The following is a 72,089-nucleotide window of genomic DNA, read 5'->3' as shown; positions in this document are numbered from 1 at the left end:
CGTGGGGAACCACAGCGATAGGCTAGACTCAGAGAGCAGACACTGGAGATGGAAAGCTTTATTGTACGGCTGTAGGTTGATGGTAATGGTGCAGGAGGATATGGCACTGAAGTCCAGCAAGGTGCCAATACGTTCAAACAGCCTCAGATGACTAGGTCTAACCCAGATGTAGAAGGTTGGTAGTGTTCCGCAGAGCGGGATAAGCTGAACCTGGTGGGTGGAATTGGAGAGCTGGATCATAGAGGTACTCACTGAAGAGTAGTGCCGGAATCCCCCTTGTGGATGGTGACGGTGGGACCTGAGGTCCGTGGTGCAGGATACTCTGAGCTGGATAGGCCCTCGAGGAGCGAGTACCTGGAAGCGCAGAATCCTGAAAAGAGAAGAAAGACCCCCGAGGAGCGGTTGTCTAGTTAGTGGTAGAAATCCCAAAGGGTAGTTGGAAGCGAGAGGCCCCTGAGGAGTGGGTGCCCAGAGCTTTTTCAGAAGTGAGATACCCCGGAGGGTAGCGAGGAATCTAAGCTTGCAGCTTAGAAGCGGTCAGAGGTGCTAAACCGAAGTCCTTGCTAACTCGTTCGTTCTGAGCAGAGCAGAGGCTTAAATACCCGGAGGTATGAACGTCATGAGATGGGAATGTCCCCGAGGTTCCCGCCATGTCATGTAGATAAGTGTAGGCAGCGTGCATGTGCGCACCCCAGGAGGCCACAGGAAGGAGCATGGCAGACGGGATGCCCATGCTGAGTTGGAGACGCTGAGGGTTTTGGCACTCAGCACCAGAGGCAGCCATCTTACCCATGGAGGTGGAGAAAGGCAAAAAAAGAGGTGAGGCAGAGTGGTCGCAGCCATCTGCGACCGACAGATGCAACAACCTCCATCTAATCTTCCTACCTTTCCCCCTCTCCTCCCCAACCCCTACCTACTACCTAGTAGTTTTATTTTTGTTTTGGTACTTACTTCAACTTCAGAGTTGAAGTAGCCTCCAAGCGCTGGATGGCTGCCGGCGCACGCTTCCCCAGGAGAGCAACTAATGGTGCTGTGTCGACCCACCCAGACCATGCCCCCAGCCCGCCCCTTTGGAGAGGCCCAGCACCGGTGCGTAACTGGGTTTACACACGTGGCCGGGCCCTTCTGAAAATGCGCACGGCATGCACAAAGCCCAGCTACATGCATAACCCCCCATTTTTATGCACATGGCCCTATTAAAATTGGGCCGTTTGTCTACTTGGTTAATAACAGTTTATGGATTTCTTCTTCAGGAACTTGTCCAAATCTAACTGCCTTAATTCTTATCCACATTATCTGGCAATGAAATTCAGAGCTTATTTTGAGTGCAAAGAATTTTCTCTGATTTGTTTTGAATGTGCTACTTAATAAGTTCATGGAGTGTCCCCTGTATTCCATTCATGATTTTATAGACCTCCATCATATCCCCACCTCAGATGTCTTTTCTCCAAGCTGAACAGCCCTAACATCTTTAGCCTTTCCTCATAGGGGAGGTGTTCCATGCCTTTTATCATTTTGGTCGCCCTTCTCTGAGATGCAGCAACCAGAACTGTACATGGTACTCCAGGTGCAGCCTCATCATGGAGTGATACAGAGGCATTATGACATTCTCTGTTTTATTCTCCATTTCCTTCCTAAAACCTCCTAACATTCTCTTTGCTTTTTTGATCGCTGCAGCACACTGAGCCGACAATTTTAATGTAATATCCACTATGATGTCCAGATACTTTCCCTGTCTGGTAACTCCTAATATGTAACCTTTTATCATCTAACTACAGTGTGAGTTACCTTTCCCCATGTGCATCACTTGCATGTGTCCACATTAAAATTTCATCTGGCATTTGAATACCAAGTCTTCCAGTCTTCTAAGATCCTCCTGTAATTTTTCACAATCTGCTTGTGATTTAACAACTTGGAATTATTTTATGTCATCTGCAAATTTGATCATCTCACTCGATGTTCTCCTTTACAGATCATTTATAAATATATTTAAAAATATCAGTCCCAGTATAGATCCCTGAGGTAATCCATTGTTTACCCTTTTCCACTGAGAAAGTTGACCATTTAGTCCTAATCTCTATTTCTTATCTTTTAACCAGTTTGCAATCCACAATTGGACAATGCTCCTGTCCCGTGGTTTTTTAATTTTCTTAGGAGACTCTCATGGGGCACTCTGTTAAATTCAAAGTGCCCCTTAAGAGACTCCTGAGAAAATCCAACTACACTACATCCACCAGCTCACCAGTATCCACATGTTTATTAACTTCTTCAAAAAAATGTAGCAGATTGGTGAGACAAGATTTCCCTTGTGTAAATGGATGTGTCCCATTAAACCAAGTCTTTCTATATATTCTATAATCTTGTTCTTTAGAACAGTTTTATGATTTTTTTGTCACTGAGGTCTAGGGATGTGAATCGTTTTTTGACGATTTAAAATATCGTCTGATATTTTTTAAATCATCATTAATCGTTAAAGAGTGCGATACAATAGAAATTCCATCAATTTATCATGAAAAAATCATTAATCGGGTTAGTGCACACTAACGGGAATTAGGACACAACCTAAAAACCCACCCCGACCCTTTAAAACCACTCCCTTAGCCTCCACCACCCTCCTGACCCCCCAAAAAACATTTTAAAATTACCTGGTGGTCCAGTGGGCCCCGGGAGCGATCTCCCGCTCTCGGGCCATCGGCTGCCACTAATAAAAATGGCGCTGATGGCCCTTTGCTCTTACCATGTGACAGGGTAACCGTGCCATTGGCCGGCCCCTGTCACGTGGTAGGAGCACTGGATGGCCGATTTCAAAAGGAAAATCCATTTCTGTTCACATTGTCTGAGCCTCTTCACTCTGTCTTCTCCTCTCCAATGCTGGTTAACCACCTCCAAAATTGTCAACTTAATATCCTTGAATTCATGATTGCATTCTTTAAAGTGAGCAACTAGAGATTCCTCAAGCCTGCCTGTGTTAAGGCAGCACTTGTGCTCTGTTAAGCGAATCCTTATTTGATGTTTTGTCATGCCCACATATGCCAAGGGGCATGGGCAAAAGATAGCATAGACCACAAATGTGGAATGGCAAGAAAACTCGGGTAGGGCTATCACTCTGCCCGTTGCTGTAATGATGTTAGTCTGTGTAGATTTAAGAGGACAACACATGCATCTGGTGCATGGTTTATATGGCTCCAAATTCTCAATAGGGTTATAGCAGCTAGTGCAACGTTTTCTTTTCTTTTGAGGTAATTGAAATCTCCCATGTTGTGAGTGTACCTTGAGTACTGTATGCAATTCTGGTCATCCCATCTGAAAAAAGACAGCAGACATAGAAAAGGTATAGAGAAGGGAAACAAAAATGATAAAGGGGATGGAAAAGCTCTCTTCTAGAGAAAGGCTAAACAGATTAGGGCTTTTTAATTTGCAAAAGACCCGACAGAGAGGAGATATGATTGAGATTTATAAAATCATGAGTGGGGTACAACATGTAGAGAAAGGATATTACCTGTATTATTTAGTCTGAATGAGCCCAAATTTGCTGTCCTTCTCTCCCTGCTATTGTGTCTGGTCATTCTAGTATATTCCCTTATGAAGAGAATCATATGACCATGTATATAATATTTATTATTTTTCTATCCCAGTTTCCCAAGTAAAGCATCTTTACGTGCTACCACAGAAGAGTGCTGAGTTATTTCTTCGTCACGGTGTTTTGCCTGAAGAGCATGGGGGGGGGGCGCCACTGCACAAAAAGATTGGGCCTGACCAGGGTATTCTGACAACAGTTTGTTTTTCATTAATCATGGCTCAATGCCTTATGGTCTAAATGCACAAACAGCAGCACTGATACTCCTGTCATGTATTCTCTCTACAATGGTTTCATTTTTTCAATGCATTAGCAGTCATCATGACACATTACCACAAGGGGATCCAAAGCTGAAACCAGCAATAAATGTGATCATCCCCAAAAATGTAGTTGGCTTCTTGCACCATACTGTACATAGTGATTCTTCCACAGTGGGTGTGAGAGCCTGCACCACTGCTCTAGGTGGAGAAAGGGAAAGCAGGCAGCCTAGCAAGCTCCCACAACATCTGGGAGACTTGGGATGTCTGTTCTATTCTAATACTGTACTATTCTAATAATAATTATAATACTAAAAGCTGCAGCACCTGCCCTAACTTTAGTCTGGCAAAAATGACTAAACTGTCACTATTGATGACAGCCCATTCTCCTTTCCTAATACAATAGTGTTGGAGTTCATGTGATCTCCAGATTTAAGAACATAAGAAATGCCATGCTGGGTCAAACCAAGGTCTATCAAACCCAGCATCCTGTCTCTGACAGTGACTAGTCTGGGTCACAGGTACCTGGAAACTCCCTAATAGATGATCTATTTCTTGTATCTCACACCCATGGATAAATGTTGGCTTCCCGAAATCTACCTGGCTAATAACTGTTTAAGGTTTTTTTTCCTTCAGGAACTTGTCGCTATTGAATTCTACTATGTTAGTTGCCTTGACTACATCCTCTGGTAACAGACTCCATAGCTTTATATTGCACTAAGTGAAAAAATACTTCCTACAATTCGTTTTAAATCTGCCAGTTACTAGTTTTATGGCATGCCCTCTAGTCCTAGTGTTATTAACTTATTTGAAAGGGTAAATAGCCAATCTAGGTAACCATTCCACCTTTCCCAGCAAGGTCAGGTGACACAGCCTGGGAATGTTAACCCCTTGCTTTGGAGCTGTTCCTATTGGTTCTCCAACACAAATTTAATTTGCCCTCATAGGGAGGAGTTTTATCAATCTGGTCCCTTGACACTGAGCCATGCCTTTAGGTTTTATCCTATCAGTGATGGGATCATTGCCATATTACTTAGTATAAAATCCTGGATTCTTTCTGAATTCATATTGCAGGCTTCTGACTCCTGCCCACAATTCTACCACCTGCTCCCTAGTGAATGGAAACTGGAGATCAGAAGCTGTGAAAAGAACACTTCAGTCTCTGGATTTCATCTCTTTACTCTCTTTCTAGTGTTCCCACATGCCTTTTCTTTCTATCTTTTCCTCTTCTTTCCTATTTCTACCTTCTATTTCCTTCTCTATTTTTTTCCTTGCTCTCCAGTTCTTCATTTCTTTGTTTTACACTACCTTCTGCCTTTCCCAACCTTCCTTTATCCTTTTCATGCTCTTTCTTCCATTCCCCTTCTCTTTTGTCACTGTTTCTCTTCTTCCTTATCTATCTTTCTTTCCTTCACTTGCTGCAGCATCTCTCTTTCTGTTCTTGTTAGCCAAAAACCTTCTTTGTTTCCTGGTGCAATCTCCAGAGGCCCCACTTTCCTTCTCTCCCCACCCTCCGACAGGGAAAGAACAGAGCGTTTTTCACAAATTTGTTATATGCTTTGTATAAATGTATTGCAGGTTCGTATGTAAGCTGTGACAACTAACAGGATGTAAAACATGGCAAGCAACATAATTTAACACAGCAGGGGATACTGAAGTATGGCAGAGCCTGAGAAGCCCTTTTCAAGAGGAGGAGGAAACAAGACAATATTTTCCAGGTGCTAAAGAAAGACAACAAATGAACTCAAGTATAAACTTGGAGAAGTTCAGCTTCAGCACCTGTAAATGTAAAATGCAATCCCTTATCAAAAGTAACTTTTCACACAATATTCTCGGTGAAATGAATGCATTAACATTCGCCTTATTCCACCAGAGTAGGCATTTAGTTTAATTACATAGAAAATGTAACATGCATGCCACCTGCACTTTTTACCATCATTTGCAAGTTAATGTCTTGTACAGAGGAAGAAGGCGCATTCAGACATGGTTAGATGCATCATGGGATGGCGTGCAAAGCAGAGGACCTGTTTATAAGTGACATCAAACTACCAGATGTGGACTAGAACCTACCTGCTGTAATTATTATCATTATTATTATATATTTCATTCAATTAACCACTATTCCAACCAAACAAAAAAAACATAATAATGTAAAAATAAGTTATGTAAGTATAACATATAAAATACAGTAATATTGAAATATTAAATTCACACTATAAACTACATAATTTAAAAACAAGTAGAAAAGATAAAAATTCAGCCATGAGAGATATCAAAGTAACACTAAAATAAAAGAGGGAACCAAATAAAACAAGCTTTTACAAATCATCCCTGAACATATATATTTAGTATTTACACACCTTATGATCCCAGAGAGCGAATCTCCTTCAGATTCCTACCATTATTTATTTATTTTTTAAAAAGGTAAATGCCACTCATTTCCAAATAGTTCAAGGCAAATCACAAAAGTTACATACATAATTAAAAAAACAAATGAGAGCAGAACAATAACACAAAAAACAAACAGCAGCAAATAAAAGAGGATGAATGAAATTAAAAATGCTCCATGCAACAAGGCTAAGGAACTGTTTCTGCCTTAAAGGCCTGGGAGAAAAAGAATATTTTCCCTGTTCTTTTAAAGGTAGCAGCACATTCCAACGATCTTATATTTTCTTGGAATATATTCCACAGTGAGAGGCCTGCTACAGAGAAATCATGATCCTGTGCTTCATCCAGGTGAAAAGATAGAACCTCTAACAAATGGGAGTTGGCCAATCGGAGTGCATGAGCTGGAACATAAAGTCAAAGATTGGCATGAATCCAGGGAGCAAAGGTTTTGGAAAGCAGTTTATGTACCAGGAATGGGACACCCAAATGGGTAACCAGTGCAAGGATTTGAGAAACGGAGAAGAGAAGGGCCCATTAAGACCCTAGCGGTAGAGTTCTGCACGATCTGCAAGGTTCTGAGAATGTTGGCAGGCAGGCTAATAAGAAGGAAGTTGCAGTAATCCAAACCAGACAGAATGAAAGCTTGAAGAACAGATCAAAAGTCCTGTACAGGGAGCAGAGTTTTAATCTTCACAACATCTGTAGCTTGAAGAAAGACATTCTGACCAGCATTCAGACTTGTAACTTCATATATAAATTGAAGTAAAAAATAATGCCTAGATTACAAATGGAAGATAAAACTTGAATTGTATGATCCTCAAATTTAATTAAAACAGGATAGAGCATCATTAACAGGGAATCTACTGAAAATAATGATCTCAGTCTTCTCTAAATTAAGTGCAAAACAGTTGTGAGTTAGCCATGATCTAATTGTTGAAAAGCAGATTGCTAGAAAGTTGCTGAGAGCAGGCCAGGTAGAGAGCTTAGGGACAAAAAAATAGCATCTGCATATAGTTTACAGTAGACTTCTAAGCTGGATAATAGCCTACAAAGGGGTTCATATTAGAGATGTGAATCGGAACCGGAATCGGTTCAGATTCACATGTGGTTTTTATTTCATCGGGCCCGATCGCGGTTTTGTTTATCGGCTGCGCCCAAGCCGATAAACAAAATCCCACCCCAACCCTTTAAAACTAATCCCTTTGCTTCCCCCACCCTGCCGACCCCCCACCAAAAACATTTTACAGGTACCTGGTGGTCCAGTGGGGGTCCCGGGAGCGATCTCCCGCTCCCGGGCCGTCGGCTGCCACTAATAAAAATGGTGCCGATGGCCTTTGCCCTTACCATGTGACAGGATATCCGTGCCATTGGCCGGCCCCTGTCACATGGAGGGAGCACTGGATGGCCGGCACCATCTTTAAAAATGGCGCCATCCAGTGCTCCTACCATGTGACAGGGGCCGGCCAATGGCACGGATACCCTGTCACATGGTAAGGGCAAAGGGCCATCGGCCCTATTTTGATTAGTGGCAGCCGACGGCCCGGGAGCGGGAGATCGCTCCCGGGACCCCCACTGGACCACCAGGTACCTGTAAAATGTTTTTTGGGGGGTCGGGAGGGTGGCGGAAGCAAAGGGATTAATTTTAAAGGGTCGGGGTGGGTTTAGTGTTATTTTTGTGTGCCGTTTTTCCCGCCCTCCCCCAAAACGATAAGAGAACCCCCACGAACAATATCGTGGAGTTTTCCTATTGTTTCGGGGGAGCCCTTGATTTCAGATGATTTTGAAAAAATCGACGATATTTTCAATCGTCCGAAGCCCGATTCACATCCCTAGTTCATATAGATGCAGAACAGCATAACTGAGATGTACAATGTGAGCCAGTGCAAAACAGTGCCAGATATCTCAATTTCCACTAAACAATTTAATAAAACAGAATGATTTAAAGTGTCAAAGGCCATGGAAACAGGATCCTGGGCTTGATGGTCCCTTGGTCTGACCCAGTATGGCAAGCCTTATGTTCTTATGTTCTTATGAATGTAGCCATCACGTAGGTAGTGTTCTGGTCAAAACTTCAACAAATGGTATCATAGCTAGATAGTAGCAGCAATTAAGTACTGAAGGATTTACGAAAACCATCCTGGTCTAAGATGTTATGGATTTCAAGAAAGGCATCTAGTTGTTCCAAAACAATGTCTTCAATAATTTTGGCTGTAAAGGGCAGAGAAGACTGTTATGTTTTCAGGCTTGAGGGTTGCCCCAGAAGCTGGCTCACTCACCCGATGACACCAGACCAGCCCAGCACTGTCGTTCTGTGCAGTCAAAGACACTGTCACTCCATATGACTGGGAATGCCACCTCCTTCCATGTCGGAGCTGCCTCCTAGGTGCGTGCATGTGGAGTACACCAACAGATAAAGGCCCCACGGTGAGAAGTCAGTCCACTGGTATTTAAACCCTGGCCATTCAATGCTAAGATGCCTCAGCAATGGGTAGTCTATCTTTGAATAGTGTGAGTTGCTGCTTCAGCATCTTCCAGCCTTGCTTTCAGCCTTCCAGCCTTGCCTTCACTCTGCCCAGCCTTGTCTTTGTCTCTTCAGCCTGCCTAGCCTTCCCTTTGACTTTTCAGCTTGCCCAATCTTGTCTTAATCTCTTCAGCCTGCCCAGCCTTGCCTTCATCCCTTTGGGTTTACCTAGCTACCTCTTCTCTGTCCTTGGTTAGATTATTGGTAATTGACCTTAGCCTGGACTCTCAATACCACTACCTACCTTTTGCCACTGACCACAGCCTCGATTCTCGACATCCCTACTTGCTGCCTGCCTTCAACCTCCAGCTGGTCCTGGATCTTCTCTACCAGCTACATAGAGACTGCCACCTAAGACTTGCTGGCCTCTGGAACCCAAAGGCTCATCCTGAGGGGACAGGGGTTGGTACAGGTAAAGCTCCAGTTCAGTCTCTGCTCTGTCTGTTCTGCTTGTTGGTGGTGAAGACCTGCAGGGCTTACCCTGTAAGTTGCACCATCTTCACCCCAACACAAGGGTCCACAATCCTAACAGTTTGCTGAAGCCATGGACCCAGCAGCCCTGTCCTTGCTCCAAGCAATACCAGCCTGGCTCAATGACTGCAGGAACAACAGCAGATACTTAACCAGGTTACTGCGGCCCTGGAAGGGTTGGCCATCACGATGGATGCCCTAAAACCAGCTCCCACACCAGTCCTGGTGGATCCTTACAAGTCAGTGCTGCTTGCATCCACTAGACCTGTGCCACACTTTTCAGCACCCCCACAATACATGGGAGACCCCAAGCAGTGCTATAGGTTCATTAACCAATGCTGGATGCATTTTCAATTGCAGGCTGTGCTTTTCCCAGAATATTAAGCTAAGGTCAAGTATATTCTGTCTCTCAGGGGGCGGGGGAGAGGGGGTGCCACACTGGCTTGAGCCTTTCCCCTTTGCAAGCAAGAAGACTCTCTCCTCTAGAACATTTCCAGCCTCTTGTATGAATTCAGCCTGGTATTTGATGAACCTGGAAGAGGTACGTCCTTAGCGGAGGAAATGCTCCCGAACTCTCTCCGAATACACAATAGAGTTCCAGATGCTCACCTCTGAATTACACTAGGGTGAGGATAACCTAACCACAGTCTTCCTTCAAGGCCTTGCAGGCTGAATCAGGGACGAGCTCACAGTATGGGAGGTTCCCACATCCCTGAACAGTCTTATCACTTTAGCAGGACATATTGACCGGATGTTCTAGGAGAAGGCTTGAGAATATAATGTGTAACAACCAGTCCTCCTAGCTCTGCACTTCCAACATCCACCCTCTCCATCCACATCATGGTCTCCTGAAGTTAAGCCCCCAGAGGATCCCATGCAGTTGGGCCGCAGTCGCCTTCCTCTTGAGGAGAAGCAGCACCACAGACAGATGCGTCAATGCATGTATTGTGCAGGTCGTGGATATATTGTTGCCAACTCCCCCTAGAAACAGGAAAATTCCCAAGCCAAGGGTTGACTGGGGATGCATCCCTAGGCCAGACATCCTCACTCCTCAAATCATTGTTCCCATCTCCATAACCATGGGTCAAAATCACTTTTTCTCTGAAGCTTTTCTGGACTTTGGCATTGGGGGTGGGGGGGAAACTTCATCAATTAGGTTGTAATTCTGCACCATACCATACTCATTGTACCTCTGAACCAACGGCTCACCATCTCCTTCATCTATGGACCCCCTCGCATGGAAAGTAAAGTTCCTCTGACCCTCCATATGGGTCTTCTGCACTCCAAGATGATCATCTTCTATGTTATTCTTCAAGCAGTCAACCCTATAATTCTGAGACTTCCTTGGCTTCAAAACCACCAGCCTCCCATCAACTGGTCTTTGCTGGTACTGGTTCTGTGGGGCCCAGCCTGATCTTCTACTTGCATCACCTATATCATTTCTCTGACTCATTTGACCATTGTAGTCACCTAGATGGGACTACCTTCTCAATATGAGGAATATCAAGACATATTTTCCAAGCAGAAGGCTGAATAATTACTTCCTAACTGTTCCTATGAATGTGGGATTGAGCTCATCCCTGGCAAGGTACCTCCTTGAGGGAGAATGTACCCTCTCTTAAAGCCTGAGACCTAGGCCATGAGTGACTATATCTAACAAAATCATGCTAGAGGCTTCATAAATCTGTCCTCTTCTCCCACTGGAGCAGGCTTTTTCTTTGTGGCAAAAAAACCCCAGAACCCTCCAAACCTGTATAGACTACAGAGGTGTTAATGTAATTACAAAAAAGGATTGCTATCCTCTACTGCTGATATCCAAGCTGTTTGATTGACTGCAAAAAGCCTAGGTCTTCCTAAAACTGGATCTCAGAGGAGAAGACAATCTCATCCATATTAAGCAAGGAGATGAGTGGAAGACTACCTTTAATATTAAAAATGGGCACTATAAGTACTTAGTAATGCCCTTCAGTCTGTGCAATCCCCTAGCCGTTTTCTGAAAAATGGTGAATGACATCTTTCAAGACCTGTAATACTTCTCCATGGTAGTCTATCTGGATGATATCCTTATCTTTTCCAAGTCCTTGACTGCTCATAGATCCCATGTGAAACAAAGTTCTCCAGCGTCTATGCAAACATCATCTCTATGCCAAGTTGAAAAAATGTCTCTTCGAGCAAGAACAACCACCCTTCCTGTGATATATTGTCTCCAGTGTACTGGCCTATGCATGGATCCTGCAAAATAGAAGGTCATCCTATAATGGTCCCAGCTTGTTGGTCTATGAGCAAAGCATGGGTACTTCACCCTCACAGCACCACTCATTGCCCTAACATGAAATGGCATGAACACCAGAAACTGGACCTCAGAAGCCGTTGAAGTATTCCAGATTCTTAAACACTCTTTCACCCAAGGGCCATGTCTCTGACATATGGACCCCCACTCATCCTTTTGTTCTCAAGTTAGATGCCTATTCCTTTGGGGGGTTTGGGGGCTGATCTCAGTCAACAGAGTACAGAATGAATGTTTCTCCCATGTTCATTCTTCTCCAGGAAGTTCTCCCTGGCAGAGAAGAATTACACAATCGGAGACAAAGAAATCCTAGCGGTTAAGCTGGGTCTTGAAGAGTGGTGAAACCTCCTAGAAGGGGCCCAACACAAGATCACCAACCTCACCCCAACACAAGTGTCCACAATCCTAACATAGAGATAGGCCAGTAATTGTTAGAGTCCAAAGAAGGTGTCTTTAATATTGGTCAAATTGAAGCCCTCTTAAGACTAGTTGGCAAAATACCATCTGATAGGGAAAGATTAACAATGTTTCCAATGAAAGTACCCAGATCCTCCCATAAAAACTTAATAAAGACAGGAGTGCATTAATTAAGTGGATAGGCAAAGGGTTTAGTTTAGATATTACCTGAACAACTTTGTCCTTCAACACAGGATCAAAGGAGTCCCACAAAGAGGAAATGGAGAGGAATGGACTGGCAGAATGGAACTAGAAAAACAAAATCTACTGCAAATCTTGGCAACTTTCTTGTCAAAACCTGCGCAAAGTCATTGCAATATTAAGGCTCCTTGGATAAACAGTGAAGGCTCATTAGCTACTGGAATGGTCAAATTATTTGCTGGGATTGTTACCAACTATAGATTTCCCTGAGAAAAAGAAACACTTCTTAGCTTTATCGGTTAAGGTTTTGAATTTCCTTAAGGGCAAGAAACTCCTCTGATCCTGTCCTTCACCAATGGCATTCAAACGTAGGCAATAAGGGGTAGATTTTATAATTTTGCACGAGTGCGTAGCCGCGCGTATCTTATAAAATCCAGGGTTGGCGCGCGCAAGGGGGTGCACATTTGTGCAACTTGTGCGCGCCGAGCCCGGCACGCGCTGCCTGTTCCCTCCGAGGCCGCTCCGAAATCGGAGTGGCCTCGGAGGGAAACTTTCTTTCCACCCCTCCCACACCTTCCCCTCCCTTCCCCTACCTAACCCACCCCCCCAGCCCTATCTAAACCGCCCCTACCTTTTGTTGGCAGATTTATGCCTGCTGAAAACAGATGTAAATCTGCCTGCGCCAGCGGGCTGCTGGCGCGCCATCACCTGACCCAGGGGCTGGTCCGGAGGCCTCGACCACACCCCCGGGCCAGGGCCACGCCTCGGTCGCGCCCTGAACCACCCCTTACCCTGGACACGCCCCCGGACATGCCCCCTCCCCGCCCCTTTTATGAAGCCCCGGGACTTACGCGCGTCCCGGGGCTGTGCGCGCGCCGGCGGCCTATGCAAAATAGGCGCGCCGGCACGCGAGGGCCCTGCACGCGTAAATCCGGCTGGATTTACTCGCGCAGGGCATTTAAAATCCGGCCTTAACTGTTTTAATTCCCCACCACAGGGTGAACTGTACATTTTATTTATTTTATTTATTTATTTTAGAAGTTTTTATATAACAATGAACGTTGGGAACATCTCATCGGTTCACAACAAACATGCTTAAGTGTAACTATTTTTATTAGTGCTAACTCATCGCAGGCACTAGCTAATATATCTTGAAAAAGATCTGCTATAGACAAAACAGGTGGACTGAAGTCAGTTAGCTTGGAGAGAACCCGATCTCAAAAGTGTTTGGGATCTAAATGACAACAGGCCATAAATTCAGACTGTGCCCTCTAATGAGTGCCACTATAGACAGTTGACAAGAAATGAGCATGTGATCTGACCAGGGGATTTTCTCAATCAACAACTTGAAGCAATAGTATTAATGAAAGAGAGAATGACAAAAGTCAAAACCAAAAGTCATGACCTTGGTTATGAATGGGACCACTGACGATAAGGTCCCAACCGAAAGCAGACATTCCCACAAAAAAAAATTCAGCTGCAGATGACAAAGGCTATCCATCTCATGGATACATGATCATGAAATTTTGCGATAGTGACCTCTACATTATGGAACAAATTGCTGCCCAAATTGTGACATTTGTAAAGTTGCTCTGCATTTCATAAGAAATTGAAAGCCTTTCTGTTTGAACAAGTCTTCTTGCTACACACACACACACTGTAGTTGCCTAACTGCTTTCTGTCTGTGTTTTGATGACTGTTCTATTGCTTTTATTGTTTTAATTGTTCTTGTATTTCTTTTATCTGCCAAATGTCTGTGCATCTATGTTGTAATTTGCTGAGAGCAAGTGCTTCAGATTGGTGGATTATAAATGTTTTAAAATAAACAAATTAATAAATAAATATTAGGTGCTTAAAATGCCAGTTTTTAAACTTCATAAACTTGTGAAAACAACTATGAATTACAGCGGTATTGGATAAGGTAAATTACAGATGAAGGAATGGAAACATCTGCCTTTATTCCTGAAGGGCGGGGTGATCTTGTCTGAGATGGTATTGTTTTCCAAAAATATTATATGTTGTACAGTTGTTATCTTGTTGGATTATGAGATCTGATGTGAAAAGGTTTAAGAACTGTCTGAACTGTTCCTTATGGAGAGAGAAAAAAACTTTGCATTTCTTTGTTTAAATTATGTAGGGCAAAATAATTTGGGGGTAGGCACATACCTGTCCTGCATATACAGTCTATAGTGTAGCATGAAATTTCGATATTGGCGGATTGGATGAGAAATGGTAATAAAATCATGAATATTCCATTAGAACATGAGATTATGTAACCATACTTATCTATTAATGTTGTTCTTGTTCAGAAAGATTTGCAACCTGAAAGGATAATATCAGGACATATTTCAATTCAGCCAGTTAGAATGATTTAGTCTTTTGTACGCAGATTATAGAAGTTGGAAGCTAAATACTCATCTTTGATATCTTTTTTAGGTAATCCAATGTTTCAGCCTGGTATGGAAAATAAAATGTTCTCTAAGTAGAGAGAAAAGGGTATTGCTTAAATTTCTAATCTATTGGATGTAAGAAATAAAGTATTGTTTCACATTGAGAATTCATTTATTTGTTTATTTTCAAGCTAGGCATTTTATATTGCAAAATAATAAGGTATGCACAGTTTAGTGGAATTTTTTTTTGTTATGGTTTTTTAAAGCTTTATCTATTCATATCTATTCATATTTTACTTTATCGTGCCTCTATGTAAACCGTTGTGATGGTTACCTAACTTAACGACGGTATAGAAGAGATTTGAAATAAAAATAAATAAATAAATCTAGAGCTAAAAAAATATCCACTTGGTACAATTTTAGGGACTTGACTGTAGAAGATGCAATTTTTCAGCAATATTGTAAATACTGGCAGGAGAATTTGTAGAGTCCATTAGAGATTAAGGATGTGGAGCTTTACTTTGAACAAACGTATAAACTTCCATCTGATATTTGTCTAAGGGAAATGCAGCTAAAAATCAATAATACAGCATACACTGAAAAGGGCAGGTTGTACAAAATGAAATGGATTGATGTATGTTCTCAGAGTAAGAAGGGAGACAGGTATGTTTTGTTTATACATTGTGGGGCAGATTTTAAAACCTGCGCACGGGTGCAGATTTGTTTGCGCAACCCGGCGCGAACAAATCTACGCCCGATTTTATAACATGCGCGCGCAGCCACGTGCATGTTATAAAATCCAGCGTCGCGCGCACGCAAGGGGGTGCACAATTGTGCAACTTGTGTGCGCCGAGCCGCGCAGCCTGCCTCGGTTCCCTCCGAGGCCGCTCCGAAATCGGAGTGGTCTCGGAGGGAACCTACCAAGGCAATGTGGTTTAAACTAATGTTTGACATATTAAGGAGGAAATCTTCAAAGGGTTGCTTATATGCACATAAGTAGCATGTATTGGACATATATGATATTTTATAAACATTGAGAGTACGCGTGTATTTTCCATTTCATGCATACATTTTACTGGGGGACAGAAAGGCACGGATGATATAAGATTTATGCATGTATATGTGGGCAGACACCCACATATACATGCATATGGGCATGCACGTGTTTGTTTAAAAGTTATCATTCCTATGCACAAACTTTATAAAATACCTGCCTTTGTGTATAAATCAGAGTTATTACATGTACATCTTATATTTTTAGATGCTTAAAATATAAACACCTATATTTATAATATAGGTGGAGAAGATATGTATTTTCTTGCATTTGAAATCTTTTCATATATTGAAACATACATATGTACTTATGGAGCAGAAATACATGATATTTTATAAATAGTGCAACTCCCACCACATAGTTTCTAAAATATTAGTAGTAATCTCTGCATGTTTAGAAAATGAGACCCTAAGTCTAGGATTTTGGACTTCAGTGGGGCTAACTTCAAGATGATGAGTGATAATTCTGAAGAGGCTCTGTTGGGACTCCAAAAGCTGAAGGGTATTGAGGAACTTTGGTTAGCAGTAAAAGGAAGCATTGCAAAGGCAACAAATCTATGTGTAAGGCAGGTTAAAAAAAAGGTAAAGAAGAAGGCAGCAGATATGGTTCTCTAAGGAGAATGCGCAGCATCATTTTGATGGCTGGAATGAGAAGGTCAGCCACGTTTAAGGTGGGATATGGTATGGTGTTGTCTGACCATGTGAGACTTAAGGGAGGTTGACTAATTGGATTTGGATGGCGGAAGACTTAATCGAATTGTGTAAGCTCAACTATCAGCATTACACATAGCAGACTATGGTTGGAGGTTTATATACATCCTGAGACAACGCCATACAGTTTCACATTTATTTTTTAATTTCAACTTTTATAATTCTGAAAGGGATATTAAAAGCCCTGCACGCGTAAATCCGGCCGGATTTGTACGTGCAGGGCACTCGCGCGCCGGCACGCTTATTTTGCATAGGCCGCCGGCACGCGCACAGCCCTGGGACGCGCGTAAGTCCCGGGGCTTCGTAAAAGGGGCAGGGAGGGGCATGTCCGGGGCGTGTCCGGGGTCAGGGGCGGTCTGGGGCGGGACTGGGGGCATGGTGCCGGCCCGGGGGCGTGGTTGAGGCCTCCGGACCAGCCCCCGGGTCGGGTGATGGCACGCCAGCAGCCCGCTGGCGCGCGCAGATTTACGCCTGCTTTCAGCAGGCGTAAATCTGCCAACAAAGGTGGGGGGGGGGGGTTTAGATAGGGCCAGGGGGGTGGGTTAGGTAGGGGAAGGGAGGGGAGGGGAAGGTGCGGGGGGGGGGTGGAAAGAAAGTTCCCTCCGAGGCCGCTCCGATTTCGGAGCAGCCTCGGAGGGAACAGGCAGCGTGCACCGGGCTCGGCGCGCACAAGTTGCACAAATGTGCACCCTCTTGCGTGCGCCAACCCCGGATTTTATAAGATACACGCGGCTACGCGCGTATCTTATAAAATCCAGCATACTTTTGTTCACGCCTGGTGCGCGAAAAAAAGTACGCGCTTACGTAAATTTATAAAATCTATCCCAGTGTGAGCTTTATAAATGTGCACACTGCACACACTGCCTGTTTAGGGTTCTGGGTAGCAGTGACAAGGGAGGGACCTCAGAGTTCTGCAGAAGAGTGATTGAGCGAGGCAAACACAGCAGGTCATTCAGCGAGTGACACACACACTTAAGTATGGAGTATGTACAACTGGCTGCACTTCCAGCACCTCCACATGTGCAATAAGTTGGTTCATCAAATGATTGTTATCAAACTACATTGAGCTCTGTGTCTGCTTCTCACTAAGGGGCTGATTAAATAAGCCTTCTCTCCCATTCTGTGTGTGTGACAAAAAGGCCTTACATGATGCTGTAAGTTCTAATGAATTAGTCAGAGACCTTCCAGGGCAAACATAAGTAGCTGGGCACCTAAACAAATGATGGCTGAGGCATACAGAACACCAACTTAGTGTGAGGTTGTGGCATGGGCCCTTGAAGTGCCTAGGTGGCAGTAAATGCATGTCTGGCCAGACTGCAACACAGAAAGGCCATCAGCCATTATGACAATGACATGACAGTTCTGGGAGTAGTAGCGCTATACATTCAGCACTAAGTGCCCTTTACTATGTGGGCAGCTAGTCGGCTCATTACCTCTTCAGCTGACCTGATTTTCTCTACCCATAATGCTATACACAGACCACTTCAATGCCAGTGGGGCAGCAGACCTGGCATGGTCAGAACAAGCAGTCGAATTGACTTACAGCACATGATGCTCAGCCTAGAGGATAGCAGATCTTTCCAATTCCCCAGGAGTGGTGACACACATGTGCATCAGCAAGGGCATGCAACCATGAAAGCATGGAAATGTGTGCAGTGATTTTGCCAATGGAACTCTCTGCAAACAATTTGGGTCAGGACTGCTCAGCCTATGTGATTTCCTAGTGCTCAGATTTCACTGCTGCACTGTAAGAGCTTCTATGTATAGAAAAAGGACCAATACTCAGAATATGTAAATTGTTCATACATTACTCCTGGGGGAATTCTGTGCACAAAAATTTAAAATTCTGCACGCATAAACTTAAAATTCTGCGCACAAAAACTTAAAATTCTGCAAAATTCTGCATATTTTATATTGGTCAAAATAACACAAATTACAGGACAGTCTTTAAATAATTACATTTTAAATTAATACAGAAAAACGTTATTACTTAAAGATGCAGACTTTTAAATATTTTGAGCAGAATTCCCCTAGAAATTCACTGTAAGAGTGTCCCTTCCACTCGCTCTCCCTACTTCTCTGGCCACTTTGCCCTCTTAGGCCCCAACTCCTCCACCTGCCAGTATCTCTCCCTTCCACCTCTAGGCTCAGCCCCTTTCACTCTATTGTCACTCCCTGAGTTTGACCCCACTCTCAGTATTACCACTCACACAGGCTCCCTCTATCCTTCTCTCTCTCACACACATGCTCCCTCTCTCTAGTTCACACACACACACACCCTCATACAGGCTCCCTCACTTTCTTGCATATACTCATCCCCTCATACAGGGTCCCTCTCTCTTGTATATACTCCCACACAAACTCCCTTTCTCTCTCACGCACACCCTCACAGAGGTTACCTATGCCTCTCTCTCCCGCCCACCTTCACACAGGCTCTCTCTCACACATACACAATCCCTTCACACAGGCTAGCACCTTCACATACACACGATCCCTTTTTCATTCCCAGCAGCTCCCAATCTCTCACACATACACACTCCTTCACAATCTCCTCATATAGGCTCCCTCTCTCTGGCACCCACACTCAAGCACCCCCCCTGCTCTCTCTCACACCCTCTGCTCTCTCTCACATCCCACTGCTTACCCTTCCTTATCTCTCTCTTACCTTCCCTGCTCTCTCTCACACCCTCCTGCTCACTCCCCTGCTTTCTCTCTACCTCACACCCTTCCCCCTGCTCTGCCTCTCTCACACCACCTCCCCTCCTCCTCTCTCCCCCTCCTCTCACCCCTCTCCTCCCCTCATCCCCTCTCCTCTCTCACACTCCCTCCCCTCTCAGCTCTCTCACTCTCCTCTCCCCCATACCCCTCCCCCTCCCTCTCTCACACCCCTTCCCCTACCCCTTCCCACACCCCTTTCCCCTACCCCTTCCCCTACCTTTGCCCTGTCATATGACAGGGCAAAGGTAGCGCCGGCGCCATTTCTACAATGCACCGGAGGCCCGAGAGTAAAAGATCACACCGGGACCCCCCCTCTGGACCCCAGGTAATTTAAGGCATTTGGGGGGGGGGGTCGGGAGGGTGGGGGGTTTATTTTAAAGGGTGGGGGGGGGTTTTAGGGTTGTTTAGTGTGCCGGTTTTCCCGCCTCCCCCTTCCCCTCCCCCTTCCCCCGATTTACGATTTTTGACGATAAATCGGGGGAATTCCTATTAAATATTGCCTCTAACGATTTTTGACGATTTAAAATATATCGGACGATATTTTAAATCGTCAAAAAATGATTCACATCCCTACTCTCTACACACATTCACTCTCACCAGGGCCTTCATCTACGCCACGAGCAGAGCACGTCCCGCCGGAGCCTTCATCTTTGCCGCGAATGGTGTTCGCGGCATGCCGGGGCCTTCATCTTTGTTGCACATGGAGCACTGGGGCTTCATCTTTGCCGCTAACAGTGTGCTCCGTTCGCAGTACGCCAGGGCCTTCATCTTCTATGCCATTTTCTGTGCATAATTTGGCAATTATGCACAGTGGGGGAATTCTGCGCAAATTCTGCACTCCACAGTAGTGCAGAATTCCCCCAGGAATATACCTGCACCACATTAATGGCTTTGATGCATAAGGCACAATGGCCTTGCATGTCCGTGACATCTTCCTATCTGAGTAAGGTTATGTGTGAGGGGAGAGTTGAAGGCAGGAGGTTCAAACATATCTTACTGTTGGCCTGTATGACATAAACCTCTGTTCTTGATAGATGTGGATGCTGTAAGAGTGGTTAGAAAATAAACTGTGAATGTGACATGTCATAGCTCATTGCAAATGACAAGTGAACGGAGGGCACTATCTGATCTCTAATCCTGTCTTCACTGAGTGTGATGTGCATCCTGCTGTAAGCTCACCAAGAAGCTAATGCTACATACATGACATCACGATGGATAAGGGCCTCACCTTTTTCACAGTTTAATATTTAAATTGCATCGCTACATGTAGTTGAGTACTTGTGTGTTGGGGTGCATGCAAACAACAAGAGGAAGGCTAGCTTGTAAGGAGCTGTGCGCAGAGTGCGTTCGGCACCATGTAGCACTGGCGCTTTCAGCAAGGCTGAAATGGAAGGGGCACAACTACAGCACTGTGATGTGTGCATTACTCTTCTAAGTCTGTTCAATTTTTGTGACTTATAAATCCTCTGCTGGCCTGGAAGCCATAACATGCAGGCATTTCCTGTGATTAGCCTATAGGTATGACAACCTAACCAAGACTATCAGTACCTGCATATATGGCAGTAAGAACAGGACTGGATCTATATATGCTGTCAAAGTGGATGCAGCTGCAATTCCTAGTCTGCAGTGTTTCTTTAAGTGCCGTGGCAGTGGTGTCTCTTCTATGTGGCCAAGACCATGTGACAGTAAGCAGGCCCAATACAGGGGTAGCACCTCACATATACACGTTTTAGCACCTTGGAATAAGGCTGTAACCAGCACATTTGTTTTCTGAAACCTTTAATTGTGTACCTGTACCTTTCAAATTTGCTTTTTAAAGTTCAGAGTTATTTCCCATTTATGGCTTTTCAACAACTGCAGCTCTCGATGCTCCAGGAGGAACTGGGGTGGCAGCACATTGGTGGGCCATTGCCACACACTTGTGAGCGGTAGGATGGGGTCCGCTGGGGAGGGCTGGGAAGGCACACCATGCTAGGTAGCCTACAAAGTGTTGTGCAATATGTGGCTCTTTTAGTGTCACTATCAGGCAGAACACATGGTGGCAGCACATGTCTTTGATGTAATTTTCACTTGCTCCACTGTTTTCCCAGTACAGTGTACTGCTGCATTGTGAAGGGTGACATGGTTGATCTGAGGTCAGCTCATCAAAACTACTACATCACATGTGGGTACTGGAACTATTGCAAGCCATGCCCTCACAACCCTGAAAAGGCTACTGGTGTGTAGCGACCCGCCGACCTAGAGGAGATATATAGGAGCTGCCACACCAGTATTACCTGCAAAAGCTGTACCTCATGGTGTGAATGCAAATGTCGGTGGCAGATGTGCAGTCTGTCTTGCATAGGAAACCAATTGAGAGCCCATACACAGGGAATATGACAGGCCACCAAAAATGCACAGGACACTGCTTGTAGTATAAGTGTGTGAGCTTATACTGAAACAGTCTGTGAAAATCTTCCGCACACCTCTGTAACAGACTACATGTGATGGTGCAGTGCTGGCAGTGTGGACAATTGAAGTTTGTGAATCACCTGTGACAGTAAAATGGCACCCAAGGGGAGGATAGGAATAAGGCCATTTTGCTTATGAAGATGTTTTAAGTATATAGTGCCTGTTCACTCGGCGAGCTTTACGTGATATGCATTGTTAGCATCAAAGTTTGCCACGCTCTGAAGCATGAGGATAAAAAGCCATGGACTGGGTGAATGGGCTGCATACATAACTGTACAAGCCACTTGTCATGCCACCAGTCCTTTCCTCCCACGCAACCACCACCCATTTGGGTGCCATTAGTCACAAACACATAGGCAAAGATAGAATACAGAAATAAAAGTGTGTCTTACCTATGAGCTAGGCATCCCCATACAGGCCAGCCTCAAAATTGTCAAAGAGGCCCAACTGGCTAAGTATAAAGGAATCATGCAAGGCTCCCAGGAACCTGGGCCCAACATCGAATATGTACATTCCAGAGTCACAGGCCACTTGCACGTTGATGGAGAGGAAGAGCTTTCTGTTGCGGTACATCTACTCCCTCTGATGGGGTGGACTGATGGCCACATGAGTGCAATTGATTGCTCTGACAGCATTGAGGTAAAACCCTCTCTTCGAGTCCATCAAGTCCAGCCTGTCGCGAAGAAATTTAATATAGCTAGGAATGTGGTCAGTTACTGCTTTCATGACCTGGTTGAGACAGTGTGAGAAAGTGCTTTGGGACATGCCCCCCACCACCCCTACTATGGTTTAAAAAAAGCCACTTGTCATGAAATGCAGGGCGGGCAACAGTTTGGTGAGGCTAGGCCCAGCATGGGACCTTGGTGATGGGATCCAGATCCCCTTAGATGACTTCATATAATTCCAGGATTGCACAAGAGCTGAGCCAATACTTGCTAAGCGCAAAGTCCTCTGGTATGCTCAGCAAGGATGCCCGTGGAGGAAAGATCTGCTTCCTGTATCTCCTGCGCCGTGGCCACCTGCGTGTCGGATGGTAGCCACCGCCCTGAGCCCACAGGACCCGTGGCTCTGACTGTGCTGCTGGTACTTCCCTAGGAGGCAGTGGAACAGGCCTTGGCTGTTCTTGAGGTTGTTCAGGTTCCACCTGTTGACGTCTGCCAAGGCATCCAGTATTCTGTCACCTTCTAAAGCCAGAAACAATATGGCTTTAGAAGGTAAAGCAGGTAAAACCGAGTGTTTTTATTGGGCCAGGAGGGCCTGGTAGGTGTGTCCATGATCACAGCTTTTTTTATCGTGTGCGATATTCGCCTCGATAACAGCACGATCTGCGATATCACGGGCGATAATTACTTTTTCCATCATACCGACTCCAAAAAAGGTGTAGTTATTTCCAGTGATAAATCCTATGATAATGTGCAAAACTGTCACACAGTCAGTGCTAGCAGACCCCAATTTCCATAAACCTCATCCAAACTCCTCCCACTTGAACACTAAATGCTATTTTGCATAGGCAAGGTGTGATGCGCTATTTATCGTATGCATTTCGGCGTGATAATGCCCTAACACGATTTGAAAAATGACCCTGAAAGAGAGGCAGGGAAGATAATTAAAAACATAAAGATCCTCATGGAAAACTGCCCGATCAAAAAATGGAGGAAAAAAAATCCTTCTTTAAATATATAAGAGAGAGGCAAATAACCAATGGAGGAATAGGAAAAATAAAGGGAGAAAGCAGGAATTGTAAAAAGAAACACTGGCAAAAGGCATAAATCTGAAATAAGTTCTTTTGCTCAGCATTTGCAAAAGAAAGGGAATGTAACGGATCTAAGGTGAGAAAGGCTACTGATAAATGTGAAATGATTACAAACCAAATTACAGCTGAGGAGGTACTTGAAGTACTTGCACAAACAAGAGTGGATCAGACCATGGGACTTGATGGTTTTTCTCAAAATGGTTAAAGAGCTCAAGAACGTGCTGGTCCTGGAAGACAGGGAAGGTTCTGAGAGAATGGAAGAGAGCTGATGTGAATGGGAGAGGAAGGAGGCAAAAAAAAAAAAATACAGGTGGACAAAACTATGGAAATACTACTAAAGAAAAAGACAATGCAGCACCTGAAACAAGTAGAATACAGGACACCAGATGTCATGGCTTCACAAAGGGAAGATTATTTCAGACATACTTAATTGAGTTCTTTAATGAGGAACAAAAAGTGCTGAGTCAGGCATTGCATATTTGGATTTCAGTAAGGCTTTTTTCAGTGCTCCACATAGTGCAGGGGTGGCCAACTCCAGTCCCATGAGAGCCACAAAGAGACCAGGTTTTCAGGATATCCACAATGAATATGCATGAGATAGATTTGCATACAATGGAGGTAGTGTGCAAATCTATCTCATGCATATTCATTGTGGATATCCTGAAAACCTGACCCGTTTGTGGCTCTCAAGAATCGGAGGTGGCCACCCCTGACATATAAGCAAGCTATATGGGAGTAGGCTATAAAACTGTAACCTGGGGGAAGAAGTGTTTGAGTGGCAGGATGCAGAAAGTGGTGATAAATGGAGTCCACTCTGGTGAAAGTAAAGTGATTAGTGGGGTATTGCAGGACTCTGTACTGGTTCTTATTTTACCACTGTGTCTATCCTATAATGTGCCTATCCCATAAATCAAGTCTATTTATCGCAATCCATATCTTATAACTGACTCTATTTATATCTAAGTTATGTTGTACTGTATGTAATCTGTACATCTACATTCAGCAGTTCCAGTTTTATTTATATCCAAGTGTGTTCATACATAATCTGTAAATTCAACTGCACAAATGTTATCATTTAGTCAATGTATCATTTATATTCTTCTGTGTTCATACAAATGTTAGCTCTGTTAATGTTACTTTTAACACCTTGTAAACCAAGTATGATAGATGAACTGATAGTTTGTAACCCTGTGCTTAATAGTATTGAATATTGGTTTGGGTAAAAATTTACTTTCAAAAAAGGTATTAAAAAACCAATACTTGAACTGGAATATGTGTAAAATGGAACATTCTTTAAAAACACTAACAATACAACAGAAAGGAGTCACCTCTGATTTACCCGTGACCTTTAGCTCATCATCATGTTCTGAAAAAATGTTCCACACTACCTATATAAAATAAGAACAACCCAAATCACACACCAAACACATGTACATGCTTAAACTAAACCTTTCTTAAATAACTCCACTATTATGGCAGGTCTTTATCTATTAGGAGGCATAGCCTAGTGGTTAGAGCAGTGAGCTATAAATCAGAGAAAGCAGGCTTAAAATCCCACAGCTGCTCTTTGTGAACTTGGGCCAGTTACTTCACTCTCCATTGCCTCAGCGATGGTGAGCCCTATAGGGACAGGGAAAAGCCTATAGTACCTGAATGTAATCTGCTTTGAAGTGGTTGAAAAGCAAAATCTTATCAAATAGTATTCATTATTTTAGGTGAACTGTGTTCATATGACAGTTATAGATCACAGAAACATCATATATATCTTTTCATGCTGCAATTATATATTGATCATAGATCCCACAAGCATCCAACTTATTGATTTTTATACATCAACCCTGATCCCAACAAGAGACCCCTTGTTTCTCCATATATTATGGCTTCCTCAGGGGAATTATATACAGGGGTTCGAAATAAATTGTAGTCACTTATCTGTCTGTGTAAAAAGCAGTTATTCCTGTAGCAGTTAACAAACTGCTGTCAAGTCAGTTCACTCGATGCTTTCATGCTTTTAGTCTTGCAGTGGCAACTTTACCACTATATCATGCAAATATCTTTCTATAATCAAACACAAAAACATATACAGACTGCTTAAAACTTTCAAAATCTAAAAATATCCCATTGATGTTTCTGTGATCTATAGCTGTCATATAGTCACATGAACACATTAGTTCACTTAGTATTCTGAATAATAGATTATGAATTTCCATAATAGTGGAGTTAAGTAATCTAGATTTTGCACAATGAGTAACTTAGCAGAGGAAGAGAAGGTTTATTTCCTTGTCTTTTGTCAAAAATTCAATATCTCATCTTAACTGCTTTAGCCTTTCAGCCAAAGTCAAGCATAAACCCTTGCTGGCAGGTACTGGGGAAAAAAAACAGAGACTGAAACCAGGCCGACTTTGTGTTTAGGACCAAGTAAACCGTTTGGGGAAGCTCCCCAAGAGAGAAAGATTTTTCACACACTGCAGTGTTCATTTATTGGTTTGTCATCTAACCAGCACCACCATCTTCATTTTCTTGATTGATTTTTTTTTTCCATATAATTTTGTGTTTGCGACATTATTGACATTGGGGTGGATATGTTTCTCCCCCCTTTTTGAGTACTCAGGGATAAAAAGAATTTTTGAAAGCTGTGTACTTTACTGCTTTTCCCCTCAACCTTTCACTATTAGCATTCCTTAATTGTTTTTAATATTCACATGAATATGTTGGTTGCCCTGGCTAACAGGCCATACATACCCTGTGTTATTTTTGCATTGCTTGATTTAAAATAAGAAAACTGAAAGTTTATATTATACTTCACTACTGTACTTTTCCCATTTAATGTTCTGGTTGGATTTACTGTCTACTCACACAATTCTAATAAAAGGGTTAATTACTTTTTATTCTGATATGGCACCACAAGTGAGAAGGTGTTTGGGAAGGGCACGGAATTATGGTATTGGGGTAACTGGGAAATTGTCTCATCCTTCACTCAGGCTATAAACACGAAGATAAATCATATTAGTAAATATAATTTCTCATTTGGTACTTCCCACTCCAAGCATAGGGGTGTGTACATAGTCTGGGCAAAGGTAGGCCAGATATACTATCGGAGCAATTTTTGAAAGGCATTTGTGCACATAAAGGGGCAAATTTTAAAACCTGCCGTGCGCATGTTATAAAATCCAGGGTCGGCGCGCGCAAGGGGATGCACAATTGTGCAACTTGCACGCACCGAGCAGGCTGCCTCTGTTCCCTCCGAGGCCGCTACGAAATCGAAGTGGCCTCGGAGGGAACTTTTCTACCGCTCCCCCCACCTTCCCTTCCCTTCCTCTATCTAACCCACTCCCCAGCCTAACTAGATCCCCCCTACCTTTATTTCTGAAGTTACGTGCGCCGGAGGACTCGGGACTGCCCCCGGACCACCACAATGCCCCCAGACCCGCCCCCGGACCCACCCCCGGACTGCCCCCGGACTCCAGGTCCTGACCCTGGACCCACCCCTGACCGCCGCCACCCCCCTGGACCCACCCCTTTTTCGAAGCCCCAGGACATATGGGCATCCTGGGGTTTGCGCACACCACCAAGCCTATGCAAGATAGGCTCAGCACATGCAGGGGCAGCTTAGGGCAGCTTTTTGGGTGTTACACGTGTAACCCTTTGAAAATCTGCCCCAAAGTGCACTTATGTGGATAAATCCTATGGACAATTCAATAGCATATATTGTAGCAATTTTCAAAAGTCCACTTACATAGGTAAAGTGCATTTACATGTTTAAAATCCAAATGTTTTTTTAACATCAGGCCCTTTGTGTATAACTAACAATTATTATATGCACTTGTTATAATTATTAGACGCATAAAATATATGCATGCAATTTTATGAAATGAGTAAAGTATTTGTATTCCACCACACAGTTTATAAAATACTAACATATTGTTAGAAATCCCCCTCCGTAAAGGGAGGAGTTAGAAATCTGTTAGACATCCCCTCCTCTAAAGGGAGGAGTTAGCAAGCTATTACTAATCTCCCTTAGTAGAAGGAGGAGTTAGCACTCTGTTATAAATCTGATAACGATCTGTTCCTCCAAAGGGGAGGAGTAGCGATCTGTTATCGGTGACGCCGCCAGGAGGGCAGAGTCAGCAATCTGTTATTGATGATGCTGCCCAAGGGGAGGAGCTAGCAATGTGTAATACTCCATAGGAGGAGTTAATAATCCATTGTGGGTTGGCTCCCACAGAGTGGCAGTATAAGGAATAATACTTAATGTTAATTGGTGAACCCCTGGGCCGATGGCAGATGACAGCGCCCCCAGGAGGATATCCTGAGAGGGACGACCGGCTAGGCTGGAGTATGGAGACAAACACAGATAGTTCTTTATTAGAAAGGCAGTAGAACTACCAGAGGTGGCAGCAGTGAGATGATGTGGCCGGCAGGGCTGAAGTCCCTCTGATACTGGAATTGCGGTCTCTGGGTTGCTGAGCTGCAGAGAGAGACTATAGGTAGTGAGTAGACAGGGTATGCTGGATACATAACCAGTAATAGATGTTACACTCACATTTGTAGATATCTGTAATGGCTTCTATGCAACAGAGAGTCTTCAGTATATTCAGGAACAGGAGCCGTAGGCGAGTACTGGTTCTTGTATGTAGTCTAGAATGAGAACTCACAATATCTGGCTTATGGAAAGGAAGAGAGTCTTTGGTGGGTTTTAAGAACATAGGCCCTCGTGGAGCGAGTACCGGTTCCTATCTGCAATCTATAATAGAATTCGCAGGAAATAGATATATGATATGTTGGGATTCAGACGTGGATCCTTAGGCCGACCGTCGTCGAGCAGCGGTCGGGAGGCAGACACGCACAGCCGCAGATAGAACTTCGCCTGGAAACCCGTGACGCCCCCAGAGGAGCTGTGGACACACGGGTCGCTAGGGCTTAGGTGGCTTCGCCCTGGAAGTCTGAGGTCCCCCCAGGAGGAGCCCGTAGGAACCCGGACCGCTGGGACTTAGGCGAAGGCTGGCGTGGAAGAAAACCTGGAACCGGAGTGAAGGCAGAAGAGAGAGTGGAGACGAACCGGAGTCGTGGCTGGCAGCAGGAAACCCAAGCGAGAAGTCAATCCGTGGTCGAGGCAGGCAGCAGAAAACACAAGCGAGAAGTCAATCCGTGGTCAAGGCAGGCAGCAGGATACACAAGCGAGGAGACGATCCGAGGTCAAAGCAGGTAACAAGAATCAGGATCAGGAATGCTGAAACTGGCAAGCAGGAACAGGAGCACCTGGAACGGCAACTAACTCACCGAAGTGACCTCGTTGCAAGGCAAAGTAGGAAGGAGTGAAGCCGAGTTAAATCCCTCGCCGGTGCTGACGTCAGACAGGGGGCGGTTCAGCACATCCGGGTGCTGGACTGTCAAAAGCCGGCCCCTCGCGCGCGCGCGTTCCCCTTCGGGGGAGGAGTCATCTTCGGGGCTCGGCAGCGTCTCCCATGAGGAGAGACCGTCGCCATGCGGCTAGGCCGGCCCTGGTTCCCGCGGCTCGCGGCCGACCACCGGACCCTGCGGAGGAGGTAAGAGCCCGGTCGCAAACGCGGCGACCGCGGCTATAACATGATAGCTTCTGATATAGAGGAGAGTTGAGAAGGGATATAGGAACATAGGCGCTCGTGGAGCAAGTACCGGTTCCTATCTGTATTCTGAAATAGTAGTCCTTCAGATATAGGTATGCGATAGCTTCTTGAGATAGAAGAGAGTTGAGAAGGGATTTAGGAACATGGGCCCTCGTGGTGCGAGTACTGGTTCCTATCTGCAGTCTGCAATAATGACTCATGATCTCTGTACCTGCGATAACGTCTTAGACAGAAGGGAGTCTTCGGAGATTAGGAACATAGGCCCTCGTGGAGCGAGTACCGGTTCCTATCTGTATTAGAACTCACAGTATTCACGTCTGCGATCGCTTCCAGGCAGTAGGAGTCTTCTGAGCATTCAGGGACATAGGCCCTTGTGGAGCGAGTACCGGATCTAGTCTTCGTATCTGAAATCAAGAAGAGAGAGCGGAGCCCCCGAGGAGCGGGTACCCCTAGGTAAGTTGGTGGAGGCAGAGTAGTGGAGAACGAATTCCCCGAGTGCAAGTATTCTTGGACAGCCGAAGCTAGTCCAACTGAGTCCCTTGCTAACTCGTTTAAGAGTAGCAAACAATTACCCTTTAAAGTGGAAGCGGATAACGTCACTACGGGGGGACGCCCCCAAGGTTAGCGCCCTTGCCAGTACATCTCTGGAACGCCCATGTGCACCCTTATATCATCAGGGACATGGCGGATCCGCAGCGTCAGGCCAGCCCGGGGATACCAGGAAGTACGGCGAGGAGAAGCCGCGGCAGCTTCTGTCCATCAGACCCGAAGAAGGAGTCACCACTAAGGTAGAGAGGGTGGAGCGAGGGCGAGAACAGGCACGAATGCAACACATACATCTCCACAGGCCCACTTCATGTGCATTTGTTTACTTACACAGATTATTAAAAATCAGGCTTATAAATCTGAAGAAGAACTGGAAATTGTCAAATAAGAATGAGATCTAGGAATAATCATTTCAGATAAGCTCAAGCAGCCAGTCAATGAAAGAACATAAGAACTTAAGAAGTTGCCATACTGGGTCAAATCGAGGATCGATCCAGCCCAGCATCCTGTTTCTACCAGTGGTCAATCCAGGTTACAAGTACCTGGCAAATACCCAAATATTAAATAGATCCCATACTACTAATGCCAGAAATAGCAGTGGCTATTCCCTAAGGGCCGGATATTTTATAAAGGCCTGGCGACGCGCGTAAAGCCCTAGGATGCGTCTAAGTCCCGGGGCTTCGAAAAAGGGGCAGAAAGGGGCAGGTTGGGGGTGGGGCAGGGTGGTCCGGGGGCAGGGTCAGAGGCCTCTGGCACAGCGGCCATTTGCCGCTGTGTCAGAGGATCGTGTGCCGGCTCGCTACCCGACGCTCGACCCAGCACGCACGCAACTTGCCGGTGTGCGCCGGGTAGCGCAAGCACATGCACCCCCATCATGCGCTTTTTTTAAAAATCTACCCCTAAGTCAACTTGATTTATAGCAGTTTATGGACTTCTCCTCCATGAACTTATCCAAACCTTTTTTGAACCCAGCTAGATTAACTGCCTTAACTGTGGCAACAAATTTCAGAGCTTAATTGTGATTTGAGTGAAAAATATTTTTCTTCTATTTGTTTTAAATGTGCTACTTGCCATCTTCTATTATCTGAAAGAGTAAATATCCAATTCACATTTATCCATTCTAGTCCTCTCATGATTTTATAGACCTCTATCATATCCCCCCCTCAGCCATCTCTTCTCCAAGCTGAACAAGCATAACCTCTTAAGCTTTTCCTCATAGGAGAGCTGTTCCATCCCATTTATCATTTTGGTTACCCTTCTCTGTACCTTCTCCAGTGCAACTATATTTTTCTTGAGAAGTAGTGATAGAATTGCACACAGTAGTCAAGGGGTAGCCTCACTATGGAGCAATACAAAGACATTATGACATTCTCCATTTTATTTGTCATTCCCTTCCTAATAATTCCTAACATTCTGGTTGCTTTTATGACTGTTGTAGCACACTGAGCCAATGATTTCAATGTGTATCAAATATGATGCCTAGATCTTTTTCCTGGGTGGTAACTCGTAACATGGAACCTACCATTGTGTAACTACAGCATGGGTTATTTTTCCTTATCTGCATCACCTTGCACTTGTCCTCATTAAATTTAATCTGCCATTTGGATGCCCAATCTTCCAGTCTCGCCAATTCCTGAAGAAGCTGGATTAGATGCTCGCAGAGATGTCCTGCAGGGTGACTGACCTGTGGGAAAGTGCTGAGAAGACCACTGGGAATGCAGAGAAGACTGTATTACCTGAGAGCTCATGGAGGAGCTTAAAGGAGTGATCTAAACAGAGATGGTCTGTGGAGACCTCTGAGAGAAGAGTCACAGATAGCCTGGAATGCAGTAGGAAAAAGCCTGAGAGGGGGTTCTGTAGGGAGACCTGAGTTCAGCACTACAGAAAGTCTAGAGTAAGGCTCTGTAGCATACCCAAATGCTGAAGACAGCCCTGGAGAGGGCGACACAGACTGTCCAGAACGGGGCAGTACCAAGTGGCAAGAGTAAGGCAGCAAGGAGGAGCCTGAAAGAAGCACTGCCAGTTGAAGGGGCCGCAGAGGCCATGGATTCCTGAGAGAAGGGGCTACAGAGAACTCAGATGGAGGCGCTGCCATGGAGATCCCAGAAGGAGGAGCCATGGAGAGCCTATAGAGGAGCTAATAGGTGGCACTGATAAGGAGTCAGCGAGAGCTGTGGTGGAGTCACCAGAGGGCAAAATCATGATGGTACAGAGGAGGCACAAGTCACCACAGAAATGAGTGAAGAATACTCACTGCAAGTCCCACAGTAAGTCCAAGGAGTCCCGCTAGGGTGGAAGTAGAACCCAGAGCTACAGATAGACTCAGTTAAAGGACTGGGGGTGCACACCAGGCAAGGGCTGCAGTGGATGGCATGAATGGTATTTGGGATAACCCTTATGTGTGGGGGTGAGTGTGACCCTAGATCCCTGTCCCCAAGCCTATCTGCAGGAAGCCAGATGAAGGCTTCCTGCAGCTAGGCTTCCTGCAGCTAGTTTTTTACTTCCCTCTGGATAGGATCCAGGGGGAAGTAAAAAACACTCAGACCAATGGGATGAAGCTGAGGAGGGGTATATGTGATGGAATAACCCTGTTTTCCCCCTTTTGTGTGTGAAGGATCAGATCAGATGCCTGCTCCACCTTAAATCCCACAGAGGGAGAGAGCTCTGTGGGCAGGACCCTGTGGGGCGATGGAGAGTCTGGAGGATGGGACCAGCTGGGACAGGATAAGATTATAAGCTCAGCTGGGTTCAGCAGGCCCCCGTGTCTTCAGGAGAGGTAGCTCCTGTATATCTATTCTGACCCAAACCAGAAGGAATGGGAAGAGTATTGCAAAAATGGGCAGTCCACTCTTGTGCTATGTTCACTGGCCAGAGTTAAGGCAGTCTACTGTGGTATTAAAGTGCTGTGAAGGCTAATAAAGCTGAAATTGCATTAAAGAAAGGCTGGAGTCAGTGTGGCTTTTCTGCTTTAGGCTAGATGATTCGCTCGGTCACCCTCATAATGCCCTTCAAAAAAAGTGTAACAGATTTGTAAGGCAAAACTTCCTTTTGTTAAATCCATGTTGGCTCTATCCCATTAGTCTATCCAGATGGTCAGTAACTTTGTTCTTCAGAAGAGCTTCTACCATTTTGCCCAGCACAGATATCAGGTTCGCCAGTCTGAAGTTTTCCGGATCACCCTGGCACCTAGATTTGATCCCTTTCCTTTAACACACGAAATAGATGAGTAACAAAAGACATTTTTGCTTGTCATCTCCAATCTGTATTGAGGAGTACATACCGTATGTGCCCTCCTATGCATATCCCATGTCCAGTAAAGAGTTTTTAAATATAAAGAGAACCTTTCATCATAGAAAAAGACCAAAAACTTGGAAAGACTCAGATGAGGACTTGGAACTTGGAAGGACTCAGACAAGGATTCAGATTACTCAGAAGACTCGGACAAGGATTCAGCTCACTCAGAAGACTCGGAACAAGGATTCAGGTTACTCAGAAGGTCTCAGACAGGTTTCAGGACTCAGTCGAAAGTACTGGGTGAGAACTTCATCGCAGCATACCCTACACAGCCGCCCATGGCTGGTCGCGGAGCACACTGAGCATGAAGCAGACTCCAGGCGAAGTAGTGGAACTTGAGACTGGGTCATGTCGAAGATTCAGTAAAGGCCTGCATTGGGGCATGCCCTACACAGCCGCCTGTGGCTGGTCGTGGACCACGCCGGAGCGGAACAGGTTCTGGCAGAATCTTGGGCATGGATGGAAGCAGGCAAGAAACTCCAAAGATGGGACAGGATTCAAGACTCGGAACTCAGAACATTAAAAACAAGGGTCTTCCTGAGACTTGCACTACAGACTAGAAGAAGGCCTTGTATCATGAAGCGCCCTACACAGCCCCCCATGGGCTGGTCACGGACCACAACGGTGGCACGCCAGGAAAAGTGGACGCAGGAACCTGTGAACTGGTTGCAGAGGCAAAGACGAAGGCATCTGGACCAAGACTCAGGAACATGGAACATCTGGAACATCAGCACTCAGGAGCGGAACCATGGAATATCAGGACATTGAACAGGCGATGAAGGAGCTCTGATGAAGGACGAGGAACATCAGGACGAGGAGACCAGGCACATGGAACAAAGAGCCATCTAGACAAGTGAAGACCACGGAGGACCTTGACACGAGGAGGAACACAGACAACTGTGGATTCTGGATTCGAAGGCCTCAAGGAACAGGAACTGAGCCTTTTTATAGGGCTGAAACAGGAAATTGAAGAATGAAGACTTCTGGTGAGGCCGCGGGCTTTTCCCGCCACTGGCCCTTTAAATGCAGAGGAAGAGGCATGTGCCGGCGCCTAGAGGAGGGCCAGAGAGTGGAACAGGACCTTGGACAGCGGTGTCCTTGCCGTGTGATGAACACAGAAGGCTCAGGCCCCAGCAGCGGCTTCCTGGTGGTGGCACAGGCCGCGGAAAGGATCTCTGGCAGCAGCCCCCAGGCCGCAGAGGTGGAGGTTGCAGCAGAGGCCCAGACCACAAAGTGAGGTCATCCTGGGGCGGCACTAGGCCACAAGATGAAGGCAGCAGCACTGGCAGCGGTTCCCGGCTGCTTAGGGGAATCGCAGCGGGGAATTCCCCACTGCGGAGGCGGAGCTCTGGCAGCAGCACAAGGCCGCAAAAAGGAAAGTTGGCGGCGGCTCCACGCTGCAAAGGAACAGTGACTCAGCATCGGCACAGGCCAAGCAGAAAAAAGTCGGAAGCACGGTGGCCCACCGTGGAGACAGTCGGCGGTGGCTCGGGCGGTGAGTGAAGGCCTGCTCACGGGATGGGGTCCGTGAGCAGGATCGTAACAGCACCCCCTCCTCAAAGCCCCCTTCAGCCTCTTCTCAATGGTTGAAGACAAGAAGGCATATCTTCTATACCAGCTGGAGAACTAGGGGGTCCAAACACAAGAATCTTCAAAGCTTGGAAGGAGCTGAAGCGATGAGGTGAAGCAACATAAAGAAGACAAGGTACACACGATTAAACTCAAAGAAGACATGACTCAAGTTGACTTGGAGGCATAAAAGTGGAAAAAGCATCTTAAGGGATGGTCCAGTTCAGGTTTCTATTGCAGCAAGGCGAGAGTGATTAACACCTCCACAGCATCTTCTTCTAGAGAGCACTAGCCAATAGTGGTTTAAGGCATCACTGTTGGAATCTTGGATGCAAGATTGTGTATCATGAGAATGCAAACTTGCAGATACCACTAGTTAGATAATCATTGGTATGAGGAGCACCACGTGGAGCTAGACAGTTCAACAAACATTGCTCAAAAGATGGAAGCTGGTCTTGGTGCAATTTTATACCCCTTAAAGACAGATGGTACATGGAGTTGTGGTAGACAAGTGGAGAGATAAATTGTTCCATAAGGAGCTAGAAGGTCAACAGCATTAATTGCCCAGCTTTATACAAGGGACCATTTCTAGAAGAGGATCTCCAGAATGGCTTGATAGGTGTAAACAGTTTAAAGGCTGGCAAAATTTGTTCATCCTTGAAGATCCTCCCTTAGATGGAGCAAGGGGTCCTTCCTGATGGAAACTTGAGCTGAAGGACAATGCAGGTTTTCCAGACAAGCCTGAAAGTGGCGATCACGGACCTTGACTGGTAACGGAAACAGCATCAGATGGACAGATGAAGAACAAGTCGGATTTCCCATTCCAGACTCTATCAGCTCAGAAGATGTTTGATGGACACCAGAAGGATGGATGGTGATCTGTAAGCTGTAGATACAAGCAACTCACCACGCTGGAATTAAAGAGAAGAAACACATAGTGACACCACTGAAAACTGGAGTGGAATTAGAATGTGGAACTCCCACTGTACAGAGCAGAGTCAGGATTATAGTTGTAATTGATTCCATGACAAGTACCAAGCTGGATAAGGCATAGGCTGAATTAGAACTGGTGGAATGAAGCCAGGCCTAGGGTGCAGGCGCCTCCTGCAGGTCATTCAAACCCAAAGACCTGGAGCTGCTGTAATTTAATTCAAGTAGGCGTACACTCCTTGAAGCTTGAAGATGCTCAGCGAAGAAGCAGAGCTTGGTAATGGTGATGTGAAAACCTGGGCGAAGGTGCCTCCTGCAGGCCGTGTAGAACCCATAATGGAACACCACATCTCTGCGGGATGAGCAGAGATGGTGTCTGGAACAAGTGCAGGTGCCTCCTGCTGGTCGAAAGGAATTCCAGGACTGGACTGGTTTAAAAAATGTGGATGTAGGCGCCTCCTGTGGGTCATGATAATCCGGACATATTCAGAAGAGAGACCAATAACAAAAAAATTTTAACCAGGCAAAAGGGTCCAGGAACTAAGAGAAAAACATTTTTCTATGCAAGGAACAAGGTTCAAAAAATATCCAGGAACTTGAGCCCATTGCAGGCACAGTTCACCAGGCTCATGTCCTTCAGATACTGTTGGGACCACGACCTACAGGTCCTGATATGGGCGCGGCCGCTGGCTCATGGGAAAGTGTGAGCCCCTGAACCACGGCATGACTCAGAGAGGAGCCCCGAGCCACACTGTGGGAGGGGAGCGCATGCAAGCACTGGCGGAGCAGGAACAAAGCAGGACTGGAACAAAAGCAAGGAACTTGGACCAGGCACCAAGCAGGATCAGCCCTCCGCTGGACCTACATGCACCAAGGAAACCCAGCAAAGCAATGCTGGTCTCAGGAGTAGCCTTCCGGCCACTTGAAAGCCTTTTTGGACCCTCCACTTGGGAACGACAAGTGCGTGAGGCCAGACAGAGGCTGAGGGCAGGAACAAGACGAGGACTTGGAACTTGGAACTTGGAAGGACTCAGATGAAGACTTGGAACTTGGAAGGAGTCAGACAAGGATTCAGCTTACTCAGAAGACTCAGAACAAGGATTCAGGTTACTCAGAAGACTCGGAACAAGGATTCAGGTTACTCAGAAAGTCTCAGGCAGGTTTCAGGACTCAGGCGAAAGTACTGGGTGAGAACTGCATCGCAGCGCACCCTACACAGCTGCCCATGGCTGGTCACGGACCACGCTGAGCGTGAAGCAGACTCCAGGCGAAGTAGTGGAACTTGAGACTGGGACATGTCGAAGATTCAATAGAGGCCTGCACCGGGGTGTGCCCTACACAGCCACCTGTGGCTGTGTAGGGCATGCTGGAGCAGAGCAGGTTCTGGCAGAGTCTTGGGCATGGACGGAAGCAGGAAAGGAACTCCGAAGATGGGACAGGATTCAAGACTCGGAACACGGAACATTAAAAACAAGGGTCTTCTGGAGACTTGCGCTGCATACGAGAAAAAGGCTTTGTACCACGAAGGACCCTACACAGCCCCCCATGGGCTGGTCATGGACCACGATGGTGGCATGCCAGGAAAGGTGGACGCAGGAAACTGGGAACTAGTTGCAGAGACGAAGACATCTGGACCAAGACATCAAGAACATGGAACATCTGGAACATCAGCACTCAGGAACGGAACCATGGAACATCAGGACATGGAACAGGTGATGAAGGAGCTTCAACGAAGGATGAGACCAGGAACATCAGGAACACGGAACAAAGCGCCATCTAGACAAGTAAAAACCAAGGAGGACCTTGACCCGAAGAGGAACACAGACAACTGTGGATTCTGGATCTGAAGGCCCTGAGGAACAGGAACTGAGCCCTTTTAAAGGGCTGATACCAGGGGTGTTGTGATCTTCCTGCACACAGTGCCCTAACCCTGATACCGGGAGTGTTGTGATCTTCCTGCACGCAGTGCCCTATCCCTGATACCAGGGGTGTTGTGATCTTCCTGCACGCAGTGCCCTAACCCTGATACCGGGAGTGTTGTGATCTTCCTGCACGCAGTGCCCTATCCCTGCTCAGTGCAGGAAGATCACAACACCCCCGGTATCAGGGATAGGGCACTGCGTGCAGGAAGATCACAACACTCCCGGTATCAGGGTTAGGGCACTGTGTGCAGGAAGATCACAACACCCCTGGTATCAGGGTTAGGGCACTGCCTGCAGGAAGATCACAACACTGTGTGCAGGAAGATCACAACACCCCTGGTATCAGGGTTAGGGCAGTGTGTGCAGGAAGATCACAACACTCCTGGTATCAGGGTTAGGGCACTGTGTGCAGGAAGATCACAACACTCCCAGTATCAGGGATATGGCACTGAGTGCAGGAAGATCACAACACCCCCGGTATCAGGGATAGGCACAAGTTCTAGTCACATTGACTGATCACATTACTTTTTTTGTCAAGCTACCAACCGTTTCCATTTCCCATCCCCCCAACCACCACCTCAGTGGGAACCTTGGTAACATCAATAAATAAGAGGGCAGCCAGCCAATAGGAATACATATTCATTCCTAACTGACCTGGAAAGTGTCAATTTGTATCATTTTCTGTTAGTGCGCACTAACTCCCGGTTAGTGTGCACTAACCCGATTAACGATTTTTTAACGATAAATCATTAGAATTCCTATTGTATCGTGTTCTTTAATGATTTAAGACGATTTTAAAATTATCGGATGATAATTTTAATCGTTGAAAAACGATTCACATCCCTACTACTGACTAAACTTTCCAAATTCTCGCAATCTACTAGCTTTTCAATATCTTCTGATTCAGAGGATCCCAAACAATATTCTTTCTCTGAATCAGTTGGTAAAATCAGTGCCTTCTCTGTCTTAGAAGCAGGAACCATAGAGGAGTGTGGTGCTGGTTTGGCTGTTGCATTTTACTTGCCTTTGTCTGTGTCCCTGACATGCTACTGCCAGTTTTGGATGACTCTCCCACCTTTTCCCTCTGCTCCAAAACTAGAGGAAGAGGCATAGGTGGTGATAGCACTTGCTCTCCAAATTTCATTTTCTTCTGCCTTGAGCTACCTTCTACTTCTGTCACTAGGTGGCTAAAAAATCTCTCTTTAATTTGGGAACAGGACTGACTTTTTTTTACAATCTTTGTGGTGCGTCCGTCGGTCTCAAATGGCTTTGCCCAACATGCCTCACCTCTATTTCAGCCTTCTCCACCAGCCTTGGGAGAATGGCGTCCGTAGCGGCTCTGGCGCGGCGTCTCACCATGTTGACCTGAGGCCTCCTAGGGCGCGTGCGTGCTTAGGCCTCACATCTTGTAGCAGTGTTGGCGCGAACCTCAGGGGCATCCCCCTCGAGTGACTTCACTGCTTCTGCATTCAAAAGGTTGCCTATTTGCTGACTCTTGCCGAGTTAGCAACAGATTGGATTTGTTCCAGTCTGAAGCTGCTCTGCCGCTTCTACTCTGCTGGAAGCTACCTTCGCCCTCCAGGATTCTACTAACCTGGATACCTGCTCCTTGGGGGCCCTTTGCTTATTTCCAGGTGCCTATCCTAAATACAGGTACTCGCTACTCGAGGGCCTGTGTGTCTATCCTTGTGCCTGCTACCAATTCTTCAAACTGCTGGAACACTACCTGTCAGCTACAGAGAGTGAGTACAGCTTCTTTCAGTCTGTCCATCTACAGCTCCTCGCTGCCCATCTGCTTTGGGCCCTACACCACCATTGTGGAACGGGTCTCCTCTGCCGAGGATTACAGACTGTTAATACCTATCCTCTCTCTACTACTCATTGGGAATTCTATCTACTCAGCTACAAGGGAGTGTATTATAATATCTGCCAGTCTGTGTCTCCTACAATGCCTTACTGGACATCTGCATCGGGGCCTTACAACACCATTGTGGGACGGGTCTCCTACGCCAAGGACCACAGACTGTTGCTACCTAATCTACTCTCTACTGCCACCTCTGGTGGTCCACACTAGCTGTATAATAAAAGATATATTCTTTGGGGCAGATCCGAAATCGGAGCGGCCTCGGAGGGAACTTTTCTTCGCCCTCCCTTCCCCTACCTAACCCAACCCCCCAGCCCTATCTACCCCCCCCCCCCCCTTACCTTTGTCGGCAAAGTTACACCTGCTTTCGGCGCGTCGGCCGGCAGCCCTGCTCTGTCCTCCGGTCCCGGGGGCTGGTCCGGAGGCCTCGACCACGCCCCTGGGCCGGCGCCATGCCCCTGGGCCCACCCCCGAAATGCCACGGCATGCCCCCGAAACGCTGCGTCGTTTCGGGAACGCCCCCGGACACGCCCCCTCCCTCCCCTTTTCGAAAGCCCCGGGACTTACGCGCGTCCCGGGGCTTTACGCGCACCGTTGGTCTATGCAAAATAGGCGCGCCGGCACGCGAGAGCCCTGCACGCGTAAATCCGGAAGGATTTACGCGTGCGGGCCTTTTAAAATCCGTCCCTTTGTGTTTATGCATCTGAGTCTAGCCCGGTGCTTCAGTTCCCTACGGGGCTCCTCCCCGTAGGAGATACCATCACTGTTGCCCCTGAGAATCCGCCAAACACCTCGATATCACAACACTTTGCTACAATGCTGGGTTGCCTCTGCACCAGTTCCTCTATCTCTGCCAGCCCTGCCAGTATTCCCTCCTCTCTTTTTTCCTGACATGATGGAATTTGTTGAAGTGCAATGCCTGCTGAGGGTTTGGATATTACAATTGAATTTATTTATTGATACTGTAACTGTACCCCCAATCAAATTGATATTACCACTCACTGTATGGATAACTGTCACACACACAGACACATATACAATGTATGTGTGCTGTGCTGTGTGCAGTAGTAATGACTAAATCCACACACACAAAAAAAAAAAACCCTGTTAAATACCAGCATAACCAAAAGGACTAGAAGCCTGCTAAGACTATTCTCTTAATTCTCTCAGTGTGCACTGTAGTGTTTACCTCACTGATGTCTAGACAGAGACAAAAATATTCACTAGCACTGTTGCCACTGTAATCTTCATACTGTCACCCATCTTAATCTTCCCTCAGTGAAAAGAAATATCAAAAGCAGCAGTGCACTGCTTCTCTTTCTGCCACAGTGACTTAGACCACAGAAAATATCAGAAGCAGCCTTTTCCAAAAGTTTTGAAGTTTGTTTTTTTTAAAACTCTGTGAGAGCTTCTACTTTCTCTGCCAAGAGGTAGAGAGAAAATGCAGACTGCTTCTTGCACGTGCTCAGACTTTGCAGTGGGTGTGGATCAAAGTCACTTGATTCAGATAGCAGCTATACTTTAGAAAGATGCTTCACTGTGATTTGTTTTCTATGTGGTTATCTTGCCAACTTGTCCTGCCTTAGCCTCTAACAAGGCTCTGACAATGCTGTGAAGTCACATATGTTGCGCCGGAGGTGGACCCTTGGGCCAAGGTGGGGTTGATGCTACCCGTTGGAGGGATCCTACGGGTCCCCACTGTCGGCAGGCAGAGAGGGCTGACGGCCGGAGGCCGGCTGGCACTTCACCAATACCAGCCCTCGTTCCCTGCGGGTTGAGCCTTTGGGTGCCGGGGCCAGCTGGACTTAGGTGGCCTCCGTCAGTGGTCGTCGAAGGATGGATCGAGGTCAGCCCAGAGGCAGCAACTAGTGTAGGTATCAGTCTGTACTGGACGAGGCGGAGTCCCGGAGACCCAGGTGCCAATAGGAACACAGTCTGACAGAAGGAACCTGAGGAAGAGCAGGTCAAAACCTGAATGAACCACATCCAGGACAAAGGCTGAAGAGGCATCTTTAAGCAAGCTGGGATCAGGGCTGGTGGCAGTCTGGAAGCAGTGGCAAGCAAGGCTGAGGTCTAGATGAGGAGAGAGTCAAAAGGATGGTCAGATGAAGCATACGTCCAGGGCTGGAGAGAAGCAACGGCATGGTCAAGTGATGTGTTATAGTTCTGGCAGTGGACCCTTGGTCCAAGGTAGAGTCAGTGCTACCTAATAGAGTAAACCCTCTTAGGTACCTACCATCGGAAGGCGAGGCCTGGTGATGTAGACGTGAAATGAAGACTTCACCTTGGAAGCTCGCGATTCCCCCAGGAGGAGCCCGTAGGATCCCGGCCGCTGGGACTTAGAAGGCTTCCTGGAGACTGAAGAAGATCTGGATTCAGGCGCCTCCTGCAGGTCGTGTAATCCAGATAGCTGGCGCCTCCAGCAGGTCGAAGTCGAAGGATGGTCGGAAGCTGTTCCAGGGGTCAAAGCCAGAAGAATGATCGGAAGCCGGTCCAGGGGTCGAAGCCAGAGGAAATCCATCCAACGAGGGGAGAACCAGGAACAGGATCAAGACAAACAGGAACCAGACAAGCAGGCAGCGGACCAAGAACTCAAGGCACAGGACCAAGAGCCAAGATACCAAGGCAAGGTCTGAGAAGCAGACCTTGCCTTAAATAAAGGGCACCAGGAAGAAGTCCCGAAGAGGAGCCATGACCATTTCCTGTCATGGCCCCTTTAAATCATTTCAGCAGCTGCGCACGCGGCTCTAGGAGGCCCGGTGGGGGCGGAGTCAGCAGGACGGCGGCCATCTTGGATCGGCACAGCCGCGAAGGGGATCTCACCGGCGGCTGCCGGCTCCTGCAGCCATCCCAGGAAGGGCCCGACGCCGCGGGTGAGTGGCCGGCCCCGGTCGCGGACCACCACAGCTGGCGGCCGTAACATGATGCAGAGGTCCGGGGCTGGAGAGAGGCAACAGAGTAGTCAGGTAATGCAGAGGTCAAACCAAGTTAGCAATCCGAAGGCGAGACGAAGGAACAGGAACACAGGAACAGGAAACAGGAATGAAGGTAATCAGAATCGGGAACCAGGAACTGAAGAGGCAACAAGTACTCCACTAGTGAGGGGACCTGTTGCAAAGGCAATTTGAGAGAGCGGAGCCTGGGATTATATACCAGAGCTCTGTCAACGTCATCATCCAGGGCCGCAGCCAAGTTCCCACCACGGGCCCTATTTAAGGACTAGCTGTGCGCGCCTGTGCCTAGGGAGGGGCACGATGCTGGTCGGGACGGCGTGTCTCCGCGGGCCATACGGAGAGGCCCAACGTGGAACATCAGGAGCTGCAGCAGAGCCAGAGGCTCCAGGGGTGGCCCGAGGACGGAACCGGTGGCCCACAGCCGCCAGAGACGAGGAACCAGATGCTGGATGACTTTGAAAGAGGTGAGGGGGCCGAGCCACGGGTCTGCTGTGGCCAACTTGCGTAACAACATAGGCAAGAGCTGGTTGCTGAAGTTACCAGTTGTTTTTTTTTGCTCAGCAGTACATAGCCATAAATTTCAGTGAGCAATAGACTTGAATGGGAAACATAAACGAATGAGACTTTTTTTTTTTTTCATTCACGGGACTCATTTTCGAGGGTACACGAATGAAACAAAAACAGACTAATTTATTGTGTTTTAACCAATTGTTTCAAATGAATGCACATTCCTAATATCAGTCTATACTATCTAATTATCACTGGTGTTTGAGTGGGTATCTATCCAGACATTAGGGATTCTCCATTTGTAAGCACTAGTCCAGAATTGCCCCTTCCCTCAGGTTCCATTTCCATCTGTCTGAGGAGAGTCCCTTAAAAGGAATCCAGGATCTCTCTATTTTTACCTGAGTCTGTCAATACATTTTGACAAATGACCCTATATTTAGATTTTTTATATTTCACTTTTTGCAGCACTTCAAAGTGGATTACATTCAGGTACTGTAGGTATTTTCCCTATCCCCAGAAGGCTTACAATCTAAGTTTGTACCTGAAGCAATAGAGGGTAAAGTGACTTGCCCAAGAAACAACAACAGGACTCAAACACTGGTCTCCTGGTTCATAGCCCACTGCTCTAACCACTATGCTACTCCTCCACTATATGTGTGAAAGATCCTTGGGCAGACATCGTACCCTACAGTTTTTAAAATTCATGCATAGTTTGGGGTGGGGGAACATGGGAGTGGGGTGAAGTTGGTAATTGTGCCATAAGCAATACATGGGGGTTGAACCAAAACTAACTAGAATGTTATACTTTCTACTGTTTCTAATTCCTACATTCTGACCTAAGACAAGTTTGCAAGATATGACAAGTGTGCAAGCTAACACTGTGTACTGTTGCTGAGATACCCAAGCCTGTATATGGTACACTTTCTAAATCATGATCCAACTATTTCTATTCCAGATCACCCCACTCTGTTCCCTGGTTGCTGTGAACATATATATATATACACACACACACACACACACACACTGTTGCAGAAGCGTTAGGGAGCGGTCCCAATTCTGGGGAGATAGTGTGCCCTTATGCCACGGCACGGCCCCAGAGGGCAAACTCCGTAGAAGCGCCAAGGCAGGCGAGGCACATCTGAGCAAGGGCGAACAGGTTAGAGACTCGGAACCCTGACCTCTGTCAAACCCAAATGCACCAGAAGAGCCCCAACAACACAATGCTGGTCTCTGGGGTAGCCTTCCGGCCACTTGATAGCCCTTTTGGACTCATCGCCTGGGAATGGCAGGTGCGACAGGACAGAGGTCAAGGACAGGCAATGGCACTTGGAGACTTGGATGAGATGTAGGCACTTGGATGAGACGTAGGCACTTGGAAACTTGGATGAGACATAGGCACCTGGAGACTTGGAGGAGACAAGGCACTTGGAGACTCGGAAGAGGTTTCAGGATACTTGAAGAACCATACAAGGATTCAGAATATTTGGAAGACTTGGACAAGGATTCAGAATACTTGGAAGACTCGAACAAGGTTTCGGGGTTCAGGCACTTGTACAGGGTGCATATTGCACCGCAGTGCACCCTACACAGCCGCCCATGGCTGGTCGCGGACCACGCCAGAAGTGAAGCAGACTCCAGGCGAGAAGGTGGACGCTTGGAAGTGGAAACATGTCAAAGATTCAGGAGAGGCCTGCACCGAGGTGCACCCTACACAGCCGCCTGTGGCTGGTTGTGGATCACGCTGAAGCACAGCAGGTTCTGGCTTGAGTCTTGGGCATGGACAGAAGCAGGAGCAAGATACTCCAAAGACTGGGAACAGGATTCAAGACTCAGGATTCAAGACTTAGGATTCAAGACTCGGAACTCAGATTCAGGAACAGACCTCGGCATTAAAATCAAGGGCCTTAAGGAGACTTGCGTTGCTGACGTGAAGACAGGCCTAGTGCCATGAAGTGTCCTACTCAGCCCACCATGGGCTGGTCACGGACCATGATGGTGGTACGCCAGGAAAGTAGGCACACCAGGAAAGTGGCACGCCAGGAAAGTAGGAAACCTGGAAGCGGGACAAAGAGCTGGAGACAAATCAGGATCAAGATTGGAACGCGGAACATCAGGAACATCTAGAGACAGGAACATCTGGAGTCAGGAACATCAAGGCACAGGACGGACAAGGATGCAGGATCCGATGAGAGACCAGGAACCAAGGGAGCTCCCATGAAGACCAGAGAACCTTGAAGAAGCGAAGATGGACCTTGGAGCCTCCTAGAACGAAGAGCTGGAACAGACGAGGCATCCAGGAGCAGACTGGCTCCTTGCGAAGGCAACAAGGGACTGACAAGGAGCCCTTTTTTTAGGGCTGAAGAGAAGACGTCCAGATGACATCATCAGGTGGGGCCACAGGTATTTTCCCGCAGCGGGCCCTTTAAATAATCGAGAGAGGCACAGCCATGCACCTAGAGGGGGGCCAGGACTGGGGACAGTGGCGGCAGCATCCATGCCACGAAGATCAAGGCTGGAGGCAGCACAGGGCCGTGAAACAGGGCCCAGACGTCAGCGGCTCCATGCCACAAAGAAGGAGCAGGTCAGCGGTGGCTTCCTGCTGCAATGGCAGGCAACGGCGGTGGCTCCGCTCACCGCGGAGTGAAGAGGGCGGCGGCGGCACTCCTGCCATATGGAAGCAGCAGCACTGGTGGCCTCTGGGCCGTGAGGCAGGGCCAAGATGATGGCAGCTCCACGCCGCAGAAGGAGCCAGTCGGCGATGGCACTCTGGCCACGTGAAAGGTGGCAGTGGCAGAGGCGGCTCTGCCTGCCGTGAAGAACAGATAGCGGCGGCGCTCAGGCCGCATTGGAGGTAAGAGGCTGCTTGTGGCTAGGCCCGCAAGCAGCTATATAACACACACACACGCACGCATGTTCACACACTCACATGCACACATGCACCCTCAGAGATATATTTGAACTGAGAAACTTTGATGAGTCAATTAGCATATTAGTATCTATCATAAATCTCACACTTCCATGTCCCAGGGAAGAGATTTACAAAATGGGCAAAAAAAGGGTTGAACTTTCATACACGTAGGCCCTGTGTGTTAAACATTATTCCCATAACTACAAAGGAAGCAATTTTGAAAGAGAAAGGGAAGACTGAAGACAGTACTTATAGACCTGCAAGCAAATTTTCAAAGGGAATATCCCTACAGAGATTTACCTTGAAAATGTGGACTGGTGTGGCCTGAAGACTTTACCCCTGCTTTACAGGGGTAAAGCCATGGTAAAGTACACATGGGGATTTCAAAATAAAAATCTTGCATATATTTTCCCATTTCCATTCTAATCTTGCCCCCAGGTCTGCCCCATCCGGGGCATGCTACAATATCCAAATTGAGGTGGGGGGAGTGGGAAAGGGGGCAATTTCAAAGTGCCACAACTATCCCTATGTATGCATTTTAACCTGGCTAGACCCATTTAAAAAGTATCCTTCCTATGGGAAAATCCTTTTAGTATGTCAGGCCCTTATTGAACTAAGGAGCGTTTCATATTAAATAAGGAGGATACTCTTATCGGCTTTGACTGTAATTGGTGCCTTGACAGTTAAAGCTCCCTTGCCAGCTGTTCTACCTCGGCAGCTTCAAGAGTGCTCCAGCATCCTCTTGTCATGAGCACACTCCCTGGGACTTTTTAACCAGAAAGCGACCAGCTGGTGTATTTACATCATTTGCCCGCCAACAGGAGAATGCACAGCTTACATAACACTTCTCTTATTTACTGTGACACTGAGAGAAATACTGACAACACTGATATAAACACAGACAGAGCAACCTCAGCTTCCTCCAACTCTTATTTTGAGCACCCTTTCTGCTTGCAAAGTAAATTCGCAGAAGTTTCAGGAGTGACAAATGAGAACAGCCTCCTTTACCCCACTAAGCAATCTCAGAAATGAGAGAAAGATACACCAGAGATGGGTTCTCTCAAGAATGGCGAAGGGTGCGTGTATAATAGTCCTCCTACCGAAAAGGACATCTAAATCAGAGCCAGACAACTGTAGACCAGTCATCCTGCTAGCCATTCAAGGGATAATACTGGAACACATTACAAAAGAGTAGTTGGCATGCCACTTGAAGGACAGAATGGAATGAGTAGCAAACATGAGAATGAGTTTAGGCAAAATAAAACCTCCCAAACCACCTTACTGTAGTGAAGGGTTGGAAGAGAGGAAGAGGCAGTAGGTTGAATATGTTATCTGCAAACTTGATTTTGGAAATATTATTAATATAGACTATGTGTATTTTGATATAGGCCCATAAAAAGCTGATTTTAAAATTATGGAAGATGGGGGTTTAGAGATTGTATTAAATTAATGGATAAGGAATTGGCTGCAATGAAGAGCCAGTGGGTCATGCTTTATAGTACAAGTTCCAACTGGAATAAGTTAAAAAGTAAGCCCTAAAGGAGTCTGTGCTTGAGTTGCTGTCATTTAATATTTGATTTTTTGATCTGCAAACAGGAATGATGAGTAATGCTACTTTTGCAATGACTACAAATTATGTCACAGAAGGACTGTTTTTGAAATAATGTGCCTGGGTAACTAATCTAAGAGAGATAGCGGTGGTAGAAAGGGAGGAAAAATAGCTATCCATTTAAAAAATACTATAAAAGCAGGGAGCAGGGGAAAGGGGGGGAGCCACTGTGAGCCATCTTAGAATGGGGAGATAGCACTTCCATCTACATTGGGGTGGTCTATGGACCTCTAACTCAGATGGAGGAACTGGACAGCGACCTGCTTGAAGTTATCCAAAAGGGAAAAATGAAAGAGGAGGTGGTATTAATGAGAAATTTTAAGAACATAAGAACATAAGAAGTTGCCATACTGGGTCAAGCCCAGCATCCTATTTCCAACAGAGGCCAATTCAGGTTACAAGTACCAGGCAAGTACCCAAACATTAAGTAGATCCCATGCTACTAATGCCAGTAATAGCAGTGGCTATTCCCTAAGGGCCGGATTTTCAAAACCTTATGCGCGCCTGGCCTATTTTAAAAAGGCCCGGCGATGCGTGTAAAGCCCCGGGACGCATCTAAGTCTTGGGGCTTTCAAAAAGCGGCAGAGAGGGGGCAGGGAGGGGTGGTCTGGGGGCAGAGAATGGGGGTGGGGCCAGAGGCCTCGGACACAGCGGCCATTTGCTGCTTTGCCGGGGATCGCGTGCCGGCAGTTGGCTGGTGCACGCAACTTACTTCAGGCCCCAGGGCTGAAGTAAGTTTGGAATTAAAAGAAAAAAAAAAGAAAAAGGTAGAGGGAAAGGGTGGGGGAAGTCGGGGAAAGGAAGGTGGGGTGGGGGGGTAGGGAAGTTCTCTCTGAGGCCGCTCCGATTTCGGAGTGGCCATGGGAGGGATCAGGGAAGGCAGCGTGGCTCAGCATGTCGACCCCTGATTTTATAACTTGCGCGTGCAAGTTATAAAATCAGGAGTACATGTGTGCGCACCGGATAGCGCGTGAACATGTACGCCCGCTCGCTGTTTTGAAAATCTACCCCTAAGACAACTTGATTAAAGCAGTTAATGGACTTCTCCTCCAGAAATATATCCAAACTTTTTTTTTTTAATTAAATTTTCAATTTAACACAAGCATACAATTGTTCCAGAAAATGAGATACTTTTACAGAAATAGTTCATAGAACACAATATTATTAAAAAGAAGAAAAAAAAGAAAAACATATACAGTATCTCCTTTATAACAAAGAAAGAGAGGGAGACCATATATATACATAGAAACATACAAATGACGGCAGAAGACCAAACGGCCCATCCAGTCTGCCCAGCAAGCTTTCGCACTTGTTTTTTTTCTCATATTTATCTGTTACTCTTGGCCCTTAGTAACCTTTTGGTTCTATTTCCCTTTCACCCCCGCCATTAATGTAGAGAGCAGTGTTGGAACTGCATCTAAGTGAAATATATAGCTTAATTAGTTAGGGGTAGTAACCGCCGCAATAAGCAAGCTACTCCCATGCTTATTTGTTTACCCAGCCTGTGCAATTCAGGCCTTGTTGGTTATCTGAATATAAATCCACTTTTCTTCATTCACCCTTTCCGTTGAAGCAGTGAACTGTGCTGCATATGTATTTCAAGTGAAGTATCAGGCTTAATTGATTTGGGGTAGTAACTGCCGTAACAAGCAAGCTACACCCATGCTTATTTGTTTACCCAGACTATGTAAAATTCAGTCCTTGTTGGTTGTCTGTATATAGATCCACTTTTCTTCATTCCCCCCTGCCGTTGAAGTAGAGAGCTACACTGGATATGCATTGAAAGTGAAGTATCAGGCTTATTTGGTTTGGGGTAATAACCTCCATAACAAGCAAGCTACTCCCTGCTTTTTTGTGAATTCAAATCCTTTTTTCCACATTTCTTCTTGCCGTTGAAGCTTAGAGCAATGTTGGAGTCACATTAACTGTGTGTATGTTTATTGTATAAGGGTATTATCTCCAGGTAGTAGCCGTCATTCCCGTGAGCCACCCTCTCTTCATTCCCATCCTCTAGACTTTATGGATCCACAGTATTTATCCCACGCGCCTTTGAAGTCCTTCACAGTTCTGGTCTTCACCACTTCCTCCGGAAGGGCATTCCAGGCATCCACCACCCTCTCTGTGAAGAAATACTTCCTGATATTGGTTCTGAGTCTTCCTCCCTGGAGCTTCAAATCATGACCTCTGGTTCTGCTGATTTTTTTCCAACGGAAAAGGTTTGTCGTTATCTTTGGATCATTAAAACCTTTCAAGTATCTGAAAGTCTGTATCATATCACCTCTGTTCCCACTTTTCTCCAGGGTGTACATATTTAGATTTTTCAATCTCTCCTCATAAGTCATTCAATGAAGACCATCCACCTTTTTGGTTGCCCTTCTCTGGACCGCCTCCATCCTGTCTCTGACCCTTGGAAATACGGTCTCCAGAACAGATGGCAATACTCCATGTGAGGCCTCACCAAGGCCCTGTACAAGGGGATAATCACTTCTCTTTTCTTACTCGATATTCCTCTCTCTATGTAGCCCAGCATTCTTCTAGCTTTAGCTATCGCCTTGTCACATTGTTTCGCCGACTTCAGATCGTTGGACACTATCAGCCCAAGGTCTGTCTCCTGCTCTGTGCACATCAGCCCTTCACCCCCCATCGAATACAGTTCTTTTGGATTTCCACACCCCATATGCATGACTCTGCACTTCTTAGCATTGAATCTCAGCTGCCATATCTTCGACCACTCTTCCAACTTCCTTAAATCCCGTCTCATTCTCTCCACTCCTTCTGGCATGTCCAGTCTGTTGCAGATCTTAAGAAGAACATAGAGCGATTACAAAGAAAAAAATCATGCAAAAAGATTTGATTCCTAGCTATCCCCTACATAATTTAAAAATGCCAGACCCCCCCACCCCCCCACCCCCTACACAGAAGACAAATTTTAGAAGTGTGAGTCCAGGAACATACGTAATTGAGAAGGTTCAAAAAACAAATATTTAGAATTTTGAAAATTAAGTAAACATTAAGTAAACATTTGCATGGATATCTTAAACTAAACTTAGCTCCTTGCGAAACAATTTCTGCTTTCATAGATAGAAATTTCTTTCATCGTTCTTGAGTGCTCCTCATAAAATCTGGATAAATCCAGACTTTCTGACCATGAAATAACTGTGACTGATTCAAAAAATAAAGCCTCAATACAGAATCTCTTTCTGATGGAAATGTAAAAGTAACAAGTAATGTTCCTCTTGTCTGTATATCAGATCTTGAGAAAGCTCCAAGATATCTGAAATATTTAAAGAGACATCTTGTAGTTGATTACCAGGGTTTACATCTTTAAAAGAAGGAAGGTAATATAGTTTTGTTATAGCTGGAAGTTTGAGAATCCGCATAAGATAGTTCCTAAATAAATTCTTAAGAGAAATCAATTTCAAATAGGGGAAATTCAAAACTCTCAGATTCAACATTCTCCGCAAATTTTCTATATTCTCTAACTTCCTTGAATGGACAATGTCTGATTGAGCCAAGTTGCTCTGAACTGATTCAGAATGAGACAATCTTGTATCAAATTCTTTCAGTGGGAATCGATAGATACAATTTGGGATTCCATAGTCAAAGACTTAGTATTAGTTTCTTTCAGAAATTGAGTTAGGGAATAAATGGCTTTTTCCAATGAGGTCAAAGCAGTCCAAATTGAATCCAGAGTTATTACCGGTGGTCTAACTAAAGGAGACTGTAGAATCAGACGTACCTTAGGCTCAGTTACTCCTTCTTCTATGAGGTTTCCATTGTCCATCCTGACTTGAAGCATATGTGGAACTTCCAAAAGGCTGAAGATGTTTCTTCAGCCAAGGGGGTCAGTGTTCACTCCCCGCCAATCTCCCCAGCGGCCCCTCCCTCCGGTGTTATCTGCAGAGTTGACGCAAAGAGCGAGTCTATTTGTTGCTGTCGTGAATCAGGTATCAGAGCAGAAGTCACAACTTCTCTTATTCATGCTTTTCTCTTTGGTGCGGCATAATAATAGAAATTAGGGATGTGAATCGTTTTTTGACGATTTAAAATATCGTCCGATATATTTTAAATCGTCAAAAATTGTTAGAGGCGCGATACAATAGGAATTCCCCCGATTTATCGTCAAAAATCATAAATCGGGGGAGGGCGGGAAAACCGGCACACTAAAACAACCCTAAAACCCACCCCGACCCTTTAAAATAAATCCCCCACCCTCCCGAACCCCCCCCAAATGTTTTAAATTACCTGGGGTCCAGTGGGGGGGTCCCGGTGTGATCTTCCACTCTCGGGCCACGGCTGCGTTAATAGAAATGGCGCCAGCACTACCTTTGCCCTTCATATGACAGGGCAAAGGTAGCGCCGGCGCCATTTTGGTTCCTGTCCCCCGACTTCACGAGCGCAGGAGATCGCTCCCGGACCCCCGCTGGACCCCCAGGGACGTTTGGCCAGCTTGGGGGGGCCTCCTGACCCCCACAAGACTTGCCAAAAGTCCAGCGGGGGTCCGGGAGCGACCTCCTGCACTCGGGCCGTATTGCAAAATGGCGCCAGCCTTATGGCCGTATGGCCGGCGCCATTTTGCAATACGGCAATACGGCCCGAGTCAGATGCATTTCACTCTAGTCTGTGCTTTTCCTGAGTGACTTAGTTAAAACAACATTTATCCTGTCCCTATTGGATGGCAAGGCCCTGGCCTGGGCTTCTCCGTTGTAGGAATGTTCCGACCCTCTGTTGTCTCCACAGTTCTTGTCCGCCTTCAAGCAAATTTTTTATGAACCTGGCAGGCTTCCCTCGATGGGTTCTGACTTGTTGCAGCTGAAACAAGGGACTCGTTCCTTGTCCGATTATGCAATCGAGTTCCGCAAATTGGCCACAGAACTGAACTGACAGGGGGACAGTCTACATGCCTTTTTTCTGGAATGACTGGCACCCAGGCTAAAAGACGAACTTGCTGCACGAGAGATCCCTGCATCCCTTGAAGGTCTGATTGACTTAACTGGGAAATTTGACCGACGACTCCAGGAGTGGGCCTGAGAAAACCGGTCTATTTTGAAGAACCACCCGAGGATCCCACCTCCTTCCATTGGGAACCATTAACTGCTCTTGGAAAACTCCACTGAAGAACCTATGCAACTGGGCCATACTCATATTTCGGAGAAGAAAAGTCTCGCCGTCGCCAGCTCAGTCTTTGTCTATATTATATTATTTATTTATTTATTTATTTTTGTTTTTTTATATACCGATCTTCTTATATTGCGGAAACCAGGGCCATCATTGTCTTCAATGTCCTGAGAAAAAGAAACCTTCGTCATGTCGGGGGTTTACAGATTTAATAGCCCTTGGTTTAGCCTCAACATCACCTTTGTTTCTATCAGACACTCTAGAACAATCCTCTACCTGCTTCACCACCCAGGTTCTAGTGGATTCCGGCGCTGGAGGTAATTTTATCCAGCAAGACCTCGTGGATCAACACAGAATTTCCAAGTGCTCCTTGACCTCACCATTGGCTCTTGCCTCTGTCCATGGGGACTTCCTGCCCGGATTGGTGACTCGAGTTATACCAGTGACACAAAGGATGGGACCCAATCACATGGAGCTCATTACCTTTTATGTCCTTCCTAAAGCTGTGAACCTAGTTATTCTAGGTCTGCCGTGGCTACAAAAACATAAGCCATAGTTTGATTGGGCCTCAGCGGACTTTATTCGGTGGAGTCCACAATGCTCACAAACCTGTTTAGAACCGGCAGAGCCTCCCCACTCTCTAGTCATGGCCACCGCTCTGCCTAACCTTCTGAGTCCAAGTAGGAAGTCACAGGAGACTCAGACCAATTCCAACTTCCTCCACAAGAACCTATTAAAAACCGCCTTTACACAGCTGAAGGAACAACTGTTAGTCCGGCCAAATACGAAGCCTTAGAAAGGGAACACAAGCAAACCAGTAGAGGATTTGTGTCCCTCCTGTCCTTTAAGAAAGAAGAAATCCAGAGTTTATAAGTCCTCCTACGACAAAAGAAAAGGGGACAGTCTCTCAATGTACCCGAAGGTGCGGACACTCCATGTCTCTGCCTACAAAACTCCCAGAAAGGGGGCCTTGAGGAGGGGGTACTGTTATGTCTGCCGGCCACGACACCTGTGGCCGGCCTCCCTCACCTTTTGCCGCAACAGGGATAGACTCCTGTCCCTTCTGACGTGGGGGGAGCGCCTCTAGCGCTGCCTCCCACATGGTGGCCTTGCCAGCGGTCAGTGCCATTGCTGCGTGGCAGAGATGCCATCGCAGCTTTCTCAGCTGACCTGCCCTCCTAGATGCGCACGCCTCACTGGAACTTTTAAGGGGCCCGCGGTGGAAATCAGGCCGCGGACCCCGGATGATAATGTCACATCCTGTACAGTATATATACTCCAGTGTCCCACAGAAGGGTTGCCTTTACAAAAGGCCCCTTGCTCCTAGTTGCTACCGAGCCGTGAGTTCTCGATTTATGCTTCTTCCAGATTGCCTGCTTGGACCTTGACCATTGCTTCGTCTGACCACGCCTGCCTTCTCCGTGCCTTGACAATTGCTTTGCCTGACCATGCCTGCCTTCTCCGTGCCTTGACCATTGCTACGCCTGACCACACATGCCTTCTCCATGCCTTGACCATTGCTACGCCTGACCATGCCTGCTTTCTCCATACTTCAACCATTGCTTCATCTGATCACGCCTGCTATCTCCGTGTCCTGACCATTGCTATATATGACTACGCAACCTACCGGCTGCTGTCTCTGGGCTGAATCATCTCTCAACTTTAGCTACCCTCGAGGCCCACCTAAGTCCTGCTGGCCCTGGCACCCAAAGGCTCAACCCAGTGGCCTCTGCCCTTCAGCCCTTTCCACCTGCCGACGGTGGGGACCCTTAGATCTGTACCTACAGGTTGCGTCAACCCCACCTCAGTCCAAGGGTCCACCTCCACTGCAACAGTTAGTGGAGTCATGCCTCAGTGGTGGTATCTGGGGAAAGGAAGCAGAGGAGCTCAGCGGATTCATGACTCAGTGGTGGCATCTGGGGGAATGAGCCAGAATTTATCAGCAGAGTTCTGCCTCGGAGACAGCATTTGCTAAAAGGAGGCAGAGGAAATCAACAGAATCTTGACTCTGAGATAGCATTTGTTAAAAGGAGGCAGAGAAACTCAACAGTCATGCCTTTGAGGTAGCTTTATTAAAAGAAAACAGGAAATCTCAGAGGTTGCATTTGGTAAAAGGAGGCAGAGGATCTCAGTGGACTCATGCCTCGGAGGTAGATTTGGGGAAATTGGAGGCAGAGGAACTCAGCAGAGTCATTCCTCAAAGGTTGAATTTGAGAAAAAGGAAGCAGTGGATCTCAGTGGAGTCATGCCTCAGTGGTGGTTGACAAACGTGCTGTTTGTCAACCACCACTGAGGCCTGATTCCACTGACCTTCCTTGCCCTCTTCACTTCAAGTAATTGTTGAGGTGAAGCAGGCAGGGGAATTCAGGGAAATCAGGCCTCAATAGGGTTTACATCACCACTGTGGTATGATTCCCCTGTTTCCCCTTACCAGCTTCTCCTCAACAGCAGTTTGGAATGAAGTAGGCAGGGGACATTGAGAATTATGCCTCAGTGGTGGTATTTATTTATTTATTTTATTTAATCTATTTATTTATTTATAAGCTTTTATATACCATTGTTTGGAACATGCCGTCACAATAGTTTACAATGATAAAAATAAACACAAGAGAAATAAACTGTAAAACAATAAAAATGAAACTGAAAATCGCTAACAAAGAAATTAATTAAACATCAGGCTATAAAAATAAGATAATAAAACTTTTCTAAACATTAAATAAATAAATAAATACATAAAAAATACATAAAATACATAAAAAAGAAAGAATAAACAAAAATATACTAAATATTATATACTAAATATTAAATACAAGCCTTCAAAAATCATAAGAACCTTATAAATAACTATTAAGATAGAAATAGATGGTTAAGTTAAAAATAACATCATAAAATATTTTTGTGAAACACCACCACTGAGGCCTGATTCCCCTGACCTTCCCTGCCTACTTCACCTCAACAACTGTTTGGAGCAATGCAGGCAGTGGAAGTTAATGGCATTAGGCCTCAGTAGTGTTTACCAAAAACCACCACTAACGGATTATCCCGCTGACCTCCCCTTTGCCTGCTCACTCCAAACAATTGTTGATGCAAAGCAGGCAGGAGAAGTCAGGAGAATCAGGCCTCAGTGGTGGAGTTTATACCACCACTAAGGTATGACTCCCCCATCTCCCCTTGCCTCCTTCTCCTCAACAATACTTTGGGGTGAAGAAGTCAGGAGAAATCAATGGAGTCATGATTCAGTGGTGGCATTTGTGGAAAGGAGAAAGAGGAACTCAGCGGAGTCATGCCTCTGAGGTAGCGTTTGCTAAAAGGAGGCAGAGGAACTCAGCAGAGTTATGCCACTGATGTAGCATTTGCTAAAAGGAGATAGAGGATCCCAATGGAGTCATGTCTCGGAGGTGTATGTTGGGGAAAAGAAGGCAGAGGAACTCAATGGAGTCATATCTTCCTGGTTCCATTCGGGGAATGAATGGAGGCAGAGGAGCTCAGTGTTGTCATGCCTTGGAGGCGAATTTGGGAAAAAGGAGATAGACGATCTCTGCGGATTCATGACTCCCAGGGGGATTTGGGGGAAAAGGAGGCAGAGGATCTAAGCAGACTCATGTCTCAGAAGTAGCATTTGGTAAAAGGAGGCAGAGGATATCAGAAGAGTCATGCCTCGGAGGTAGATGATTGGGGGAAGGAGTCAAAGGAGCTGTTTTGTCATAACGTATTTTTGAATTTTGGGAAAAAAGGAGTCAGAGGGGCTCAGCATTGTCATGCTCGGAAGCGGATTTTGGGGAAAAGGAGGCAGATGTACTCAGCAGAGTCATGTTATAGAGGTTGCACTTGGTAAAATGAGGCAGAGAATCTCAGCAGAGTAATGACTTGGAACAGGATTTTGGGGGAAAGGAGACAGAGGAACTCAGCGGTCTCATGCCTCAGATGTAGATTTGGGGCAAAAGGAGGCAGAGGAGCTCAGTGTAATCATGCCTCAGAGGTGGATTCCGGTGAATGCAAGGAAGAGAGACTGAGCAGAGACTTCTCGGAGGTTGCATTCAGTAAAAGGAGGCAGAAGATCTCAGCAGAGTCATGACTCATAGCATGATTTCAGAAAAAGGAGGCAGAGTAACAGTGGAGTCATGCCTTGGAGGTGGATTTTAGGGAAAAGGTGGCAGATGAGCTCCACATTGTCATCCCTGGAAGTGCATTTTGGGGAAATGGAGGCAGAGGAACTCAGCGAAGTCAAGCCTTGGAGGTGGATTTTGGTGAATAGGAGGAAGAGGAACTCAGTGGAGTCATGCCTTGGAGGTGGATTTTGGGGGAAAGGAGGCAGAGCAGCTTAGCGTTGTCATGCCTTCGGAAGTGAAATTTGAGGAAAAGGAGGCAGAGGAGCTCAGCATTTTCATGCCTCAGAGGTGGATTTCGGGGAATCAGAGACATTCGGGGAATGCGGCAGCACACGCATGTTATAAAATCGGGCGTAGACTTTGTTCGCGCCGGGTTGCGCGAAGAAATCTACGCCCACGCATAACTTTAAAAATCTACCCCTAAGGATTTTAGGGATATTAATATTCAATGTTTTAATGTTTTATTTATTGTGATTATTATTATGTAAAATTGTATTTTAAGTGAGATGTTTGGCACTTGATCAAATTTTTATTTCTTTTATACTGTTTTATATTTTGTGCCTGTTGTGAACCATTGTGAAGGAATTGCTCTAAATGACGGTATAGAAAATTCACTAAATAAATAAATAAAAGTGTTGTATTTACACAGTGAGAGAGGGTGAAGCAGCAGCAGTGGAATGAACACATCAAGGCACAGTGATAGGGATGGAGCAGCACCAGTAGCAGTGGCACTACCTATGGAAAGATACTTGTCTTTTTACAAATAGTGTTAGTATGTATACTCCTCTTACTGCTCTCTCTCTCGCTCTCTCTTTCTCACACACACACACACAAGTATAGAAGCAGAAGCTGCAGTACACACATGCACACACACTTGCTCAAAAGCATGCCATTCTGCTGCACTGCAAGTGCCTATCCTAGATGATGACACAGTTTATGCAAAATCAACATATCAAAATCATGGCATGAACATAATGCTCCTACAGAGGAGCAAAGGTTACTAACAACTGTGGCATGAGTACAACAAGGTGCCCACAGAGCAGCAAAGAACACTATCTACAGTGGCATGAGCACCATAAGGCTCTTAAAGTGGAGCAAAAGCCACCAACCATATTGGGATGAATGCCACAAAATACCTAAAGCAGCAACAGTGGCATGAACACTTCAATTTCAGGTACTGGAAACAGCAGAGTGCATCAAAACCCAAAAGAAGTGCAGTGTGGGGTATGAAAAACAGTAGAGTGACATCAAAATTCATAAGACAGAGTGTTGGGCAATGGAAAAATGTACAGTGGCATTAAAACCCCAAGAGATAGGTATGAGATATGGAAAACAGCAGAAAGGTGTCAACCCCCCCCAAGAAGCAGAGGGTGGGGTATGGCAAAGAGCACAATGGCATGAATACCACAAGGCACCATAAAGTGGCAAAGTACCATGAGAAGATCAGGAGCATGCTGTGCAATTATAGTGGCAGACTAGCATAACAAGACATAGAACAAGGAATGAGAAAGGGTGACAGGAGAAATTTGTATTTTTCTTTTTTAAACAAATTTTATTTGTAGGGACAAAACACCCTAGTATAAACAAAAGGGAAGCAGGTAGGATCCTGAGGGGTATAACAAAACAGCAAGGTGTAGACAAGGAAAGAGGTGGAATGTGAAGAGAAACGTGAATTTTTTTCTTTTTTTAACATCTTTTCTTTCTAGGGACAAAACACCCCAGGTGGTGATGCTGATGGTCATTACTATGGGCATTGGTTTTCTGTAGATATACACTCAGTACTCCTGTCACCACATGGCAAGTCTGGTAAACCCAGCATAGGGAGGTTTATTTTAAGAAGCACTAACTTTTCCACCATCTCTGATACCAGTTGTGAATGATGTGGACTCATGATGTCTCCTGTCATTGAGAATACAAGTTAACTAGGCATTCTGGTTGGTGGACAGGTCAGAAAATGCTGTATTACATTAACAAAGTATGGCCAGATTGCGGCCTTGTGTGCTCCAATATATGCCAGCAGGTCTGTGATCCTCAGTGAACACCAAATAGAAATATTTAAGTAATTCCACTTTTTCTCGTCAGCCTCTACATATTCCTCCCCTTCTCCTGTGAATCTCACAAAGCCACTTGACCAAGCAGAATTGACCAAGATGATGTGTCATTTAATCAACAGGGAAAAGCCACATTGCTTAGCTCCATATGCAAGTCCTCTGGCCATTATGAGAGGGTTTGCCACTGAAAAGGTTCCTGCCTGGGTCCTACCTTTGCCTCAGTCCCTTAAGGGACTGATCACAATTCTTTTGTTGGTCTGTACAAGTCAATTAAATTGGACAAATTCTCTGGTTTTCTACTACTCATGGCCCAAAAAGTCCTCAATGTTTTCAATTTAAAGCATACTATTACAGGGAACCAATGTAAAAATTAGAACATTGGTGTTGCTCATTCTCAAAATGTGTGTTTTTTTAAAAAATGTTCATGTTGCTTTATTTTGCACTAACTGTACCTTTTTCTCAACAGTTTTCCAGGCAAGGCCCTCAAAAGGACATTGGAGTAGTTTTACTGATTGTTGTTCCTCAATGTGTGTATTTAAAGGGTGGACAATTTTCATATAGCCCTTTTGCCCATGTAAGTAGCTATTTGCATGGGTAAATGACTTTTGAAAATTGCCCTTATACTGTACAGTGATGCTCATTACAAGTAACACAAAGGCCCAGTATGGAACATCTAAGGTAGTAAGGTGTACACCAGCAAGGAGATTATGCTCCTCACAAGACAAGCTCGGCAGGTGATGGGGTGGTTTAAAAATCTCCTTCCTTCAGTCCACTTCAGCCGTTCTTGCTCAAGTTATTCCTCACGTGCCTCTGTGATGCTTTTACAGGGTTCTGATAAGGACAGGCACAGCTGCACCCTGATGATAGAAGCAACCCAATTAGGAAGAGCTTTCATGCATTTTAACAGGTAATATCACTTCAGGAACAAAATCAGAAGGAAAATGTGGGTTTTTAAAGATTTTGTTTAGTTTGCTTTAATTGCCAATTGAATTATAAAAAAAAAAAAAAATATGCTAGCTGCTGTCTGCTTTAGATTAAGTGCACTAGAAGAGCCAGCAGAAACATCTATTGGCACATCAGAAAAAGAGGAATCATTTTCCTATGGATGAACAAGTGCTGTAAAAGAGAATCTCAGGACCAGGATGGAGCTCCTGCTAGAGAGAGTCTAGTTCCTTTGCGTACTGACTGTACAAGGCACAGTAGGGGGTTAACCATAGCTGTAACTGTAGTGACACATATTTGGCTCCTTGATAAAGTAGACCTCTTAATGAAGGAAAGTATCAATTAAGCATAATGATGTTCCATCTAATGTGAGCTCACTGGAGGATTCCATGCTGGTGTCTTAAATGATTCTATATTTAAATGTACGAGGAGAAAGTTCATGAAACTAAAAGATAAATAAATCCACGCTCGTTAGCCTGTATTTTCATTTGTAAACCTGGTGGAAATCCCCCCACTGCCGTGCCTATCCTGTTTGTTTATGATTTAAGTATTAACAGGCAGAAAGTATCCCTTGCGGAGCTCATTATTGCTCAATCTTCCTGGTGATTTATTTTATTCAAAAGAAACATGTTTTGTGGTGAGCTATAAACCCTGCTATAATGAAATACTAAAAATCTTATTTCAATTAGGGAAAAAGACAATTATAGGGGGCAACAGATCTTTAAAAGATGTAATAGGAAAAAGAGATCTTCATTGTTCTCAGGAGATGGCTGGAAAGGTGAGTGAAAAGGTCTACATTAGCAATTATATGGGCTCAGAGGAAGAAAGAGGGAAGTGTAACTGAAAAAGGAAGGGAAGGCAGACACAATAGCAATGGCACAAAGGCCAAAATAGCCTATTCTGTAAAGCAGGGGTATCCAACTCTGGACTTCAATTGTTTGCAAATCTATCTCATGCATAATCATTAGAGATATCCTGAAATCCAGACTGGTCTGTTTGTGACCAGCATTGAACACCCTTGCTGTAAAGCAAGGAGACAAGACCTCTATTTAAAGGTAAATGTGGGAGTGTGGGATTATAATATTGAGAGAAGAAAAGTAAAGGCTCTGTGGAGAGGAATTAGGAAAAACTTTACTCTTTTTTGCCTTTTGCTCCTTCTATTTTCAGCACCTGCTCATTCCTCAATGTGGTCAGTTGATTTAATTTATGGGATCTCTCACTAGCCAAAAGGCTGGAGGGGCATGTCTGCAGTGATGTACCCTTGGTGCCCCTTACTGGCCTCCAGAGGCCAAAACAGTAGTGGTAAGTAATATGTTCTCTCTCTTGATTCCTGGGATTGAATGTACCACATCCATGGTATGTCTTAGTGCAACCAGTCCTGTATCACTTTTATGCAGTTTTCATAGGAGATTGTAAGAAACCACAGATAAACAAAAGGAGAATCAACAAAAATTGGGCCTTAGTCAATTTTATGAAATGGAAGTTAAATGAAACTAGCAAAACTGAAAGTAGACAAGACAGTGGGACAGGGCAGAATATATCCTAGGACATTAAATGAGCTTTGAGAGAAACTGGCAACTCTGCTGAGCTTTATTCAACTAATTAATAGAGATGGGGTGTTTCAGAGCACTAAAAAAAGAAGCTATATTCCTCTACAAAAAATGGGAGCTAGAGGAGAATGGCACCTATAGACCAGTCAACCTCACCTCAGTGGTATGGAAATTAATAGAATCACTACTTATGGAAAGGATTGTGAAATATCTTGCATCCAGAGGAACACGGTATCCAATATATAAAGACTTATTAGTTGAAGTTATAGCAAAAAAACAAAGTTGATATATGCAGGGATGTGCATTCATTTGAAACAAAGGACAAAATGCAACAAATGAGACCATTTTCATTTAATTCATGATGCTCCAAAATGAATGAAGGCTGCCCATAAAAATAAATACAAATGTTTGTTTCATTTGTTTATGTTTCCCATTCAAATCTATGGCCCACGTAAAACTGCAACAGGGAGACTGGTGGTTTTCTCCTGAAGGTAACAATAGCAACCAAACAATGCCAGTGAGGTAAAAGTCTGGCTGGAGCTGAGGCAGAAGAAGCAGGCAAGTAGATAGGATGGAGGACCAATCAAGGTAAAGCAATTTTTTAACTTGCCTATAGCAAGTTATTCGTTCGTTTTGTTTTATACAAATGCATCCGGCCTGGGTCTAGGCCCGAAACCAGAGCCTCAACTATGGCAGAGTCCAAGGCCTACAGCAGGGGCCGCAGCATATGCCTGAGGTCATGCCCTGGCTTTGGGCCTAAGCCAAGGCACCGGAGTTGTGCTGGGGAATAAGCTGAGGCCCAAAGCAAGAACCGCAGCCTAGGCTTGAGTGTGATCCTGAAAATTAAAAAAAAAAAAAACAAAACTTACCCGATCCATTGGGTATCCATCGAAGGCCAGGTCCTGATGCTGGAACCTTAGCCTGGACCCAGGCGCAACACGTTGACCTGATCCAACGGCTGGATCCTGATGCCAGGGCCTCAAACCTGGCTGGAGCCCAGGCCCAGGCCCAATACTGAATCCAACCTGGAGGCTGGGTCCCAATACCAGTCCCTTGACCCAGACACAGGCTTGAAGTTGCAATTTCATCCAGAGGCTTGGGTCCCGACACCGGAGCCGCAGTTTGGACCAAGCCTGACACCATGACTGACTCAGATGCTGGGTCCCAATGCCGGGGCCTAGGCCCGGACCCAGGCCTGATGCCGGGTCCTCATCCAGGAGGCTGGGTCCCAATGCTGGGCCTTGGCCTAGGATCAGGCTCAGGCCTCAGAGCCCAGGCATGGAAGCTCCTTTTTCATGCATCTTTTCTTTCCTCTTCCCAAAAAACAATGAAGACATCTGCTAGGGTCACGCCGGAGTTAATTAACTTCTGTGCATTCACCCCAGTGGACAGTGCCATTTTGATGCACAGCAATTGCATATAAACACTTGCTGTTCATCAAAATGGTGCCATCCGCTGGGGTGAATGTGCTGGATTTAATTAACCCCAGCAGATGCCGTCATTGGGTTTCAGGAACAAGAAAGAAAAAGACACATGAAGAGGAGCTTCCAGGTCTGGACTCCAAAGCCTGGGCCTGAACCTGACCCTGGGAGAAGGCCCAGGCATCAGGACCCAGCCTCCAGGATGGGTCATAGTGTTGGGCCTGGGTCTGGGCCGAGGCCCTGGCATCGAGACCTGGCCTTTGGGTTGGGTTGTGGCATTGGGCTTAGGCTTGGACTGTGGCCTAGGCCGAGACCCCGGTGTCAGGACCTGGCCTCCGTATTGGGTTCTAGCATCATTCCTGGGTTCAGGCTCCAGCCGAGGCCAGGCATCAGGCCTAGGAATAGGCCGAAGCCTTGGCCTTGCATACACTGAGGCCATGACAATCTACTGTGTTTTCAGTCTATGCAAGTCCGAGGCTTTGGGCCTAGTCTGAGCTAGTAGATCCCCACTGGACTGGGTAAGTGGGAACTGAGGTGGAACCTGGCCCCAGCATTTTTCCGGGAGGGTGGGAGGGAGGGTTCTTTTTCTTATCTTGGCCATTTTTTTTTAAATGCTTGATTTGGTTTTTTCACATAAATGAAATAAATCAAGCAATCCTCGAACCAAATTTCCTGGGGAAAAAACCTCACAAAAATGAACCGAAAAACAAAAACAATTTTTTTTCATGGCATATCCCTATAGAATAATAGGCAAAAGAGGTTGATGCTATATGATGTTCATTCTGAGAAGAGGAATATGACCAGTAAAATACTGTAAGGATCAGTCCTAGGAGCTGTGTGTGATATGAGGGGTTTGGGAACCTATCTGCTAGTGTGCACCTTGAGACTCTCTCCCACACACACACACACACACACACACACAGACACACACACAATCCAAATAGTTCAGGAAAGACCATATGTTTTATCCACAGAATAAGACTTTTATATTTCAGACTTTGCATGAATAACATTTAGAAGAATATGAACAGTATATGTTTCTAAGTGCTTGCTACTTAGCATCAGTTTATACTAAAGAAAGATCTACATCATTAGTGGCGTTAAACATGTCATCAACCTTAGCCTGCATAAGTATTAATTCAGGTTCTAACTGACTAGCCACGCCTGACTTTAGGAGATTTCCCCTCTGTTTTACCTCTAGGACAGTCTCTGGCTGGAGATCTTGAGGATCGTCTTGAGGGAAAGGCTTGCTTCCTTGGTTTGGTACTGGCTGGGCTGGGGGGGATGTCTCTCCATTCTGGGCCATCCCTGACATTGTGGCAGGCTTCCAGATACTGGCAGGGCTTTCCCCTCTCTCCAGACTCCCAGACACTTCTGGTCCTCTCCTTCCTAGACACAGGTAAAACCCACCTCCAAAGGGAGATGGAAAAGAAAGAGCATACTACCATTTAAGTGAACTACAGCAGAGAAAAAAAGAGGACAATGAAGCAATGTAACATGAGCTGCTAGCCCAGGAAATCCAGATTGAGATTGAAAAGGCTGTCAGACCCCTTACTGTGAAGGTGCTTAAATGACCATTGATAGATGAGACAGAGACTCAGGTAGGGGATTTGCATGTCACAGCTCCCTGGACAACTGTTGGTAACTTGCAGTGAAATAGCTCTTTAAATCAAAGGATAGAAAAATCTTCAATTACAGAACTATGACTGGAAAAGTGCTACATTGTAGAATTCTGAATGAGAGAGGGATTTATGAGAGAAATGTACTGAAAAATAGTCCTAGGAAGCAAACAGATACACTCCATGACTAACAAGGGGAGTCAGATGCCTGTGTACCTAGTTCTCAGACAACAGAAAAAAAGAACCAGGCAGGATTGGAGGGGTGTACACATATTCTCTTTCCATGGTCCTGCCTAGGTCTTCATCTCTTGGCTGAGAGAAGCTGACCCATCCAGGCTGGGTAACAGCTAATCACTGGCCATGAGCTTAGCAGAGCTAAAATCACTGAAAGCTGAGACTGTGGCGAACCTGTTTCACTGAACTCTAAATAAGCCATGAGCCTAGTGGAGCTGTAAACCCAAGCAAGGAAAAACCCTAGTACCAAGGGAGAAGACCTGAAGGACAGCGGCAGATCCAGTGGTGGAGTGGTCCCCAGGAAAGTGTGAACCTCAGTGGCAAATTCAGTGGTCCCCTGGGAGGAAGGAGTCCCCAGCAGCAGATTGGCAGGTGACCCTGGGTCCCCCTTGAGCAACGGGACCCCAGCAGCAGATTGTACATTCCCCAAGAGGTGTGGACCCCAACAGTAGATCAAACAGTCCCCCAAGAAGAAGGGGACCCCAGTGGCAGGTTCAGAGGTACAGTTGGGTACCCCAGAAGGGTGTAAACCACAGTAGCTTTCCAGGATGTGGAATCAGGTTCCCCAGGAGGGTGTGGACCCCAGCAACACACCAGGAGGTGGAGTCAGGTTCCCAGGAGGGCATGGACCCCAGCGTTGGCAAGGACCTTTCAGTGGAGTGGAAGTGGTACCAATGAGATGACAGCAGTTTAGATACAATGGATCCCCCAGGCCACCCTGTCCACCAGCCCAGTTGCAACATTTCACATGGGTGAGACTTGGGGAAAAAAGGGGTAGGATAATAACACTTGATTAAGTGGGAACTCAAGAGGTCCCTTCTATTCTCTATTTAAACTTCTATTCTCTATTTAAACTAATAACTGGACGGGGGACAATAAGTAAATCTGCAGCTCTAACACTAAACTTTCAAAAGGGAAACTTTGATAAAATGAGGAAAATAGAAAAAAACTGAAAGGTGCAGCTGCAAAGGTTAAAAGTGTTCAACAGGCTTGGACATTGTTTAAAAATATAATCCTAGAGGCGCAGTCCATATGTATTCCACACATTAAGAAAGGTGGAAAGAAGGCAAAATGATTACCGTCATGGTTAAAAGGTGAGGTGAAAGAGGCTATTTTAGCCAAAAAAACATCCTTCAAAAATTGGAAGAAGGATCCATCTGAAGAAAACAGGATAAAACATAAGCATTGTCAAGTTAAGTGTAAAACATTCATAAGACAGGGGAAGAGAGAATTTGAAATGAGGTTGGCCATAGAGGCAAAAACTCATAATAAAAACATTTTAAAATATATCCAAAGCAAGAAACCTGTGAGGGAGTCAGCTGGACCATTAGATGACTGAGGGGTTAAAGGGGCTCTTAGGGATGATAAGGCCATTGCAGAAAGACAAAATGAATTCTTTGCTTCATTGTTTACTAATGAGGATGTTGGGGAGATACTAGTTCCGAAGATGGTTTTCAGAGGTGATGAGTCAGACAAACTGAACGAAATCACTGTGAACCTGGAAGATGTAGTAGGCCAGATTGATAAACTAAAGAGTAGCAAATCTCCTGGACTGGATGGTATGCATCCTAGGGTACTAAAGGAACTAAAAAATGAAATTTCTGATCTATTAGTTAAAATTTGTAACCTATCATTAAAATCATCCATTGTACCTGAAGACTGCAGGGTGGCCAATGTAACCGCAACATTTAAAAAAGGCTCCAGGGGTGATCCAGGTAACTATAGACCAGTGAGCCTGACTTCAGTGCCTGGAAAAATAGTGGAAACTATTCTCAAGATCAAAATCGTAAAGCATATAGAAAGACATGATTTAATGGACCACAGTCAACATGGATTTACCCAAGGGAAGTCTTGTCTAACAAATCTGCTTCATTTTCTTGAAGGGGTTAATAAACATGTGGATAAAGGTGAACTGGTAGATGTAGTATATTTGGATTTTCTGAAGGCGTTTGACAAAGTCCCTCATGAGAGGCTTCGAAGAAAACTAAAAAGTCATGGGATAGGAGGCGATGTCCTTTCGTGGATTACAAACTGGTTAAAAGACAGGAAACAGAGAGTAGGATTAAATGGTCAATTTTCTCAATGGAAAATGCTAAACAGTGGAGTGCCTCAGGGATCTGTACTTGGACCGATGCTTTTCAATATATATATACATTATATAAATGATCTGGAAAGGAATACGACGAGTGAGGTTATCAAAATTGCGGATGATACAAAATTATTCAGAGTAGTTAAATCACAAGCGGACTGTGATACATTACAGGAGGACCTTGCAAGACTGGAAGATTGGGCATCCAAATGGCAGATGAAATTTAATGTGGACAAGTGCAAGGTGACGCATATAGGGAAAAATAACCCTTGCTGTAGTTACACAATGTTAGGTTCCATATTAGGAGCTTCCACCCAGGAAAAAGATCTAGGCATCATAGTGGATAATACTTTAAAATCGTCAGCTTAGTGTGCTGCATCAGTCAAAAAAGCAAACAGAATGTTAGGAATTATTAGGAAGGGAATGGTTAATAAAACAGAAAATGTCATAATGCCTCTATATTGCTCCATGGTGAGACCGCACCTTGAATACTGTGTACAATTCTGGTCGCCGCATCTCAAAAAAGATATAGTTGCGATGGAGAAGGTACAGAGAAGGGCAACCAAAATGATAAAGGGGATGGAACAGCTCCCCTATGAGGAAAGGCTGAAGAGATTAGGACTGTTCAGATTGGAGAAGAGACGGCTGAGGGGGGATATGATAGAGGTCTTTAAGATCATGAGAGTTCTTGAACGAGAAGATGTGACTTGATTATTTACACTTTCGAATAATAGAAGGACTAGGGGGCATTCCATGAAGTTAGCAAGTAGCACATTTAAGACTAATCGGAGAAAATTCTTTTTCACTCAACGCACAATAAAGCTCTGGAATTTGATGCCAGAGGATGTGGTTAGTGCAGTTAGTGGAGCTGTGTTCAACAAAGGTTTGGATAAGTTCTTGGAGGAGAAGTCCATTAACTGCTATTAATCAAGTTGACTTAGGGAATAGCCACTGCTATTAATTGCATCAGTAGCATGGGATCTTCTCAGTGTTTGGGTAATTGCCAGGTTCTTGTGGCCTGGTTTGACCTCTGTTGGAAACAGGATGCTGGGCTTGATGACCCAGCATGGCAATTTCATATGTTATGTTCTTATGGTATACTCTGGGGGCCAATATCTCCAAATTGCCAAATATTAAATGTTCTTGCTACCTTGTAGAAATGTATATACTTGAGTGGCATGAGACTATTAACCATGAGTAGATAAGTGTACTGTCTGACATCCTATTAGTGATGTACATAATCATGTAGAAATGTATATACTTATATAGTCTAATAAACCTGTATATATTTGTACATACTGCCAGCCTTGTTCACCATTCCATTTGTTTTCCTGGGGTGAAGGGAGGGAAATCCCACCCAAGGTGGAGGCACCAGGTGTCAAGAATATGAGGACGGATGGAGTCTGCCCTAGGGAGGGCTTCTGCCAGGTCAGTCCCGGTACCAGGAATGCCCCCGCGAGGTAAGCGGTCAAAGGGGTTGTTACACAGGGAAGGGCAAGGGATACCTTTGAGCCATCAGCTCCCCTCCCTATTTTCTTCTTTGTCCTTTCTTATAATAGTCAGCTGATGAATATGCAGTCATCTCTGCATTTCAGGTCACAGCTCTCCCCCTTCTCCATTGAGGGGGGGACGGGGACGTGCTATATTTTGACCAGCTGTCTTGCCATGTCAGCATTTTCTTTCTTTCAGATCCTCCCCCTTCATCCATGGGGGATGGGAAGGTGTCACAGCCCCTCCCTGATGAGCTATCCTTGGACAGGCTGTCTTAGGTATTAAGTTGTTTTTCTCCTCTCTGCCCTGGTTGTCTAGGAGTTTATAGTCAACAAGCTGATCTTGATAAGCTGGTTAGCTTTGTTTAAGCTGGTCAAAGTTTTTATCTAGTTTCTTCCTGCATACATATCATAATACATCTTTTACAGTCTGTGTCCCTCTCGGGTCCATATTCACAATCTTGGTGCTTCCAGTGATAAAACATCAGGTACCTCCCTGCAGGGTAGTCCCATTTGATATTTTTTTTTAATGCAGGGGCATGTAGAATCAAGCATTTGGGGGATAAAAGCTTGAAAGGAGGTGGAGGTATTGATGATTACTAAATCATTAGGAACATGCATTCATTTCAGAACATAATGAAAAACATGCCAAAAAAGTTTTATTTATTTTCATTGGCAATAAATTGAAATAGCACTGTAAACAAAAAATGTGTTTCTTTTCATTTATATCATTTTGCTACCATTAAAGTCTATGGTGAAAACATAAAGCAATGCATTTTTTTTTTAAATTTACTATCAGAGAGCTTGAATCCAGTGGGGGGTGGGGCAAGGGGAAGAGCCATTCACTTACAAGCAATTTTTCAACCAGCATATCCTGGTTTGCATGGTTGTTTGTTGTTTTTTTTTCCCACCTGAAATTGAAACAGAAAGCTGATCTCTAATAGACTCCGTTTTGGGTCCCTTGTGTCATTGATTTCAGAGAGTCAACACACAGGCTGTGAAATTCCTTGTTTCCCCAGAGTTGAGAGTTCCAGAAAAAGTCTATAAAAAAGAATTGGAAGAAAGAATCCTGTCAGCCTATCTCCACTTCAATGCACTTCTGCTCTGCTGTTTACTGCTATGCATTGATTCATGCTACTTGATCTACTACTATTAATCACTTCTATAACATTACTCAATGTACACAGAGCTGTACCAAAACATATAAGAGACAGTTCCTTCTCGGTAGAACTTATAATCTAATCAAGACAAACATACAGGGCAAAAGAGACTTTGGGAATTTAGTTTATTAAGAAAATGCTTAAAATCAATAAGGCTGTAAACGGAATAATCAGGGGATAAGATTTAAAAGCAGCCTAAAAGAGGTGGGTTTTTTAGATTGGATTTGAATAAGACAAGAGCACCAACTCAGTCAGGTGGAAAACATGGAGTCGAGAATTAGAATAGCATAAATGGGAGTGACTTGCCTGATGAGTGGAGTTAATGAGGAGAGGTGTAAGGAGATATAAGAGTAGTGAGGAGCTATAGTGTGAAGGCTTCTGTAGGTGAGGAAGAAGACCTTGAACTGTATGCAGACCATGTAGTGACTTGAGGTGAGAGGTGATATGGGGGTAGTGAAATTGGCAAAAGGTAAGTCACACAGCAGAATTTTGGATAGATTGTAGTATAGAGAGATGGTTCACTGGGAGACCTGTGAGCAGCAGTTTGTAGTAGTCTAAGTAGGAGGCAGGAGCATACTGGCCTATCTGGGGATCATGCATCCCCCAGTGGGCTGGTCTCACTGGTCACGTGGTCTTCATCTCAGCTTCTGCTGAAAGGAGTTGCCATGGAACAAGGCCTTTGGCAGGGCTGCGATAGAACCGAACCTGTCACAGCCTGAGGGAAGTCTCGGTGGGGTCATGATGGAGCATAACCCAATGCGAGGTCTGGCACGGCTGCGATGAAGCCCAACCAGCTGCGACCAGAAGAAAGGCCTACAGGGTCGGCAGAAATATGCGTCTGGCGGTAGCAGGGCTACTTCCTCCCACCTCCTCTCTGGCAGTAAAGAAGGAGCAGCACGGATGCCTGAGAGGGGTGAGTGGGTGTATGTGTTTAAAAGAAAGAGAGCTTGCAATTGTGCATGAGAGAGAGTGCTGCATATGTATGAGAGAACACCTGCATGTGTGCATGAGAAAAGAGAGCACTTGCATGTGTGTATGAAACAGAGAGAGCCTGCAAATCTGCATGAGAGTGCCTGCATATGTATGAGAGAGCAACTGCATTTATATAAGAGAGAGCATCTGCATGTGTATGAGAACTGCATGTGTATAAGAGAGAGAGAGTGCACCTGCTTATGTGCATGAGTGCCTTCAGATGTGTATAAGAGTGAGAGCCTGCATGTGTAAGCCTGCATGTCTGTATGAGAAGCAGAGAGAGCCTGAATGTATGTGTGAGAGTCTGCATGTGTTTGAGAGAAATAGTGCTTATGTGTCTGCAGGAGAGAGAGGATAAAGATTGTATGGCCTCTTCATCCAAATCCACAACAATCTCTGGGAAATTGTTATTGTTTGTAAGGTTTTGGGTGGACCCTTGGACACTGTGGCAGATGACCATGCCCACGGGGGGAAGTCCCGTGAGGGGCCACAGGTCAGGCTCAGCTTTAGGACATACAACACAGAATTATCTTTTATTAAATAGAGTTAAGAAGCCACCAGAGGTGGCAGTAGTGAGTAGAAATGAAGCCTGGCTGGGCTTGTAGTCCCTCAGGACACTGGAACAGCGATCCCAATAGCTGTGCTGTAGTGGAGAGAAACTGAGATAGTGAGTACAGTGGAGCATACACAGGGTTCTGGTATAGAGCCTCGTTGGTTGATTACTCTCACAGCGGTTACTCCCAGAAGGTAACACAAAAGCTGGAATAGAGGCAGGCCCTCGAGGAGCGAGTACCTGGTTCCAGGGAACAGCTCTGAGTGAGTATAGATGGTAACTCACTGATGGTGTAGGCAGCAGTTTCTTCCAAACAGAAGTGAGCTCAGACAGCGAGTCCGGGAACATGGGCCCTCGAGGAGCGAGTACCGGTTCCAGACAGTGACCTGAAAGAAAAGAGAGAGGCCCCCGAGGAGCGGATACCCCGATAGAGTAAGTCCAATTAAGGAAAGGCAGAGTAGCTAGGTACGGAGAGCGAATCCCATCCGTAAGGAGTCCCTTCACCTTGCTAACTCGATTAGCTATCAAATAGAGTAGGCTTTTGTATCCGGGATGCATGACGTCATCACAGGGGGACATCCCTGAGGTTCGCGCCAAAGAAGGAATAAGAAGCAGGGCCATGTGGCACGCGCGCCCTATGGTAGCTGAACAACATGGTGGGATGCAGAGCCCAAGCCGGACCGGGGACGCTAGAGAGGAAGGCAGGCAGACGCCGCGGCAGCCAGACATCCATCAACCGCGGGAGGAGTCGCCAAAGAGGTAAGGAGGACAGAGTGGAGATGTCGGGCAGTGACAGTCATAACAGTACCCCCCTTCAAAGGGCAGTCTCCTCTGCGGGTACCAGGTTTAGGCTTCAAAGGATGCGCGAGATGAAACTGACGGAGCATCTCTTTATCAAGGATGTTAGCCTGAGCTCCCAAGAGTTTTCTTCAGGGCCGAAACCTTCCCAAGAAAGAAGGTATTCAAGTGTTTTGCCTTGTCTTTGGACATCAAGAATCTCTTCGACCTTAAATTCTAGGTCATCTTCTCCGTTGATGGCAGGTGGTCCCTGAGTCTTGGAAGAGAATTCACTGAGTATGAGAGGTTTCAAGAATGAATCATGAAAAGCGTTGTGGATGTTTAGTCCAGGTGGTAGCTTCAGACTGTAAGTGATGTTGCCAAGACATCAGATGATTGGAAATGGTCCAACATAGCAAGGAGCAAAACAAGTGGAGGGTAACTTCAGTATGAGATGTTTGGTAGATAACCCGACTTTGTCACCGGGTTTGAAGACAGGGGCTTGAGAATGGTGAGTGTCATAAAACGACTTAGCATGGTCACTCATTTTAACTAGCATGTCTTTCGTCTGAGTCCACAGATTATGGATTTCATCAGCAGTAGATTGAGCTGCTGGGGATGTCACTGAGAGCTTCAGTGGAAGTGGCGGTGTTGGAGAGCGTCCATATATCACTTCAAAAGGTGTTGATCCAGTTGATGTTGCTGGATGAGAATTGATGGCAAATTCAGCCCAAGGTAACAGTTCAGCCCAGTTATTCTGACTGCAACTCACGTAGGCTCGAATTAACTGTTTTAAGGTTCTATTCATCCGTTCTGTTTGGCCATTTGATTGCGGATGATAGGCTGAAGTGTAGTATAGAGAGATGTCGAATAACTTGCACAAGGCCCTCCAGAATCTTGATATGAATTGAGATCCTCGGTCTGAAACAATGTGTCTTGGTAGGCTGTGAAGGCGAAAAATGTGCAATATGAAGAGCTTCACAAGCTCCAAGGCTGAAGGTAAGCCAGGCAGCGCCACGAAATGGGCCATCTTGCTGAAGCAATCAACTGTTACACAGATGGTATTAACTCCTCCAGAAAGGGGTAAATCGACTACAAACTCAGTAGCGATGTGTGACCAG

This window comes from Rhinatrema bivittatum, chromosome 4 (assembly GCF_901001135.1).
Source record: "Rhinatrema bivittatum chromosome 4, aRhiBiv1.1, whole genome shotgun sequence".
Taxonomy (NCBI): Eukaryota; Metazoa; Chordata; class Amphibia; order Gymnophiona; family Rhinatrematidae; genus Rhinatrema; species Rhinatrema bivittatum.
The sequence above is the reverse complement of the archived record's forward strand: the minus strand, read 5'-3'. Positions refer to the sequence as shown.